At 32.5% G+C, this 54,770-nt stretch overlaps 4 protein-coding genes, 1 long non-coding RNA gene and 2 pseudogenes across 6 annotated transcripts; 5 read left to right on the forward strand and 2 right to left on the reverse strand.

The window, feature by feature from the left end:
* Positions 1–3,876: 3,876 nt before the first annotated feature.
* On the forward strand, positions 3,877–5,441 carry LOC108328754 (receptor-like protein kinase FERONIA; annotated as a pseudogene).
* Positions 5,442–5,520: 79 nt separating this feature from the next.
* On the reverse strand, positions 5,521–8,829 carry LOC128195500 (uncharacterized). The gene is made up of 3 exons (XR_008247120.1): positions 7,945–8,829; positions 6,862–7,783; positions 5,521–6,559 (listed from the first exon to the last, which is right to left on the reverse strand). It is a non-coding gene; the product is annotated as an uncharacterized LOC128195500 (long non-coding RNA).
* Positions 7,277–10,333, forward strand: LOC108326952 (receptor-like protein kinase FERONIA). Its single transcript, XM_017560587.2, has 3 exons — positions 7,277–7,416; positions 8,886–9,736; positions 9,818–10,333. The coding sequence occupies exons 2-3, from the start codon at positions 9,106–9,108 to the stop codon at positions 10,249–10,251; spliced, it is 1,065 nt and encodes a 354-aa protein (XP_017416076.1). The 5' UTR covers positions 7,277–7,416; positions 8,886–9,105; the 3' UTR covers positions 10,252–10,333.
* Positions 10,334–11,923: 1,590 nt separating this feature from the next.
* LOC108327150 (protein DOWNY MILDEW RESISTANCE 6-like) lies at positions 11,924–15,015 on the reverse strand (annotated as a pseudogene).
* Positions 15,016–23,376: 8,361 nt separating this feature from the next.
* On the forward strand, positions 23,377–24,360 carry LOC108328801 (uncharacterized). The gene is made up of 3 exons (XM_017562691.2): positions 23,377–23,523; positions 23,612–23,700; positions 23,996–24,360. Exons 1-3 carry the CDS (start codon positions 23,500–23,502, stop codon positions 24,141–24,143), a joined length of 261 nt encoding a protein of 86 aa, XP_017418180.1. The 5' UTR covers positions 23,377–23,499; the 3' UTR covers positions 24,144–24,360.
* Positions 24,361–39,484: 15,124 nt separating this feature from the next.
* Positions 39,485–43,579, forward strand: LOC108326910 (cytochrome P450 85A). 2 transcript variants are annotated; one of them, XM_017560513.2, is made up of 9 exons: positions 39,485–40,145; positions 40,939–41,260; positions 41,361–41,510; positions 41,904–42,149; positions 42,235–42,321; positions 42,453–42,531; positions 42,883–42,989; positions 43,094–43,218; positions 43,372–43,579. In XM_017560513.2, the coding sequence occupies exons 1-9, from the start codon at positions 39,955–39,957 to the stop codon at positions 43,463–43,465; spliced, it is 1,401 nt and encodes a 466-aa protein (XP_017416002.1). In that variant the 5' UTR covers positions 39,485–39,954; the 3' UTR covers positions 43,466–43,579. The 2 variants fall into 2 exon arrangements, with proteins under 2 accessions (XP_017416002.1, XP_017416003.1); XM_017560514.2 differs by lacking the exon at positions 39,485–40,145 and adding an exon at positions 40,170–40,849.
* Positions 43,580–48,680: 5,101 nt separating this feature from the next.
* Positions 48,681–51,142, forward strand: LOC108327745 (UDP-arabinopyranose mutase 1). Its single transcript, XM_017561438.2, has 4 exons — positions 48,681–49,130; positions 49,899–50,149; positions 50,247–50,415; positions 50,507–51,142. The coding sequence occupies exons 1-4, from the start codon at positions 48,819–48,821 to the stop codon at positions 50,834–50,836; spliced, it is 1,062 nt and encodes a 353-aa protein (XP_017416927.1). The 5' UTR covers positions 48,681–48,818; the 3' UTR covers positions 50,837–51,142.
* The last annotated feature ends 3,628 nt before the right edge of the window (positions 51,143–54,770 follow it).

Consider the following 54,770-nt stretch of genomic DNA (forward strand, 5'->3'; position numbering starts at 1 on the left):
TGAATTGCGATGGGAATGTGGATATGAATTGAGTAAAGAAACATTCAAAAAAGATGATACAAAAAAGAAAGATTATATGTAATCTTGAAACTACAAAAAAAAGAAAGAAATTACGTGTAATCTTTCTTCAAAGATATCAAAGATTTTATTTTGAGCTCCGCCCTTTTTCCACAGACAGGTGATGGTCTTTTCAAAGACCTCAACCTTGACATCTGCAAGTGAATATTTTTTATCCAACTGAAGTTTTTCGAAATGCTCTATCAATGTTCTCTGTACACAAAAATATAGACAAATTTCAACGTTAAGAAATCAAAACTTTTTCAAAGTTAAAAAATCAAAACTTTTTTATAGGTTTCCCGTACCACTAGTGGAAAAATGACATTTTATAACGTACAAAAATGACTTTTTATAACGTAGTTATTGGGGACATAGTTCTGGGCGATATAGTAAGTCTGCGCATTAGTTTCTGAACTCCGTCATAATATGCGCAGGGAGTTATAATGACGTAAAAAGCTGGATTAAAACTTTAAGTTGTAACGTACACGTTTAGAGGCAAGTTGATTTGGATGCATGTAATTTAACTAAACAAAGAACTATTCCTAATTAAATTTAAATATAATGAATAACTAAAAGCAATAAATGAGATTAAAGGGTTTCTTTCTGTACCCTGTGCTTCCAAACAAAAGAAACATTCATTGAATTGCGATGGGAATGTGGATATGAATTGAGTAAAGAAACATTCAAAAAAGATGATACAAAAAAGAAAGATTATATGTAATCTTGAAACTACAAAAAAAAGAAAGAAATTACATGTAATCTTTCTTCAAAGATATCAAAGATTTTATTTTGAGCTCCGCCCTTTTTCCACAGACAGGTGATGGTCTTTTCAAAGACCTCAACCTTGACATCTTCAAGTGAATCTTTTTTATCCAATTGAAGTTTTTCGAAATGCTCTATCAATGTTCTCTGTACACAAAAATATAGACAAATTTCAACGTTAAGAAATCAAAACTTTTTCAAAGTTAAAAAATCAAAACTTTTTTATAGGTTTCCCGTACCACTAGTGGAAAAATGACATTTTTATAACGTACAAAAATGACCTTTTATAACGTAGTTATTGGGGTCATAGTTCTGGGCGATATAGTAAGTCTACGCATTAGTTTCTGAAGTCCGTCATAATATGCGCAGGGAGGTATAATGACGTAAAAAGCTGGATTAAAACTTTAAGTTGTAACGTACACGTTTAGAGGCAAGTTGATTTGGATGCATGTAATTTAACTAAACAAAGAACTATTCCTAATTAAATTTAAATATAATGAATAACTAAAAGCAATAAATGAGATTAAAGGGTTTCTTTCTGTACCCTGTGCTTCCAAACAAAAGAAACATTCATTGAATTGCGATGGGAATGTGGATATGAATTGAGTTAAGAAACATTCAAAAAAGATGATACAAAAAAGAAAGATTATATGTAATCTTGAAACTACAAAAAAAAGAAAGAAATTACATGTAATCTTTCTTCAAAGATATCAAAGATTTTATTTTGAGCTCCGCCCTTTTTCCACAGACAGGTGATGGTCTTTTCAAAGACCTCAACCTTGACATATTCAAGTGAATCTTTTTTATCCAACTGAAGTTTTTCGAAATGCTCTATCAATGTTCTCTGTACACAAAAATATAGACAAATTTTAACGTTAAGAAATCAAAACTTTTTCAAAGTTAAAAAATCAAAACTTTTTTATAGGTTTCCCGTACCACTGAAGGAGCGGCGCTTTCCCCGCAATCGAAATTGAAACTCGGCCGGGATGACAGCTCGGACCCTCCCTCGCAGCCGTGCGAGGCGTCGAAGCCGGAGGGCGGTCAGAGTCGGAGTTTGGAACGTCGCGGTGGAGGAAAGGGAAAGAGAGGCTGGGGTCCCCGGTGAGTTGTCGATGGTCCCTGTGAGTTGTCGGGGCGTTACAGATGGTATCAGAGCCTAGCCTCTCCAGTACGGTGTGGTTCGAGGACGAACCAGACAGAATGTGACATCCGGGCACTGACAAGGGCGGGGTGTGACGCCGGTGCAAGAGGCATGGTGTAGGGGGCACAGGCAAGGAGCGACTCCTGGCAGCTTCGGGTGGAAGGGGTACATGGACGAATCGAACATACACCGGAATGAGAGGGATCTGTAAAATTTGTGAAAAATGTCGATTGATTCGAAGACGAAGACGAATTATAGTAATTTGTTTCAATCCAAAACATAAACAAAGACAAGGATAATATTTGATCAAACAGAAGCTTTCTAAAAAAATAGACTAGATAAAAAAAGAGAGAAAATTCTGAAATTTTTTATAATATATCTATATATTATTCTATGAAAATGAAAAATCCATACATATTTTGAAATATTATTGATATTTCAACTTTTAACTTTGATTTAAAAAATTGTATTTGATAGCAGTTGAAGGATAGCTTAAAGGAATTGATTTGACTACTCATATCACCAAAATGCATTTACTTTTCGGTGGCCTAACTCATAAGAACTCCATGGTTAAGCGTGCTTAGCCTGGAGCAATTCTGGGATGGGTGACCTTCCGAGAACTTTTCTCGGAAAGTGTGCGAGTGAGGACAAAGCACACTGGAAAGCCTGGTGGTGATCTGTGGGGGCAGTCGATGGTCCCTGTGAGTTGTCGGGGCATTACAAAAGTGGTCCATTAAGCCATTATTTTTTATCCTTTTAACTGCATAGAGGTTATGGAGCAGTTATTAATTTTTAAACGTAAAGCCCATTTATTTTAAATCCTGTGATGGCCAGACTTTATATAAGGGAATGAGTTACTCTCAGTTTTGATCACTAAGTCTACTCCTCTGTTCAGAAAAAACACACCATCGAGTTTGAGTGAGTTAAGGTTTAGAAAACAAAGTTGTCTGTGTTTAGATTCACAAAATTGCAATGGCAGGAGGTACGCACATTATTCTTTCATTTTTGCTTCCGCTGTTTTTGATCTGAATGTGTTACTGTGATGTTAATATAACATGTTTAGGTCAATTTCATACTATGCTATTTTATCAGTTTACATATAAGGTTAGCTTTGCTGTGAAGAGTGAAGAGGAGTAGAGGTGAGTTTTTTTCAGTTAGTGACAAGTGATAAGGAAGCAGGGGTCTCTCACAAATTGTAGAAATGTTTCTCAAATGTTTTGGAGAAGCAAGTTCATCTCAACGGTTATACAAGTGCTTTGCTATCAATTTTTCTCTCACTGATCTTAGGAAATCCACCGACAACTTTGATCAGAACAGAATAATTGGACGTGGAAGATCTGCCAGAGCATACAAAGGTTGTTTCCAACACAATGATGCTTCAGATTATGCAACTGCAATAAAGCGATTCCAGTTGAAACTCTCTGTCATGGTTGAGTTCAAGAACGAAATATAGTTGCTCTGTCAGGTTTGTCACCCTAATTGTGAGTCTCTTGTAGGATTATGCAACCACAAGAAAGAAAAAATTCTTGTGTTGGAGTACATGTCCATATTGGAAATTCAAGTGCAAGTGAAAGTCACATGTTGGATAGAAATGAAAAACTAAAGCATTATATAAAGATGGAAGACTCATTAATCCATTATCTTTAAGTTTTTTGTAGAAAATAGTACTCAATCCTTTGTATAGTTGAGTTCAGATCTCATTAAAGTCTTACACCGAATTGTCTCAAATTAAGAGTATATAACATCTTATAAGAAAGATTCATCATAAAACTTTGGCCACAAACCCGTTTGGCTTTCATGAAGTAAAATTACAATATAATTGATTCAAAATTTGGATACTCCATCTACATATTAAAGAAAATATTAAAGCTTCCATAATAAATGATTGAGAAAGAACTTACTTAAAAGAATTCAGGATTTTATGGTTCAAACACAGCATCATTAATTAAAGCCTGGAGGAACCTACTAAGAAGTTGTCTATGTCCACCTAATTAATACTCCATAAAAAGTCGTCCTAATTGACCGTTTGATATGAGTATGTGTGTGGCCAATCAATGCAGGGATAAAGAAGCAATTTCGTGGAAGAAAAGGTGCTACACATTTTGATATGCTCTTTCTCACGAAACATGGCAACGCGTATAAATGAAGAAAAAAGAGGACAGTCTTAGCTGTGGAGAATGGAGAGAGTAGTTTGTTTCACAGATTGGAACAATGTTTATGAAATGTTTTGGTGACACAAGTTCATCTCGGTGACAATATGCACAGATTGGAACTATGTTTCTCAGTTGTTTGGGTATGTGCTGTTGGAAGCCCACATCGAATACAGACTCATCTCCGAGACAGTTTTCAACGGTGATACAAGAGCTGTGCCATCAATTTTCTCTCGCTGATCTAAGAAAAGCCACCAATAACTTCGATCTAAACAGAGTAATAGGAAATGGAATGTTCAGTGAAGTATATAAAGGCTATCTACAACATAATGGTGCTTCTGATTACACGGTCGCAATAAAGCGATTTAACGATCAAGGATGCGAAGCGTTTAACAAGGAAATAGAATTGTTATGCCAGCGTCACCCCAGATGTGTCTCTCATAGGATTCTGCAACCACGAAAATGAGAAGATTCTTGTATACGAGTACATGTCCAATGGGTCTCTAGATGAACACCTGCAAGATGCTGAACTATCATGGAAGAAGAGGCTACGGATATGTATAGGAGTAGCAAGTGGACTACACTACCTTCACACTGGAGCCAAGCGTTCCATCTTTCACTGTACACTCGGTCCTAGTAACATCCTTTTGGATGACCACATGGAGCCAAAACTCTCTGGTTTTGGTGTTAGCGTGCAGGGATCACGCTTTAAGTCAAAGCAGAAACAAATCAATGTAGAGCATGCTATAGGTAATTTTTGTTTTGTTTTACGAGCAATGAATTTATTTTTGTGGGTTAAACTAAGCTAATAATTTTTCTTATAGGTTCTTGGATCTATATGGCCACAGAGTATGTCATGGATGGTACCATCACAGATAAATGGGATGTTTTCTCCTTTGGTTTGGTTCTACTAGTAGTGGTGTGCAGGAGGACGTATCATTTAATAACCCTCTCTGAGAAAGAACTTCTGGAGAATCCTGTTGAGGAGAAAATTGATCCTATTATCAAAGGAAAGATTGCACCAGATTGTTGGCAAGTGTTTGTAGATGTCATGGTGAATTGCTTGAAGTATGAAGCAGATGAGCGACCAACAATGGGTGAAATAGAGGTGCAACTTGAGCACGCTCTATCGATGCAGGAACAAGCAGATATCACAAACTCCAACCGCGATTATATATTATTGTCCAAAACTATTATTCCCATGCACGTGAAACAGAATGTGATGTGAGAAGAGAAGTTCGTGAAATTTAATTTGGTGGTTACTTTGTTATATAGGAGTACAAGTACCACAAAAATATCTTTCTTTTACTTTCTATTGGAGATATTATATTTCACACAATCCAATCTCTTGTTTAGTTGATTTCACATCCCAACTATATATAAGGTCATTAGCCAGAACACTAAAAGACAAGCAGAAATGTTTTACTTCATTCCAGAAAAGTTCTTCAACCTTAAGAGTACGAAGGGTTCAAAATACAAGTAGGCCACAAGCCATGGAAGTTTAATATGCTCACTACATTCACAAGCATGGACATTGCAAACATAGACCTTAGTCTTTCGAGTGCGATATCAATTTGTATAGTCGTTTGAAAATATGATCAGTTTTGCATTACTATTCCATTATCTTTTGGAAATTTACTGTGCGCAATTCTTCTTCAAATTGTGAGCCTATGGTCACACTCACTGCTCCAAATGTCATAGATCTGAACACTAACATTGTTTTGGATGACAATATGCAGCCAAGACTCAAGATTTTGACCTTAGCGTACAGGGAGCACGTTTTATGTCAAAGCCAAACCCAATTAAAGTAGATAATGATATTCATATGGGTAATGTTTTATTTTACGAGCTTAGTCATTTCTACCCAATTAATTTGTCAGTTAAACTAAGATATTACTTTCACTTTTAGGTACTTGGGGCTACATGGCTGTGCAGCGTCTCAGTAACCATACCTTGTCCTTTGTCACAGATGACTTTGCCGATTTATTATTTGTCGTCTTCATTGTAATCTTTGTCACGACCTACCTTCCTTGACTCTCCAGGGTCACGAACTTAGTGTTTCGAGCATCTTCCTCAGGTCATGCTTTGCTTGAAGTGTTTGACCCGACAAGCTCTTTAACTAAGAGCAATTACAAATCCTTGGATTAATTAATGGTGTAAATTATGTTCTCAAAGTTGTTTGTCAACGACCTGATCTTCTCCATAACTCAGCTGACAGGCGGTACTCTCCATTTCTGTCGAGTTGATTTGCCACGGTCTTCACCCGAATTATGTATTCGGCTACTCGTTTTCTCTCTTTCATCTTCAAAGTTTTCAAACTCACCTATAAGAATTTGAAGTCGTACTTGCTTATCATGGTCATCCCTTTGTATGTCTTCTCCAGGATATCACACACGTTTCTCCTGACGTAGCTTTTGCTATCTTTTCAAAGCCGAACTTGTCCACAAATCTGTACAATACGTACAAATCCAATTTGTCCTTTTGTCAACACCCAATTTCCGAGTGACTAAATTATATAATTTTGATGAAATTTATTTTATTTTATTTTATGTTATTCTAATTTTATTTTATGATTATTTTACTTTGTTATTTTGAGTAATTGTATCTGAGTCTATTTTATTATAATGTATTTTATTTTATTTTAATCCTATTTCAAAAAGAAACAAAAAAAAATTGGCAAAGTTCAACTTTCTCGGTCTGCTTACGCTATCTCCCATTCTTGTACAAATCTTCTGCCTTTAGCTAGCTTACCTTAAGAGGAGACACAGCAGAGGAAGGGCTGTTGCAGGAAGCAATCATTGAACAGGCCAAGCTTTTGACTTTGGTTTCATCTGCCCCGTGAACATGGCTAAGGGAGAGAGCCATTTTGGATCGGAGGATCACAATTCATCTTTTGACTTCCACCTATCGGTCTCACGTCATTATACCATAGCCGAACTCCAAACTCTGGACTCCCCTCACTTCCAACACCATTATCATTCACTCACACGACTCTGAGAATTCAATTCTTCACCACGCACAATAGAATCCCAAAAACATTTTCACAAAAAAAAAAAAGAAAACTGATACCTTTGGATTCTCACAACATCCTGTTCTCACTGTTCTCACTCGCACAGAAAAAGGCTCTCCTCATCATTAGTTCATCTTTGATTTACCCTTCCATCTTCTTCAACACACTCAAAACCAGAGGACCCATGATTTCCCATCTTCCATTCACACAACAGGACCCTCACTATCCACTCTCGTTAGCATCTTCATTGTCGTTCGCAGGCACTTACGAAGCAAGTAAAAGCTAGAACGCGAAAGGTAAGTCTTCACTCTTAAATTGCTCATATGCTATGAATGTTTGGGATATTGATGGTTGTTGTCTGCTTGTATTGGGATTGGGTTGATATCTGCTTCCATTTGATTTGATAAGGCTTGGCATGGTTTGCTTGCTCATATCTGGACTAAATATGTAATTATAGAGGGATACATATTTCTGTTACTTCTGGCTTGCTTCTGTACCCTCCTTCATCCATTCCCAACAACCCAAACACGCCTCACGACCTTCAACAATGAGAGACCAGTGCTCTCTTTGCAGAACCCAAACCTGCAAACTGATATCCGCACACAACCCCCTTGATCATCATCAACCTTGACTTACACCGTGAAAACCCCTATGGCCATGTTCCTGCAAGAGAAAAGCCTAACTCATTATTTCCAGATTCATCATCTTCCTATTTCAAATTCCCCCTGTTAAAAAAAAGATTCCAGTATATCATGAACCAACTTCTCATAATCTTCAACCACAACCACATCAAAAGAAAATACCAAGCAATCAGTTCATCGTACACTATGTTGTTTGGTTTAATCAATCAACCCTAGCACAAAAGGAGCTGTAGACGGCGGTCGGTTGGGAGAAGGAGGCGTCAGTGCACCGGCAGCGGCTGGTCTCGGTGGGATCAGGAAGAACTCATCCCAGGGATTGTGTTTTTGTCGTTCACAAGAGAAAGAGAGGGCGGGGACGCCGCGACCGGCGGTAGCTCCGGTGGAGTGTGGTGTCGCTAGCGACGCCGAGACTAGTAGAAGGTGGTGGCGCGGTGGCTGGTTCGAAGAAGTAGTGGTGCATATGCGACGGAGGCAAACCCTTCCCTGGGTTGGCGTTTTAGAAGCGAGGAGAGGGAGAGGGCGGTGACGCCGTGGCCGCCGGCGGATCCGGCGGAGTGGTGTCGCCGGCGAAGTCAAGGTGGGTAGGAGGCGGTGGCACCGTGACTGGTCGGACGGGAGCAGCGGCATGCGCGTGTGTAGGGAATGCACACCTGGGATTCTTGCTCAGAGAAGAGACCTCTCTTCTCTGAATAATATTGACCAACACTAACCGAATAATACTGACCAACACTAACCGAATAATACTGACCGAGTATATTATACAAAAAAAAAACTAAAAACAAAAGCCAGGAACTTAAACGTAATTGCAAATAAACCTTGATATTTAATTTTATCCTAACAGGTCCACTGTCAAGCTATGAGGTTGGACTGCTGTTTTATTTATTTTGTCATCCAACCCGCCATTATTTTACCAAATTGAGAGGCTAATCCGTCGAGCCCTTTCTACCATCCCTAACTATAACACTAGGTGAATCTACCTAACTTTTTCTACGACCATATTGGGTTGGATGAATTTCTCTATAAACATTTTTCCAGAAATAAAAGTCTTTCAACTTTTCCAATTGCTTATTCTCATTTTGACTATGCTTATTCTCATTTTGACTGAGTCAGACTTTCATATGCAGGCCCCAGTCTTTGAAGGAGAGCAAACAATATCTGAAATGAATGCTTGGTGAGAAATAAACACAGCCTTGTAAAAACTTTAGGGGATCTTATTTTGGCGAGATTCCAACCCAAACCTAATATTCTTCTCAAGCCAAACGAATGAGAAGTAGCATAGTTCAATGTCTATGGTAAGTGACAAGTGAAAACTACTTAAGCAAGCAGGTGTTACAAATTGGAACTATGTTTCTGAATTGTTTGGGCATGTGCTGTTCGAAGCCCACAACAAATACAAATTCATCTCGGAGACAGTTTCCATCGTTAATAGAAGAACTGTGCCATCAATTTTCTCTCATCGATATCAGGAAAGCCACCGATAACTTTGATACAAACAGAGTAGTAGGACGTGGATTATTTAGTGAAGTATATAAAGGCTGTTTACAGCATAATGGGGCTTCTGATTACACGGTCGCAATAAAGCGATTTAATGATCAAGGATGGGAAGCGTTCAACACGGAAATAGAATTGTTATGTCAGCTTCATCACCCCAGATGTGTGTCTCTTATAGGATTCTGCAACCACGAAAATGAGAAGATTCTTGTATACGAGTACATGTCCAATGGATCTCTAGACGAACAACTACAAGATGGTAAACTATCATGGAAGAAGAGGCTAGAAATTTGCATAGGAGTAGCACGTATACTACACTACATTCACACCGGAGCTAAACGTACCATCTTTCACTGCATCCTAGGTCCTAATACCATCCTTTTGGATGACCACATGGAGCCAAAACTCTCTGGTTTTGGTGTTAGCCTGCAGGGATCACGTTTTATGTCAAAGCAGAAGCAAATGAATGTAGAGCATGTTATGGGTAATTTTTATTCTGTTGTATGAGCTTTCTCATTGCAATGAATTTTAGTGGGTCAAACTAAGTTAATACTCTTTCTCATAGGTACTTGGGGCTTCATGGCTGCGCTGGTCACCGATGGTACCATCACAGCTAAATGGGATGTTTTCTCATTTGGTTTGGTTCTACTCGATGTTGTGTGCAGGAGAACCCTGACTGAAAAAAATTTTCCGGAGAACCACCCTGTTGAGGAGAAAATTGATCCGATTCTCAAAGGAAAGATTGCACCAGATTGTTGGCAAGTGTTTGTTGATGTCATGGTAAATTGCTTGAAGTATGAACCAGATGAGCGACCTACAATGGGTGAAGTAGAGGTGCAACTTGAGCACGCTCTATCGATGCAGGAACAAGCAGATATCACAAACTCCAACTGTGATTATACCATATTGTCCAAAACCATTATTCCACGTGGAGTGAAAGTGATGGGTGTATTGAGGAGAAGGTTTCCTGTGAGTTACACAGACACCAATAACACCTGAGTCAACTATATAAGGGAACAACACCACTCTTTATCTAAAACCTTAAGACAATGGGTTAATGGATCTTTCATTTTTATATACTACTCTACTATCTCATTTCTATCCAATGTGAGACTTAGATTCACACTTGAATTCTCTAACAAAAACAATACGTGGTACTTGAGAAATGTAAGTGACAAGATCACCGAAATTAAGGTTTCTGTTTTTGTTGAAAAAAACAGTTACAGTAAGCTGAAACTAGTTGAGCATTTAGATACTAATGTGGCTTCTGTTCTGATACATGCTTCCAACTTTTTTAATTATATGTAGTTTTGTTACACTTCCAAAATTCTTAACAACAATGTATGAAGATGTATTGTATATATAAATCACGTTACACTTCTAGTAGCCTTCCATTACAAAAAATACAAAAACCTAAGTATTGAAGTAGGAAAAAGCATAAGTATCAAAGTAGAAAGTATGAGTAAAGGACTATTATATGTTAACAATTTTCTTAACAACTTTTTGAATAGATTATGTGTCATTATTTTGTTGATTCGTAAAACAGATTAATGTCAAAAAATTGTTAAAAAAAAAGTTGTTAACATGTCATGATTCGAGAGATAAAAGGGACTGAGGGAGGCCTAAGAGATAGATGCTACAAAGGAACAACATTGAGATAGAGAGATGGGTGGTAGACAGTGATTCTTCTGAACTAAGTATTGAGATGTTTGTAGCATTTGTTGCGACCCCTGTTTCTAACATTTTGATTTTAGTATAGAAGTTGCAAATGTCATTTTTTCCCCTAAGACAGAAACTACATCCATCTTAATAATATCTTATTAATCGAGAAATGGAGGAATGTCAGAAATGCTGAGAAGGGAGATATGTGAGATTTCTCTATTCTTTATTTATAAGATTTGGTATTTTGATGAGTATCTGTATTTTCCCATTGCTGTTTTATGTCAGTTTCTGCATTGCTTGTTACAAAACAAAATGGCCAACTTATTATAGCAAAACTATAGAACTCCTCTTCTTAATTCTCTAACTTGTCCTCGGTTATCACATTAATGGAATAGTGAAGCAAAAGGGAAGACAAATGAAAATTTACAGTAAGAAACTTCGGAGTTCTTGAGTGTCAGAGAATTTGTATTCTACACAATCCAAACACTTACTCTGTTGATTTCACAAAATGGATCTCTCAAATTACATGCCAACAAAATAAATAAGTAGTAATAACTAGAAACTTGTATGTACATGTCAAACCAGAGTCTTTATTCATTGGAAAAAAAAAACTACAAGGATCTGAACAGCACTGAAAATAATTATACCTTATTGAACTTAAGCCTGTCTGCCATTGCATCAGTAGTAGGATTATTATCTGAGATTTCTCTGTTATTTATTTCTGAGATTTGGTAGCATCCTTTTGATTGGTCCTTTTGATGAGATTCGGTATATTCTCCTTACTGTTTTACATCAGTTTTTCGTTGCTTGTAACACCACAAATGGCATTCTTATTATAGTTAAAAGAAAAAATAGCTAATTCTATAACCTCTTCTTTATAATGACACGAGTTCAATTAACAGAAAGAAACTTCTGAGTAAGTGTTGGAGAATTTATATTTCACACAAACCAATCTCTTGCTTAGTTAATTTCACATTCTCAATATATATGAGGTCATTAGCCAGAACACTAACAGTAAACAGAAGTTTGAATTCAATACAGAAGAGTTCCTCAATCTTAAGAGTACGAAAGATTGAAAATACAAGTAGACCACAAGCCATTGAAGTGTAATATGTTCACTACATTCACAAGCTTCGACATTGCAAACATAAACTTTATTCTTTCAAGAGAGACATAACTTTATATAGTCGTTTTAAAAGTTTTGCATTACTTTTCCATATTAATTTTGGAAATTTACTGTCCGCAATTCTTCTTCAAATTGAAAGCCTTTGGTCAGAAAGTTTGCAGTCATCTCTCCAAATGTCATAGATCTGAACATTGGAGGAGAAGTTGGACTTATCAGAGGCTTAGCAGGTTCTACAAGGGATTCTTTTGTTGGGTTAACGAAGTAGGCAACGCTGTGTCTCCCACTTCTTGAATTTGTGATAACCCGGTGTTTAGCTGCAATATGAGTCTTCCATTGCTAATTATCTATATGTAGCAATCATAGAAATTTGAACTTTGTCATGCAAAACTTATCATCAAGATTAGCTTCCGGTGATCAAACTAATCATTGTAAGGATTTTAATTATAATCCATCTATTGTTCGACAGAATCTATTGTATGCATGGATGGAATAAGACAAAGGATTAGAATATAATGGGTTAAGTATATTTTAATCCTTAAACTTTAAAATTAGAATTTGTTTGAAACTTTAGTACTAGTTTTCAAACTTTAAACTTGAATATAATCTTCCTGATCCAACTAAATTAAATCTTTTAATGTGTTAAACTATATTTTAGGCTTACATTTTGGAATTATTTACACTATTTGATTATTCCAGATTAAATATAAATCTGAAACATAGTTTAAGACGAAAAAATACGTTGAGATAAAATATCTATATTCATTTTAAATTTTAGAGACTAAAATGTATCAAAATATATGACAAGAACTTATTTGAATTTCACGTCCTAAGTTTAGAAACCACAAACATATTAACCCTAATACAACTCTTTAAAAAAAATACAATGTGAAAATAAACACTCATTCATTCAGGCTCAATTGGAACCTTCTAATTTATAAGAACATCTATGATAAATTAGTTTATCTTTTTAATTTTCCAATTAATTGTGTTTCTTTTTACTATAAATATTTTTGGGGTAATCTTTGTCAGTCTTTTTATTAAAAAAAAGAAGAAAAAAATTACCTGTAACACAATCCCAATGTTTACCACAAAGGCATTGGGAATTGGGTCAACGGAAATCCATTCCCCATCTTTGAAGACCTCAAGTGCAGTGATCCCTAGTTGTTGAAGCAGAATGGTAATAAGGTTAGGATCTTTGTGAATGGATGTTCCTAAGGTTAAACTTGGTTGAGGACAAGGAGGGTAGTAATGAGACAACACTACAGGCTCTTCACTAAGTCCTCCACACAAATATTCTCTGTTAAGTCCTAATCCTTCACTAAACAGCTCCAAGATTTTCACTCCCACTTTCCTTACTTCTTCTGTGTATTTCCCTACAACTTCACTGAAACTTCACAAAATCAGACTTACTTCCTCAAACAACTGCAACAGGAATGCAATCAGTAATTTATTACAATTTATAATATTAATTCATAGTTCACTATTTGAGAAATGATGAAAAAACTTCACTTATTCTAAGAATTTATGTATATGATTCTTTAGAACATTATTGTACTTGTTTGTTGCAGTATCTAACGTAATAAAACGAGTTGTTCAATCCATTTTCACACCATTATTTACAAAAAAAAAAAAAACAGTGTGGGACCAGAATTGACATATTCGTTAAAGGTTTTTTAAATTTGTTTATTTATATAAGGAATAAAATTTAAAACTAAATATTACCTAGCATACTTACTTTTTATAGAACATAAAATAAGAAGGGTCAACTCATCTAAGTCCATATTAACGTATTAAAGTGATTATGACAGTTACTGTTTGTGAATTGAATCATCTATAACGACACTCTTATTCATTATTTTTAACATATCAGGTGATTATATATGTATAAAAATAACATGATCATGCAACTATCATTAACTCGCCGGTTGCTTTAACATCCTATTCCATTAAGAAATCCACAAGTGTGTAGGAAAATCAGTATTATAAGGCTAACCAGCACATCATCTACCATTGACTAAAAAGATAGATTGAAAATTTCAACGATGAATCGTGCACGTTTAAGTGAAAACAAGAAGAAGAACAAAGCAAAAATGAATTAATTTACCGATATCCATGTGGTTTATCTGGCCAATATTTCATGAATTCTCCCATAGGTTGACATGGGTGTGTTAATGAGTCTTTCCAATACTTAACAACATCTTTGGTGGCTCTTCCGCTACTTGTGTAGAGCTTGCACCTTCCATTTGGATCCTTAGAGCTTTCCTTTATCTTCACATCCTCAGGCATGGCATGGAAGTCTTTGAAAATATTCAGTGTAGCATCCAGTACATCCTTAGAAAGTCCATGGTTGATAACCTACCTTGTTTTTCACAGTTTCAGATTAACCAAATATACATATATGTTAAAATCAAGACCATCACGTAAGACTACAAAATGGGTAGTGTTTCACATAAGAAATAGTTATATCACACAACACCACAGATACATGCATGATATAATTTCTAACTGGTATGTACATTTTGCAATGAATGAGAGATTCCAAGTCTACAGGCACGTGTGTGCAACCAATATCCATGATTATGGGAAACACGTGTGATGAATAAGAAGAAAGTGAAGGAAAGGAAATTAGTGAATAAAGAATATATGAACCTGGAAAAAGCCATAATCCTGTGAGGACTTTAAGATATTCCTTATGATATCAGGCCGATGATGTCCTCCAAGATCAATAACTGGAACTAACTTTCCAGAGGCGAAAACAGCATTATCAGGTCTTCTTTCTGGTGGTTGCACATATGATGATGGCACCGAAGAATGAAGATTGTACCAGCTAGACACCAGCTTCTCGGCCATGATATGTTATGACAGCATGAGTGGCACTGATGCTCTTACGAACTATATATAATAGCAGAAAAATGCTAAATGATTACACACAGATTTATAGGAAGAAAGAAGAATTAAACTTTTGTCGTCAATTCAACTTTTAAGTTTTGTTTGGATGGAAAGAGAATAGAAAAGAAATGAAACGAAAAGAAGAATATCATAAAAAGTTTAATGGTTTGAATGTGATGAAAATAAAAAAGAAATAAATGAATTTTTTAATTATGTTTAGATTAATATGATAATAGACCTTTTTTACGTTAATATAATTATTAAATAATTTAATTTGTTTATTATTTTAATATGTTTAAAATGTATTTATTTGATTATAATAAAAAACATAAATATATTAATGATTATAAATTAAAATAAAGGTTTAATTGCTTAATTTGTTTCTATTTTTATTGTTATGTACATAAATATAATACACATGTGTATCTCATTCCATTAATTTTACAAAAACACGAAATTAACTATATAGTAACATAAAAAAAAAAGTCTACATTTTCTTCTCTATTGTGATCTCTTTCTCTGGCTCATGAGGTAAAGAACAGAAAGTAACAATTGGTAATTTCTTGATGTTAATGTTTAATATACATTTTATTAATATTTAAAATAAAATCTTCAAAAATGGATGACCTCTGTTTCAGAAGTATTTATTATTATTATTATTATTAATGAAATTTCAGTTTAAATAATAAATATTTGTTATGTGGGTTGAATTTATAATCAATTTTCTAATGTGAAAGGTTCCTCTTATAATAATGAATTATGTGATTCTTCAATCATTATATATATATATATATATATATATATATATATATATATATATATATATATATATATATATATATATATATATATATATATATATATATATACATTGTTAAGGTAAGATAAATATGGGTAGCATGTTTTGGTGTGTCACTCTCTTGAACTGAACTCAATTATGTGAAAACCAAAGCAAGTGATGACAAGTAGTTTCTGAGATGTTTGGTGATATTGTAACATGATTTGGACATGATAATAAGCACACCCTTCAACCATGCGCTACCACACACTTTCTTTCTTTCGCACAAAAGACACTGTTTTGATGTTTAAAATGTTTTCATTTTTTTCATGAGTGTAGCAATCAAACTAACATACTCTATGTTAAACTTTCATTCCCTGCTACAAGAAAAAGAGGTTTACTTCATTCTATATGGCTATGCACTCATCAATTTTTATTCTTGTGTTTATTTTTGGTTTATATGTATTACAATATGTTTTATTGGAGCTTGTTACTTAAAAAAAAGAGTGATTTATGGAACTACGAAGGATAAGAGCAGAAATCATATACAAAATCTTAATTTTAAAGTATGACTTCCAAAGAGACACTAAAACGTGAACAATATAAAAAAACAACTTTAATTTATTATTATTAATATTTTTAGTTAGGCTTAATAACCTATTTTGTTCCAGTTTTGCTGAATAATGTCAACTCAGTCCCTCGTTTTAAAAGTGTTTGAAATTGATCCTCACTTATTAAATTTTGCGTCAACATCGTCCCTTCCGTTAAATAGAAACAAATGGTGTTAATGGATTGATGATCTGGTAGCAGATAGTACCTACGTGTCATTATTTAGTTATGTGTGTGCTGACGTGTTATTTAATTAGAGGTTGAGGTGGATATTAACAAATTGGGTGTTGAAATTGGGGAAAATTTGAGTTAGGTAACCACCACCGTCAGACCCAAATGCTGACAAAAACCAAGCACTCAAAGATGTGAGCTCACGAAACTCAAACTCAGATCAACACGAAGAGTCAAAACCCCAGACCCAAATTCAAAATCGAAAACCTCACCTTCTCAATTCGCAAAACAGAAAAGAGGATCAGAAGCTCCAATTCAAGCCTTGAATCAACATAGAAGAAATATAATCTTAACCCAAGAGAGAAATCAGGAAAGAAACCCAAAATTTGAAAGCCCTAACCTCCAAATTCCCAATTTAAGAAACCTTAAATTCAATCCCAATTCGAAATCCCCATTTCAAACCTTGGCTCAAAACAAAACGAGACCAAAACCTACATTGGAAGAGACAACAACCCACATTCCCAAATTGGAAACAAGGTCAAGAACCCTAAATTGCAAGAATGGGATCGCGATTCATTTCGCTGTCGTCGCCGATACCCCTCGCAACGGGTCGCTACTGTCGTCATCAGTCACCATCAAACAAAGACCCCCGTCACGTCGTCGCCTCCCCAAACAGCCAAGATCACAGTTCTTCTCTCAACGTCACACTACGAGTCACCGGGCAGGATTTCGCATTACTAAGCCACAAACCGAAAACCCTCTTCTCCAAGGTTGGATTATTCGCGAGTAATGCACAGAGACACAAGGAACGAAACTGATTGGGGTTTGCTTGCTCGAGATAAATGGCAGAGAGAAGAAATTGAGAAGAGAACCTCTAAATATGGTTTGTTGAGAGGAACCAGCCATAAGGAAAATAAATTGGTACTTCTCCTCTTTAGCAAGGCCAAACTAAAACTACTGGGAAGGGGGAAGATTCAAACATACACATTTACATTGTTCTAACTAAACTTGTACGTGAGATTAGCTAGCCCAAATATATTCTATTTCTGTGTCAAAACAAGTTCACCTGGATTTGTAGGAGAAAGAAAGAGCAGTGTAAGACTAATAATAGCACATGTGGAAAACACACCCTAGAAAAAAATGAAATTGAACGAAGCATAAGACTAATAACCTCTAAAGTTGGTCTGAAATGTCCTCCCCTATGCCTAATAGTGTATCAACCTTTTCAAGCCTTTGTTAAATTTGAACGAAGCATTCTTTCATTTTGTGTAGTTGTGTTTACATACCTATAGGTTTTGGTCTAGTGACAAGAAAACTATAGGCTCTAGATATCACTAATGTAGGATATTGATTGAAAGAGAAAAAAACAAAAAAGAAAGAGGGAATAAGAGCAAAACACAGGATATAAAGAGGGAGATGAGAGAACCAAAAGATAAAAGAACTATGCCCTACACTTATATTCTCATCATTCTTGTTTTCCTAAAATGCAATAATAAAAAATCATCCATGAACATCTAGAGAGAGAAATATAGCAATGATAGTTGATATAATGTGATAGGAAAAAAAGGTGGAGAGAAATAATTAGTGTTAATGAGATGTTTGTTACATAGAAATGTTTTTATCTGTGAAGCACAAACACCACAGACATTGCAACACTTCAATAAGGCTTGTTCCAATTCAATGCTTCTCTCCTATAAAATTCTTAAGTCGTTTCCTTACAATGTACATGTAGCTTGTGAGTTATTTTTGCGTATACAAATTCTTATTATTTTGTACCAAGACTTGCACAATTTTCATTGCATCAGTTCATGGAGGGTGCATGTGAGTCAATAGTTTCAAATCCTAATATCTTTTGAGATGTTCAGGATTTGTTATGTCTCTTTTTACAATCAGTTTTTTTTTTCTTGATCCTTCTCTACTTGAGAATCCATTGAACTTCCTTGTTTTCTTTTTCTCTCACTGACCTTATTTCTTAAATGGGTGTCTGTCTCTGTCTTCTACAGATAGAGATTGTTTTCAATTTTTGAAGGACCTGACCATACTTTCCTTCCCCTCTCAATCACTCAAGACAAGAAAGTATGTAACCAAGTCAAATAAAAGGAAACTGAATTCTCACCAACTGTCCAACCAATTAACACTGCCTCACCACTTTTATTCTTGCGTTAGCACTTGAAATAAGGTTCTCTAAGACTTAAAATAATTCAAATAGCTATCAATGACTACGACATCAAAAGACACATTGCACTGTTACAAGCATTTACTCAAAACACGCATTAGAGTTCACAACCCTGTGCCAACTTCCAATTCATGCTTGAATAAAGAAAACAATCAATATAATGGATATACATTGAGCACGCAAGGTTCACCACTGCTCAGCCCAACTTTCTTTCTAAAACAACAGTTATAACAATCAAAAATTACACGCACTTTACAAGGTTAGCTATAAGACTGAAACATAAATCAAATGCACATATTAGTGGTGCACAATTTTCCCTTAACTGGCCTCCACGATATAGGGATTCTCGAACCCTCCCTCCACAAGAGCTTCCCTACACCAGGGCAGCACCAAAGAATGCACCAATGCCCTTCCACCAGCCTTCAACAAAAAACCCTCAACCGGAGGACCAACCCTTCAAGAAAAACCTTAAACGTACGCCAAAAGAATTTACCTGCATCATAAACAACAAACCATTAACAACAATAGAGATTTGACATGCATGAAAGGGATGATTCTCGACACCCTACCTCCACAACAACCTCCCTACACCACAGCAGCCAAAGAATGTGCAGGAATCGTCGTCCACTAAGAGTTCTCAACCATAATCCCCCAACCGCAACACCAATCGCCTCTGCTCATGACATCAACGTCCTCATCACAACGTCAGTGGCCCACGCACCTCACCTCACAACGATGCACCTTCGCCAAAGAAAAACACGAGAGCAGCTTTGCCTGTGAAGAACCACGACCAGCTTTAGGAGGGAGGAAAGAGAAAATAGGTTTTTTGGACGGGACAAAGTGATTTCACGACAGAAAAATCCCAAATTTTTATCTCAATTCATCGATCTACTTACTAACGGCCTAAGGTCCTTGAGTAGTTAAAATCACCAAAGCATTACCAACGGCCCCCTTCCGTAAAAGTCTGTCGATAAGCAAAAAGAATTAACTTGACCCGTTTTTTCATAACTTGGGACCGTTTCCAACTTTTTTAAAAAGGTATGACCACTTTGAACATTCCCCCTTTCAAGGCAGCAAAAAAGGTATTAAGCCTTTTTTTATATGGGTTGGAGTATCCATGCTACAAAAAGAAAAAAAAAACACACACACACACACACATATATATATATATATATATGGGGTTTGCTAATGTGTGTATGCTTGTTTTTCAGTTGGTACATTTTAGCAATGTGTACCGAGTTTTAGTAGACAAAAATACTCTTATATATCATGGATTCTAAGTTTTAAGGTTAAGGGTATTTTAATAATTTTTATTCTCAAAACTAAAAAAAAAAAAAGAAACCCCCAAACCCTTACTGACCTCTTTCATTCCTCTCAACCCTTTCTCTTTCATCTCTCTCACTCCAACTTTTTCTCTATCATCCTACTGTAGCCCCAATTGAAAAAATCAGAAACACTTGTCGTTAAACAATTTGCATTTGTAAAGAGTTGAGTCATTGACATATTCACCTTCAGGAAAAGGTTCATTCAAGATCTCTTTCAATTTCACCATCTTCACTAACCTCTCTAATTTCATCATTTGCATATGTTGAATCATCATCTCCAAAAAAAACCCTCTAAGCCAATTACCAATTCCTTCGAATGTCATTATGCTTATGAAAAATAGATAAAATTATACACGACAAAAATTATAAAATAAAAACTCATTATAAAATCATTTTTGTAAAAATTTGTTTAACAACGAGTGTTTCTATTTTTTTCTAGGCCAATTATCAATTTCTTTGATATCATTATGTTTGTGAAAATTAGATAAAATTAGATAAGACAAAAATTATAAAATAAAAACTCATTATAAAATCATTTTTTGTAAGAAATTGTTTAACAACGAATATTTTTTATTTTTTCCAAGTCAATTACCAATTCTTTTATGCTTGTGAAAATTGGATAAAATTAGATAAGACAAAAATTATAAAATGCAAACTCATTATAAAATCATTTTTTTAAGATTGTTTAAGAGTCCGTGTTTCTGATGTTTTTGAGTTATGACTGTCATAACATGACAGAGAAAATGTTAGAGTAAGAGAGATAAAAGAGAAAGAGTTGAGAGGAATGAGAGATGTGAGCAAAGATTTGGGAGTTTCTTTTTTTTCTTTAATTTTGAGAATGAAAATTATTAAAATACCCTTAACCTTAAAACTTAAAATCCATAATATATAAGGATATTTTTGTCAACTAAAACCTGATACACATTACTAATATGTATCAATTGAAAAACAGGTATACGCTGTTAGCAAACTTTTATATATATATATATATATATATATATATATATATATATATATATATATATATATATATATATATATATATATATATATATATATATATATATATATATATATATATATATATATATATATATATATATATATATATATATATATATATATATATATGTATATATATGTATATAAATATGTCACTAGTAAAAAATAGGGTTTTTAAATCGCGTATTATGCCTCGGTTTTTGAAAACCCGAGACATATAAAAACGCGGTGGCAGAAATGTAATTTTGGAGACACTATATGTCTCGGTTCTTTTAAACCCGCTTTTGAAAAGAGTATACTGCACCTGTTCTTTTAAACCCGTTTTTGAAAAGAGAAGTTGTAACACATTTATGTTGCGGTTTTATTTTAACCGAGGCCTATATTTGCCTCGATGACTGGGTTTGAGGGTTAAAGTTCAAAACTTTATTCACTTTCACTGTTCTTCTTCCCGCAAAACCTCTCTTCCCGCAAAACCTCTCAGACTCTCGCTCTCATATCTCGCGCTCTCGCTCTCATCTTTGCCTCCCTTCCTCCGATTTCTCCTCTCCACCAAACCCCATCATCAGCGCCGCAAGCACCGCCGTTCAACCACGCCGTCGGCCACCACGCGCAAAGCTTTCTTCTTCCTTCTCCACGCCACCTTTCGCCTCACCGCCATCGAGTGCGGCTTCCACCTCGCCTGCGACTGCATCGCCTCTCGAGTGAAGAGCAAGCGGTGGCCGGTCCAGATCTAGATCCAGATCCCGTGCCAGTGGTGGAGTCGCTGGCCTAGCACTCACTTGCCGCTTGTCGTCGGGAGCCGCTTCGCGCTCGCCGTTTCGCACTCGCCACTCGTCATCGAGAGCCGCTTGCCGCTTGCCGTCGGGAGCCGCTTGCCACTTGCCATCGGAAGTCGCTTGCCGTTGACGATTTTTAGAAACTGGGAAATGGGGTTTGAGGCTGGGTTTCAAAAGTATGAATCCTTGGTTTCTTTGATTTTTTTTTCATTTGTTATATGCTCTGTAATGAAATAATCTGAACTATTATTTTCTGATTTTCTGATGTACCTCAACTTTGATGCTTTGTAATGATTTTCGGATTCTATTTTCTGATTTTGTTTCCATTTGTTATATGCTATGTAATGAACAACATTGATTCTTTCATCCCAGTGGCTTTTGTTATATGCTCTATATCTGAACTTTGATCTCTGTAATGAACTTTGATGTTCTGTAATGAATCCCAGTAGGTTCAGCAGTATTTTGAAATTTTTTTTATTGAATTTTCTAAGATACGGTCTCGGTTCAAAGGAGGACCGAGGCGAAAACCGATCTCTTTTTGACTCGGTTCGCAACCGAGGCATTAAACTTATGCTTTTTACCTCGTCTCTATATGTCTCGGTTGCACAACCGGTGCCTATAAACGAAATTAACCGGTGTCATTTCCGTTTCCTGTACTAGTGTATATATATATATATATATTTAAATACAAAAATCATATAACTATTAAATATTTAATTTGGACAGATTTTCCTATCAAATGTATAAATCTTAAATATGAAATAAATAAACAAAAAAATGTATACACTTTTTTATACAGGTTGGAACATCCAAGTGCTACAAAATGAATATATATATATATATATATATATATATATATATATATATATATATATATATATATATATATATATATATATATATATATATATAATTACAAAAAATCATATAATCATTAAATATTTAAAATATATATAATATGAAATGATTTGAATAATAATATTTTAAATATTTAATGATTATATGATCTTTTGTAATTTTATTTATTTATATATATTTATATATATATATATATAAACTATTCTTTTATTAAAAACGGTATTTAAGATACTATGATACAAATATGCTAAGAATATAAGCAAACCAATTAACAGAAACTTTTATGTATTTATATTTATACGTTCACAATGATGAATTAAACTTTAAAATAATCCATTAAATGTTAAAATAAGTAATTCATTAATTGAGTTCACGTCATTTGTATTAAAGCAGGGTTATAAAAATAGTTAACAATTTAATAGTTCAGAAAAAAAAAAAAAAACTAGAAAAGATAAGAGTCTGACCAAGCAGGTCAATTCTTCGTCCCTTGAAACAAGAAAGTGTGATATTAATTTTCCACGTCGTGATCCCTTTATATCTGATTGAAGCTGTCGTGAATAACTGCGTTACCCTATTGCCTATTATTTGGGTCATTCCTGGCAAATTCTTACCTTAAAAAATCCAGAAAACATGAGGCCAGCCCCTAGTTTTCTCCAAAAGTCAAATATTTTTATGTTTTCACACAGCCCACTGTATGCCACACTTGCATGCCAACTCTTCAAACTAGCCCTCCAAATTCTGCATTAACAGCTACTATTTATACAGATGGCACACAGACATTCCAAGTAACAAAATCAAGATCAAAACCACCATTGTTCTTTGTAAGAGTATCAAAAACACCTTCAAGGTTCACGAGAGGAACATTATTCGAATTAATGGGACGCTGGATGAAACCAGAGGTACGTACTACCATGCATAATTTAATTTACTTCATTTATCAGTCTAATCATTATCATGTGCTTTCTCACTTTCTTGTATCTTTTTTAGGTCTACCCTCTATTGGCTGCAATGACCTTTGTCACCACCATGTGTGTCTTCCAACTAACAAGAAATGTGCTCCAAAACCCTGATGTTAGGTAAAGCTTATTGAACTCAGTCAAATTTTAACTAAGAGCTTAATTTTCACATGAAATTAGTATAAGGATTTTTACATAGTCAACGTATTTTTTGTTGAGGTGGGTGTTCCTTAAAATACATTTCGGATGAAAACAGATGGACCTACGTTATAAAACCCTATGAATATTTTACGAACATACTCCCAATGATAAGAACTGAACGTTTTGTAATCAGATTATTATTTGAATGAAATGATATGATAATGGATTGAATGCAGTATTTTGGTGATTAATTCTGGTTGGAAAATTGGTGTAGGATTAACAAAACACGACGCAGCATGGCAGTGTTGGATAACAGAGAAGAGGGAGAGAAATATGCTGAGCATAGTCTGAGGAAGTTTCTTCGTACTCGACCACCAGAGATTATGCCAACCATTAACCACTTCTTCAGCCAGGATAAATGAAACAAAAATCAAGTTTATCAGTTTCTCTCTGCAAAATAAACTACTAATTATAAAACTTTTGGAATTTTGTTTATGAATGTAAACCTCTCTTGTTCTATCTTAATTATCTCTAGTGATCCTTCATTATTTTGTCGCCCAGTGATGAGTATTTGATGTTTTCATTAGTAATAATCGATGTATAATTATTTTACTTCAATGAATTTTTTTTTTAATTGAATCGTTATAGTTTACGTTTAGATAGATTAATCAGCATTCAGATTAATCAATATTACCAACACATGGTCAATTGAACAATCTCCAGAATATTAACCCTATTATAGAACTATAATCGTCATTATAAGTTGACCAGATTCTATGCTCTCAATTAACCAATCATTAATAAAGTTGGCCAGATTTTATCGATCATTAAATATAAAATTGATGTGACATCCGGGCACTGACGAGGGCGGGGAGTGATACAAGAGGCACGAAGTACAAGGGACACTAACAAGGAGCGGCTCCTGACAGGCTTCCAGTGGAACATGATGAATCAAAGATACACCGGAATGAGAGGGATCTAGAGATTGTATAGGTATGAGACTATGTTGAAGGATAGCTTAAAGGGATTGATTTGGCTACTCATATCACCAAAATACATTTGTTTTTCGGTAGCCTAATCCATAAGAATTCCATGGTTAAGCGAGCTTAGCCTGGAGTTGTGTGGTGACAGACAATATTCCTTATATATTGCCGGAGCGTTACCTGTAAGGACAAAGCACATAATCATAAATACCCTAATAATAATTTCATGAAGTTTCATAGAGAATTATAAACAAACAGTGTTTAATTAATGACACATAGCCATCTCTTTTAGGGCAATTCTAAAGAATCCTTTTATTTTTCTTACTTTCTCAAAATTTAAAGAAGAAAAATTAAAGTTGGGCTTACACCAAGTATAAACCATAATAATTATCAAAATGACATGAGGGGACGAAAGGAGAGAAAAGGGGTGCAAAAGGAAAGATCTTTGTATAAGCCCAGATAAATAACCCAGTGCGAAACATGAACTTGGGCTCAGCTGCCGTTGACTTGTATCGGTCATTCTTTTGAGCGAAAAATAATGTACTATGAATAGGATAATTGAATAGAATGGAATTAAAAAAAAATTAATTGCATATTGATATTAAAAAAGAAAAAAAGGAGTAACGAAATGGATGGGTATGTTGATATGAAATAAAGGGCCACGTGCATGAGAAGCAACTAAGAAAGAAGGGATGAAAGTACATGTGAAGAAGCCAATTGAAAATATCCAGAATCCTCTTTGTTTATGCATTATGATTCTTTGGATGCTATTCAATGATAGCACAAGATACACACAGAGTTATGCTGCTCCCATGTTTTGCTGTATGAATAATGGGTTGCAACTTAAGAATGATTTAAAGCGAAAGTAATCAAAGAACAAAAAGATAATCCCAAAAAATTACACATATCCATTTAACTCCCAACACCATTTGCTGGCACTGGGTACTGATTTGGCTACCCTATGACCCGACACACACACCTTATCAGTTTTTAAATCTAGACAAACATCAATGGTCAAGCTTTTTGTGCCTTAAATCCATAACAACTTAGTTGTATATCACCATGCAAATCTAATCCTTTTCGTTTACCTTTCTTTAATTAATCCTTTTCAGCTACCCCTTTTTTTTATTTTCTTTCTTTTACTTCTTTAGCAACACCATCTGTTTCAAAGCAATTCCAGATAAACAAATAAAAGCACTTTGAAAGCATGATCGTCAAAAGCATGTGAAATATATCACTTTCACTGAAGGAATCATTTTTCTATTTTGCTTGATCATTTCATTGGAAGAAAAACTTAGTTGTTGTACAAAGCTTTTCAGGATTTTGAAATCTGAATTTGGAAAACAAAGGAAACTTGTTACATTTTTTAATTAAGAAAGTAGGATTTGCAATGAGATTAAACACATATCTTGGGGCCAACCTTTAAGTTGGACATGTGATACTCCCACATCGGAAGAGCCGTTCCATTCATATTCCAGTATAGTAAATGCATCCACCGACACATATTCAGAGAGTCAGGGTCAGAGGGAGCCCATAAGATTGTGAGCAAAAAGAGGCACCAAGTCAACCTCAGCTTCTGAATCTACACTCATCATTCAACACACATTTCAATGCTTCACGATTTCAACTTCTGCCAATCATTTATGTAATCTCTATTAGTAACAGTTTAGTCCGTTTACTCTCACCCCGTGTAGTTTTTTTTGTTATGAAGCATGTGATTAGGTAGATTACTACGTAAGTGCCTCACACATGCTACAATATTGCAGCAATTAAAATATACCAGAAAAAAGTAATCCATCTTGACCTTTTTCTCAAAATATTGTGTCTATATATAGAATACAGGATCCGATGATTAACCTAATGCTTGCTTTCTCTTCCGAGATCATTTGGTGCTATAATAGTAGTGGGACACTGTAACTCACTGCAGAAAAAAGAAAGAAGAAAAGGGGTTGTGGTTTGTGGACGGTTTTTGTGGCATGATTTGTGAAAAGTGTCTTGAAGAGATTTGATTGATCAGAAAAACCTGATAGCTAATCGAAAGCATGCATAGTGTGGAATGTAAAAGGAAAATGGAAGAATGGAGTGTGAATTATTTGAGAGGTTTGATTTGTTGAATGGGAAGAGAGGCTTGGTAACGGGGCTCACAAGTTAACTGTCTGGTACTTGTCAAAAGCTTTGTTTTTGTACCAAGGTACGATATTCCCACGAGGGGGTAACATGCAATCAGGCATCATTTTCCCTTGTTGTTTGTGGCACAAGAGTTGTCCCAGGGCAGCCCCACAAGTTCTTGAGCTTCATCCTCAATGTGACCAAGCACACACCAGATCACATGGGTTTTGGTACTCCTTTCTAACATAAGGTTACCTAATGTGGCCTGAAAGCAAGAGAATGAAAGATTTTAATACAAATTGCATCAGTGGGAATGAAAGAAACAACAGCAAAGACAAAAGCACTCCTCAACTATCAAACAAACCCATAGGGGACCTTCTACACATGGCTTCACCTCTTTCATATTCTCAACTGGACCCACCCACCACATACCCCTAAGTCTACCTTATTAATGCCAAACTCTTCTATCTCCAACTCTCTATTATATCATCCTTAAGTTCATCACACTCAATCATTTATCTTCAAATCATTTTCAATCACTACAACTTTCAATCTTCATTTCAGACATTCTTCTCATTCAGATACCCTTTATCTAACCCCAAATAACTCTTAAACTCTCTAATGTTAAATCTAATACACTTCTCTAAAGTGTTACTCAAATCCATCCTTCTATTAATACTTTATCGACCACATGGGAAAATACAACATCATGGGTGAGTTTGGACTCCTAAGAAATTTATATAAAATATGAAAACTATAACTCTAGTAAGATGTTACTCAGGTCAAAACAATATGAACGTTTTCACCGATTAAAAATTCAATTTGTATTTTTTATATATTTAAGGAAAAGGATAACAAATCACGTGTCAGTTCTCATAGACTTCATGCAGATCTTTCATACTCAATACTCAAGAGTTCTCAACAGTTGTGTAGCAGTGACAAGCAGAGTGTCATAGAGATTTGATAGATTTTCAATTCATTACAAAGGATGGATTATAAATATTTATCATTTTCTTTATAATTTTATAGATTAATATAAAATTCCTTCATTCCATGTATATTCCAGCTTATTTTTTCCTAAAAGTAATTTCATAAAAGGAAATTCAAATACTGATACACAGTTCAATACAAGGAACTCTCCCTTCAAAACTTGGGCTCGACCACTGAATTTTGAATTAATTGATTCAAAGGATTACAAATATATATGTTGGATATAATTATTCATCCAATTAATTTGTTACATATAAACTACACTAATCCATTAACTTTTACATTAATAACTCAATGGTTATTACTTGCATTTTGAATTATTTTAGACTCCACGTGTACACTTTTAACAATACATCAACGTTTAGTATTATTTCTTTTATAATTTGAATTTTGACGTAACTGTTGTTAGAAAAATAAGCAATCATCATTAATTCGTTACGTGGTGATAAATTACGATGAGTTAGAATTAGTATGAATGCAACACATCAAAACTATATATATAAAAACCAGAAAAAATTAAATAATACGTAACACAATTTAATATACATACAACAAAATGAGAAATCAAAAGAAACAATAATTTCAATCTGTTTATAAAAGTTATATGAAATAATTTACAAATAAAAAAAACACTATACAGATTTTTTTTTAACTCTAGGTTCTGATTCGTTGCACTTTTAAGTAAGGTCCAAAATTGATAAAGACGTTGATTGTGAAACTTTCAAGTATCACATTAATAAAAAAAGGTGATATTATTATGTTTCATGTAATTAAAAGTGACATCATTAATGTTATGTCAATAAAAATTATTGTGACCAACAAAAAAGTGTGTCATTGAAAAAAAAATAAAAAGTGAAAAATTTAAAAATGGGAAAATGGGGAGGGGAAGGGAAGGGGAAATTGGAGAGATTTTTTACTTTTTAATTACAATAACTGTTAAAATTAGTAGTAATGTATTGTGATCATATATTAATCTTGTTCTAATTTAATATCCAATCAAATGAAAAATAGTTTTTGAAGTAATTTAAGTTGATCTTAATTGTGTCGATTTGGATAGATAATTGAGCTAACTAAATAAAACAAGGATGTATTCGAAAAACTTGAAATAAACAAATAAAATAATAAATGAAATACAAATTTTACTTTGATAATAAAAGGAAGGTATCATCACAAATTTACACTAATGCGAAAGTCATTTTTTATATCAAGATATTATATCAATTGAAAGGAAATTGCAGTAAAATCGAAAACAATGATAAAATTGAAATTTCTAAAAGAAATATTACATTGTTTACACAAGTAATCTAAGTAAGATGTGAACTCAAATAAATATTACATTTATTGTATATGTTAATTAATGTAATATGTAAGTAAGTTTACTCACATCCTTTCTTTCGTTTTTCACAGTATTTTTGCATTATTTATTTTCTTTTGTCTTCCACGAGAGCATAGGAATTTCTGAGGAGTTGAGGAAGTAAAATAATGGTTTTTGAAATTAAAGATTAAAAAGAAATGCGTGTATATATTTAAAAAATAGTAAAACTATAGAAAAGGTAAAGAAAATTACATATGGTTTGATGGAAGCGTGGAATGGAGAAAAAGTAGAAAAGATATGATAAAGAAGCGACAAATAGATGGATTGAAAGAATAGAAACAGGTGCACGTGGATAGGACCTGCCACACGTGTACTCAATGATCATGCGGATTTTTCACCTCTTTTCATTCTTTGTTTATAAAAAAGATGTGTTTGTGAAATTGTGATGAGAATAAAAAGGTTGTAAAGAAAAGAACTAGAAAACAAATGAACATTGTTGTCTGAGTCTGACCTCTGAAGAGAACTGAGTCTAGCTGCTAGTGCTATCCTTCTAGGTCTGCACAACCAACCTCTATTATTTTCTTTTTTTTTTCTTTTTTCTTAAGTTCTTAACTCAGTTTTTGGAGAATCTCTAGGACAACAAAGCTGCATGCTCACCTATCACTCACTGCCAAATCCATCATAAAAAGTCTTCACAATAAAATAATAAATTAACAATATATATATTTTGAATTTATTTATATATCAAATTATAAGATCCAAATAATTTTAATAATAAAGTTTGAAATGAGAATAATAAGCTCTATGACATTTCTTATTTCATTCTACAATTTTAATTTTTAAAATTTGCTGTTTATAGTTGTTATTGGATTCAATATCACCACTCCAAAGTGAATTAAATATATCAGTTGTCTAGTGTTATTTAAAACGGTATTCAAATGACGTGATTTAAACATTGGTTTATAGTTTAGGAGAAAATAAGAGAAAGGTTGAAATAATTCTCTCATTTAGAAATATATACTTAACTACTATTTGAGAGTGTCTTCAAGTCATATCAATTATTGCTTAAGCATTTTGTTAAATACTTAACTATGGTTGAGGCAATACATAACACATGATTTTATATTGGGTGAATATTTAAAGTGATCAAATGTGATAGAAGAGTTCCTTGAAATTTGTTTGTTGATGTTTTATAAATATGAGAAGGTATTTAAGCATTACTTGTAATTCTTAAGTAATAAGGTAATTGTTGAGACGAGGAGAATCTAAGAGAATATTAGCATTTTACTCCAATGAAATGGGTTTATATTGATGAGGTTGATCAAATGATACTGTCTTGAAATATAGTGTTGTTGTTGTCGTAAGTTATGTGTTTATGTATGTTTGTATTAACTAGTGTAATGTATAAAGAAGTGATATCAGTTATATATGTCCTTAAAAGAACAGTAAGCAATTTTATATTTATACAATTGCTTTTTATAAAGCAAGTTTGAAATTTTTACAAAATATTCTCACTTAAGAAAATTTGGTTGATTAAGAAAAATAAACTTAATGTCAAACTCAAGATCTTCAAGAACCTATGTTTCATGAGCCAATATCTTTATAAAGATTCACAAGAGAAAGGATAAGAGTTATTCTAGATTATAATGTGGTATTTTTCTTAGAACATGAAGAAATTAATGGAATTATAAAAGATGACAACATCAACTTCAATCAAGCCATGCAAGATTCTAACTCTAAAATATAGATTAAATAACGAATGAGAAGTATAAGTTTATGCAACACAACAAGATTTTGAAACTTGTTCCATTTTCAAAAGGTACAAAACTCATTGGTTGCCAATGAATATTTATGACTAAGCAAAATTTCAAAACTCATTAGAGAGAAAATTTCTTTGAAGTTAATATATTTCTTTTGGGTATAACCCTTAGTCATAAGACGAGTCTTATATCTTTTCATGAAAAGATATAAGACTCGTCTTATGACTAAGGGTTATATCCAAAAGAAATATATTAACTTCAAAGAAATTTTCTCTCCAATTTTATCGAAAGACTCTTTTATAACAATCATGCGATAATGTAGAAATGTATAAAACTTATTTTATGATTGCTTTTGACTATTGTTGCTTGTTCAGCTGCACTTCCACTTTCCTTCACCATAGAATAGTTCTCCTCTTAAGTGAATGTCTTTAGATTTTGTATCAATTAATTGTGACTCACACTATGTAGGATCTTTAAACACGTCATTATAACCATGTTTTACAACACGTTAAAACACTTTGTAATCTCTTGGCTTCACTTGTTAAAACAAGAACCTCTCATCAATGCGACATTATTCATTAAAATAATTTTAAAAAAATGATATTTTATTATATTTAAATTTTTTATATTTATTTGATACTATCATTTTTTTATTTTTTTTAAATATAAATTTTTTTTTTATTACTATTTTTATTGTTATATTATATTATATGTTAAATAAATATAAAAATGTCTCACTTTATTTTTATTTATATGAGGCAAAACTCCTAACCTTAATAACACAAAACACGAGAATTGAATAGATAGCTTAAATACTACCCGTAAGGCGTGGTAATATAGGAGGAATGCCTTACACCAGTTCTAAATACAAAAGTCTGACTCCTGACACCCTCCTTACGTTTGGGTTGTTCACCACTTTATTCAACTATGCATTTGATATTTTGTTTTTTAACTCAAACATCAAGAACATAGCTGATATAATTAAAAAATACACTCTAGCACTATAAAAATATTAATATTAAAATGATTTTCTTAAAAGTGTTTAAATTTATCCGATTATAAAATTTGCAAATTAAAATAAACAGTGTATTAAAGAAATCAGTAAATACTCGTATTCTGGAATAAGTTGGGGCAATAGATGTAAGTAAAAGAAGAAAACATGTCAATATCCTCGTGTGCAGACACGTATAAGATTTGGTGACATAATTATGGTAGTTAAAAGAGAACCAGAGAAAAAAGATTGCCAACATTTCAGATATCTTCATTGGAATCTTTGGATAATATCTCATTTTATGTTTTAAGATATGGTCCCAGATGCTTGATTTAACGGTTTCAAGATAACAAGGAAGCAATTAATGAAGATATACCATCTTTTTCATGTTTTTAATGAACACATACTAAATCGAGACTACATCAGTTACAACTTTTCACAATTTAATAAAAATTACAAAAGCATGAAAGAGACTTCTTAAATAAGAACACTCACAAAAATTTAAATTTTTTTTTTGTAATAAATTTAGTCTACAATAAAAATTATTGCAAAAAATGAATTATTAACTATTTCTTTGGTATATATGTATCAAATAACATATGCAAATTTTATTGTTATTTTCTGTACTCAAACACACTGTTTAAAAAGAAGGCAACAATAGAATCGATATATGATGTCTTTCAAAATATAATTTGATTTTTCTATTTTTAGTATTTTATGTTAGAAACAGTGAAAATAATAACAACTTTTTTAATATTTTTCATATAGTCATTTAAAAACAGAAAATAAAATAGATTTGAATTTTTTTAAAAAGTAATAAGATAAAATAAACAAGCTAAAATTGGATAAAAAAAAAGTTTTTGTGCAAGGTGAGGATTGATTGGGGGTATATGATGAGTTGATATAAACAAAAAAAAAGGCCTTAATGGTGAAAAAGTGAAAAGAAGGTATGCACCACATAATCAGAAAGATTGATGTGATGAGGGATTCATTGGTGGAAAAGAAAAAAAAGAAAAAAACTGAATGAGATGGTTCATGAATGATCACGTCGAAACAAAAATACAAACAATCGTGCACATTTTTGGAGCAAAAGAAGATAACAAAAGTTGATGATTATAGTACACCTATCGAAGGAAAAACGAAGAGCTGAAAAAAGATTGAAATTTCTTGACAGCCACTGGTCGATAGAATCAGCCAAAAACAGAGCCGTGATCAAAATGGTATGCATTGGCTTTATTCAGACAAAGTGATCAATAAATGTTCCTCACCAATCCCATTATGCTGTGTGCTGAAACTTTTCATATATAATATAATATAACATAACATGTAGTAGAACTACCAGTATATTCACCAAGCTATCCACGATTGAGATCACTCAAAATATGGAGCCAAACATCATGAAGAACTACATGACAACCTCACTACAATTCACCAAAACAGAGAAGAAAAAAAAGTTATAAACCACCCAAAAATGGCTCGAGGGACTATAGTAAATATCTGAATTTCTCTGCTGTAACTTACACCCACAATTGCTCCTTCAATTACATAACTTCATTCATCACTGCACACGTCACGTGTAAGTGTATATAACATACAACCTTTTGATTGAATAAAAATTTTCCTATGGACTTCAGCTTTTATGTTTGAGGAAGAAATTGCATTTTTGCTGTGAAATAAATTCTCCCAAAATGGTGATTACTGAGATAAAAGTAATGTGAGTGGAGAAGGAAATTGACGAACGAAAAGGAGCACAAAAAAGCACAAGAAAACAGAACAGAGACCCTCGTGCAAACTAGTTGTCTCAATGTACATCACAAACTTTTGGGACAGAAAAAAAGAAAAGATGCATAGCTGAAACTTTGGTTTAAATGAGAAATATAAATGAAAAAAAGAAAGGGTCTAAATTTGATGCATGCGTGTGGGTAGACATTCCTCTCTTTCATTTCTGCAACCATTTCCATGGCCCACATCGCCCAACCAATTCAACCAAACCAATTATTTCGACGCTTTTCTTTCACCTTAATATTCTTTATCTATTTTTAACCTATTTTTCTGTAGTTCACTACCCTCAATTCGCGATCCACCTTAAACAACAAATTAGAACAGTAATTTTTTAAACAAAAGGTCAAATTTAAGAATTAAGTTTTGCAAATATTAATTAATTTTACATAATTTTTTGACACGTTACATCTAACGATATAAATTCTTAAAAAGGGAAAATATGTTTCATAATGATTGCCTAAAAAAATCATATGTAATAAGCAGGATTTTTATTAATCAAATAATTATCTTTAGATTTTTGTTGATTTTTAGATTAATGCTAACAAAGAATTATTGTTAGTGCAATCAACGTCATATCCATATTCACACACATATACGTAGACAAGTCTAAAGGAATGCACACATTCACAAAGATATAAAGAGAAAGTGTACATACTCCATAATGAATGTTTGTTTATAAACTTAATTGCTCATATATTCCTCGCAATCATTCATTTCATCAAAACTTTCCATCTTATCTCATTTTTTTCTTATAATTTGTAACATATCTGAATAATTAATCCAACTCTTAAACAACAAAACAATAAACAAAATAACAAATAATAAAAGAATTCCAAATCAAATTCAATTATTCCTATATATTTAACATGTATTACACACTAAATGCAACTTGTTTTTACAATAAAACGGACAAATTTATCAACTAGTTCACATATTCAATAGGAACATCTAAGTTAGGCCAAATACACTTGTTTTAATCCATATTAAATCTAAGGAATCCAAAACCAATCTCAAAATTCAATAATTCACAATTTTGACAAACAATTAAAGGTCCTTTTGACAAAAATTTTAAAAAGCACACAAAAGAATACGACTTAACCTCATGACTAATAATTTCACGTTTTTCGAGTAATAACAACTCTAAGAAAAAAGAGATGAAATTATACCAAATTTTCATAAAGACCTTGAAAATTACACCTAACAAATCAAAACATAAACAAAAAGTTGGACCAATTAAAATAACAACTTTTTTAATTGATTGAAATGGCAAAATATCAAATACTCACAAATATAATCAAGATAGGAGCACAAGGATAAGAAACTAAGAGTCTTTAAAGGAAAAGAAGGACTAATTCAAAATCAAATTCTCATTAATTAGCTGGAAAAAGTCTATACTTAATCACCTCCTCATTCCTCATTGATGAAATCTAATTGATAAAAAAATCCACTTTAAAAAGTTGGAAAGAATATAAAAAAAGATATATTATAAATATAATTGTGACCTTCATAAACAAATAACTAAAAACTAAACCTAATTATATCTTTAAAATATAATTTGAAATATTAACATTTATATTCTAATCCACTTCGCTTAAATCATCATATACACAGAACTAAAATTTATGATAATCATTATTCCATGGAGCAACATACGTCATGGTAATTTGTGCGTGCAAACTGCACAAATACAAACTTAAAATGAAGTACTTTTATTTTTACTATAACTCCGAACTTTTTTACTTTGGTTGTAACTTGTTTTAACAAAATTATTCCCAGCGAAAATGCTCTTCTCAGAATAAAATTTCAATCTGTGAACAATATTAAAACATTCTTTATATTAAATATGTAATTCATATGCACAACTATTAGTGAATTAACATTAATATATTTGAAGGTAGACGTAAATGTCTAATTTTTCAAAAAGAAAACCAAGAATATGAAACACATGAAAGATGAAAAGAAAAAAGAAAATGATTATATACAGTAATTTATGATATGAGAGAAGAAGATGTTCATTGTTTGGTGTCAAATCTTTCTACGTGGATCCACACTTTTCTTTTGGTCACCATCCAATCTAACCTTTTTATACCACTTGAAGACATGTCCTCTTCTTCGTGCAAATTTAGTCAAAAAAAACAATACCACGATTGAGCAAAGAAATCTATGTTAACCAGAAAATCACACCTCTTATTGGAATCATGTTAGAGCCGTGATCCTCTCGTACTTCTACGTAGAATATCAATCATCAAACTCTACTCAATAACGATAACTTCTTACTCATATGTAACATGTGGTTTTAGTCACTAATAATTTGATACGCAAGCAAGACAAAAGAAAACATTACATTTGATTTATATATATATATGTTATTTGATTAAAACTATTTTTTTTCTTTCATGTTCATTAAAGATAAATTTTCAATTATGTGTGTCTTACTATAATTTAGTGATCGTTCAAAATCAAATATAATGTTGATAACGTAAGTGTGAGTACAAATATTACATTTAATGTATGAGCACTGGATGTGGATGGAAATTAATAAATTCATTATCTTAATATTTTGAGTTAAAAATGTTGTTGATCATTTATATGATTTGTATTCAAATCTTATTGGTATTGTATTTTTCTAATAAATCTTTTTTTTAAGGACCCGTAAATGGTCATAGGATCGAGAGTTAATATTGGTGGTTAAGTCATATGAGTACTATAATTTTTGTATCGAAAATCTTCTTAATAAAGAGTTTAAGTAAGTGTGCCCCGTTAAAATGAATAACGGTACAATTAAGAAATATGTATGGTTGAGGATACTTTCACTTGAAAGGTAATATATTAGTGCAGAAGAAACTCCATCCAAACGTGACTTTAAGTTTCATATTGGATAAATATGATAAAATTAATAAAGAAGAAAAATCATAAATTCATTGCTTTAATGTTTTGCATCGAAAGTGGTGTCAGATTTCTTTATGTAATTTGAATTTATGTCTCATTAATATTGTATCTATTTAGTTAACATTTCTCTAAAAATCCATGATTTATTTATGGAAATGAAAAAGAAAATTAAAAACTAAGATAGTAAGCAAATGTTAAATATGGTCCATGAAGAATTTGTGCGAAACTATCCCTAGGATTTGCATTGATTGTGTATCTAATTCCATTAATATGGATGGGAGAATGATAAACAAGGAAACTAAAAAAACACAATAAAATTAATAAAAGGAGAAGTGTTTCTTTCTAGTGATACATGGTTGGCCTGAGATCCAGTACCATGGTTTCCTTAACAAGCAATACTTATTGATTTGTGATTGAAGTGTTTTGAAGAGGGAATAGTATTGAACATATTTTACAAATAAAACTAAGGAGAAACATATAAAAGAAAAAACAATACTAAGAAGAAAGTGACAGTTTTTATTATAGGATGGCATGGCATTATTCATCTCATCTTCATCGAATGACTTTGATTGGCTACCATCTTTTGTACGGTTAATGTCCAATGTTCAGTCGGTGTACAGGGACCAAACTCTTTCTTCTTTCTTCATTTTCTTTAAGGTTTCTAATTTTCACGATTTTAAGGATAAAAATCTATTTCAAACAGTCTTCATATGTTTAAGGGTTCTCACCATGTTATTTCAATGTTAATAAAAAAATATTAAAAAAATTCTCCCACATTTTATTAAAAGTTTCCCTTTTCTTTAGTTTCTTTCTTCCACGTTCTTAAAATCAGCATATAATTTATTGATTTATAATTTATATAAATCTATTTGACCAATTGTCAGACTTAACTTGATGGACTTGTTTATGTTTCTTGTCTTAAATTGCAATGTTTTTAATATTCTAAAAAGCGTTGAACTATATTTGAAAAACATTTTGGTAAGTTTTTTTCTTTATTATATCATATATTTTATTTTCCTTTTTTTTATCTTAATGATATAAGATTGTTAAAAAACAGTGACATAATAATAAAATTGGTCCGAGTTAAAAATTTGTGGTATGTGATAGTGAAGCTTTTATGAAAGCAGCCAGTAAGAAAAAAAGAAGTTTTGGGATAGTTATGTAAAAGTAAAAAATTATTATAAATTATTTTTACAACTTATTATTGAATAACACTATATATAAAAATATTTTACAACATTATTGCGTACATTATTTATTCTTATTCTAAAACATCGACAGTTATTTTGATGTTCTTTTTCGATCGTTTTCTGTACTTTTTGCATCGGTTTTCTATTGTTTCTTTTCCTTTTGTTTTTTTAAGAACAAACTGTCAGGTTTTATGTAATATTATTAATAAAAACTATTTTAACTTCCAAACACTTTTTACAAAAATATGGAAGAATTGATCCAATAGTATGTACAGTACGAAACAAAAACTAATTCATTAGTTATTATATCATTATCTAAAGCGAAAGACAAATGTTAAGTGGTGTTCTTAAGATACTACGAAATCAGAAGTAGAATTATTTTTATTAAAATACATAAAAATACGATTATTATTATTATGTAAACTTTTTTTTTAATAATTTCAAATAAAAAATTCTTTTACATTTTTTAATTAGTGGCCCTAGATAAATGGTAACAAAAAATTCCTTACTGTGCATCCTATCAAGTCTCAACCATGCAAATTTTTGCAAGAAGTCCAAAACTGAATAGCTAATCGATAAGCATCTTTGAAAATTAAAAATCAAATTCATTTATCTCAACCATGCAAATTTTCGTAATCTACAACGAGCCAAAAATCGAACAGTAAAGGGTAATCAGTAACCATCTATAAAAAATTATATGTTAATTCAGCCAGACGTGATTAGCAGAAAACTAAGTACTTATCTATGTAGCTACAAATGCTTAATTTTTTGCTCCTATTTACAGGACAAATCACATAATTGAGATAAAAATCATCAGTCATGGATGTATATATTACAATGTTTCTTTCTTGGGACGGTAACAAGTTTCGTGATGAACTTCATGTTGGTTAAGATATAAATGGCAAGGTTTATCTCTCATTGATTATGACTTATGTGATACATGTAAATATTTAATAGGTAGATGTGTCTATGGAAGATCTTATATGGATTAAGAATAAAATCAGATTATAATATATAAACGGACGTAATTATATGAGTTTGAATTAAACATAAATTCATTTATTAAACGATATATACGTCCTAAACCTGAATTTATTTTTCTCTTCGTATTTCTTTATTATTTTCATGAACATGATTGAGATGATGCATCTGATTGTACTTGTTTACTCATTCTGAAATATCACAAGACTGAACAATCGAAAAGACGAAGAACACAGTTGAATGATTCTCTAGGAATTACAGTAGCACGAGAAGAAAAATGAAATTTCAACGTGGACAAGTTTAAAGTTGTCCAAAAAGCAATTTTTGATTGACTGAAATTGAATAATTCTAGTTTTGTAAGAAACTAACAATTTTTTAGAAAGACAAGTTACTATTTTTTTCTTGATTTTATTTTTGTCAAAGGCTAATTCGCAAAAGGGATATTACAATTATTTGTGGAGATCTCCATGATATATACAAATTCGTAATCACCACCTACTATATATATCAACCTATCATATGACAATTTATCATGTAAGTTTTAACATGGTTTGTTATATAACATTAAAACTATCGACAAAGTAAAATAATCCTCAGACTGTTATAATTAAGAATGAACACTCATAACTTAGAGAAAATAAAGTCAAAATGAAAGTAGCAATAATGTTATTCCTCTGGGTTACATAATTCAAAAGATAAAGAAAGAAAAAAAAAGGCTTTTTCCATCCAATGTAACCCAAATCCAACAAAACCTTATACAAAAAGAAGCTTGGCTCAGTAAATAGTTTACTGTTATATACTTCATTGAACAATCATCAATCAACATCCTTCCAACCGACCCTTCCTTTCTTCTCTTCCTTCTATAAAGGCAGCAAAGGTTTCTGGCTTAAAATCTGTATTTTTTATACACAAATCATCGTAGGTTGCTAATGTCTGCTGAGTTGAGTTGTGCACTCCCCTGACATCCTCTCCAAAAGGCAACTCCTTTTTTCCAACCCTATAATCTCCAATCCATTTTCTTTTTTCTTTGTGTCTTCACTTTTCAATTTTTTTAATCTTCAAGGCCTACAATAGGGGATGCCACTAGACCATAGAGTGGCGGTTTTTTTCTATGTAGCTATTCTTGTTATATGCAAATGGTAGCTCAAGGACCTATATATATGTGTGTGTATGTTGGTGCACTTCTCGTGACTTCAACTGAAGCAGGCTGTTGCTATCTTCAAGTCTCTTCTTGAAGGCACCAATGGCTTTGTTCATGGCAATTCTTGGCGTTGTTGTGTTGGTGCTCTGTTTTTGCTCTGTTCTCTTGAAGTGGAATGGAGTGAGATACAGGAGGAAAGGCTTGCCTCCTGGCGCAATGGGTTGGCCAGTTTTTGGGGAGACAACTGAGTTTCTCAAGCAAGGTCCAAACTTCATGAAGAACAAGAGGGCAAGGTAACTTCATATGTTCTTGTTTCCTCGTAGTTATGTGCATGTGTTCAAATAAGTCTTGTTTGGTTCGTTTGTGTAAGTGGAGAAAGTTTCGTTGGTGAAAGTTTGAGCAAGTCTTGTGCTTTTTGAGTGAGCATGATTTGTTTCATATTTTAGCCTTTTTTTCATTGAAAGCTGTTTCATCAGCATCCCCTGCATGACACTGTGATTTTGTCAAAGTAATTAAGGATATGGCATGTACTGCGCCTGGCATCTTGCATTTTCATGAGGAATAGCTTGTGGCTGTTCACTCATGAAGTGGTTTAAGAGATGCCGATGAACGTTGTTTCAGAGTAAAATCAGTGAACTACTACTTGCGTTGTAGTTCTGGGAGTGAAGAGAAGAGGAAAGTCGGGTAGGGTTATAAAGCATAGACGTGAAGATCCAGGGAAAGATAAACTCTCACTGTCCCTGATGAATGGCACTCACATCATCAACGTGTGAAATGAAAAAGGAGACATTGGATATGCACAACAATTTTTTTTGGTATAGTTGTTTTTGTAGAACAAGTAGAGATATATAATTGATGTGATGGAGATATGGAAAAAAAAGAAGATTGTGGAGATTGTTAAAAAAAGTGTAATAGGAATAGCACGAAAAAAAGCATACCTGTTGGACAGAACATGATCTTAGTAATATTTTTCCTCAAACTAGTTAAACTGGGTGAGGTAAATACTATTCATTCTTGTACTTTTGGTCATTTACCTAATTGGTTGTGATTACAACTTTTTTTTTTCTTCTGTTTTGTGAATGGCAGGTATGGCAGTTTTTTCAAATCTCACATTCTGGGGTGTCCTACCATTGTATGCATGGATCCGGAGCTGAACAGATTCATACTGATGAATGAAGCAAAAGGGCTTGTTCCTGGGTACCCACAATCCATGTTAGATATCTTAGGCACACGCAATATTGCAGCTGTTCATGGCTCCACTCACAAGTACATGAGAGGGGCACTGCTCTCAATTATTAGCCCCACCTTGATCAGGGATCAGCTTTTACCAAAAATTGATGAGTTCATGAGAACCCACTTGATTGATTGGGATAACAAAGTCATAAACATCCAGGAGAAAACTAAAGAGGTTTGTATCACCATCAATTCAAAACTCAATAGACTTCAATGTTTAACAGGAAAAGTTATCAGAATTTTTTCAAGTACTGATACTCAAATATTTGGAACAGATGGCTTTTCTCTCTTCCCTGAAGCAGATTGCTGGTATGGAATCCAGCTCAATAGCTCAACCCTTCATGACAGAGTTCTTCAAACTAGTTTTGGGAACACTCTCTTTGCCTATTAACCTTCCTGGCACAAATTATCGCGGTGGATTGCAGGTATGGTCCTTCATCTTTAACCATTGGTGCTTGATATTGCTCCCTGTTTGATTTCACATTGAATTTATCTACTGATATTTTTGGTTTGGTATATGTTTTTATGTGTTTGGTCTCATGTTAAGAGGATAATATGGTTCAAATTTATCTGAGTTGAAAATTGAAAAAACTTTTGTAAAGCATCCAATGAAAAACAATACTGAATTTTTATGATTAAACCATTTAAAAATAAAACATAATTTCTTTATTTAAAGTCAAATTTAATCAGAAGTTATGTACAAAATCACTTTGACAATTCAACACTCAAATTTTTCGAATATATAACAACATTCTGTAATCACATTGCATTCTATTTCGTAGATCATACATTGATATGTGCACTTTAATGTCTTGTAGGCAAGGAAAAGTATTATCAGCATTCTGAGTCAGTTGCTGAAGGAAAGGATAGCATCCCAAGAATCCCACGTGGACATGCTGGGTTGCTTGATGAATAGAGATGAAAACCGATACAAACTAACTGATGAGGAAATCATTGATTTAGTTATTACTATTATGTATTCTGGTTACGAAACTGTTTCAACCACATCGATGATGGCAGTGAAGTATCTCCATGACCATCCCAAAGTTCTTGAAGAAATCAGAGTGAGTGCAAAAATTCCCATGTTCTCTAGGTATGTTGTTTTCGCTTTATTATATTCTGACCTGACTGTGATAACACTGAATGCAGAAAGAGCATTTTGCCATAAGGGAAAGGAAAAAGCCAGAGGATCCAATTGACTGTAATGATCTCAAGTCAATGAGGTTTACTCGTGCGGTGAGATGCTGCTATCTTTTCATTTAATGTCATTGTTTGATCTGTCTTTTCTGTTTTTCTTTTCAGTAACCGTGTTGAATCTTTGATCACAGTATTTATGTTGTTTGTTTGTCATCTCTGCCCTTTTGCAGGTGATTTTCGAGACCTCGAGATTAGCAACAATAGTTAACGGGGTTCTAAGAAAAACAACTCACGACATGGAGCTAAACGGTGGGTTATGTTATGTAGTATGTCTCAAGCTTTTGTTGTATAGAGTTAGGTTTATGGGCTCAAGAAGCAGTTTTTGACTTTTGGGGTCAACTTTTTCTGCTTCAACAAAACTTCTTACAAAGCACCCGGCAAATAAATTTATTCCTAGGATAATGTAATTGTACACATGGTATTACCCGAGAGACAAACTTCCTAACCACTTTAAACTTTTTAATGTTTGAGTCACAATGGAAATGAAGAACGATGCCATTACAAAAAAAATGTTACTTTATTTCAAAAGCAGTACGTGTCACCTGGTATATTCTTATTGAAATGAAGAGACTTATCGGAGTTTTTTCTGTTTGTTTTCAGGGTATCTGATTCCTAAAGGGTGGAGGATATATGTATATACAAGAGAGATCAACTATGATCCATTTCTGTATCATGATCCACTGACCTTCAATCCATGGAGATGGCTGGTTTGTAACACAACCTACACCTTTTCCGTTTGTAATTAACGTTTTAACATAAAGGGTAGCAAAGTGAAAAAGCAGCATAATTAATGAGGAACTGCAAAATGCAGGGTAACAGTCTGGAGTCACAAAGCCACTTCTTGATTTTTGGAGGGGGCACCAGACAATGTCCAGGGAAGGAGTTAGGGATAGCAGAAATTTCCACTTTCTTGCACTACTTTGTAACAAGATACAGGTGAGAGAATTGATCTCTTTGCCTGATCAGCATCCATCACATCCAAATTCGTTTGTTTGATGTTACTGATCCTACACATTAATAAAACAATGGTTTGTCTGTTTTGATAAACACATGCAGTTTCTGACATGTGATATTTAATGTTGATTGCAGGTGGGAAGAAGTAGGAGGAGATAAACTAATGAAGTTTCCTAGAGTTGTCGCACCAAATGGACTGCACATAAGGGTCTCATCTTTTACTAGCTAGGCTTTGCGCATGTACAGTACTGAGATATAGGAAATAGTAGGCTCCAAGGGTTCCTTTGTATGATAATATGCTCTAACAAGTAGAGAAATCAATCAAAATTAGCTTCTTTTTCCATTCTTGTTTTCCTTCTTCCTTTAATTTGAGCAACATTTTTAAGGTGCAATGAACAAATCTGGGGGAGTGTTATAGGCCTGAGTTGTCAGTACTGAGGCCTAGCCCATGCTTAATAAGTAAAGCTTTGAGAGTATAACATGGTTTGGTCAAAGCTAGAGGCTAGTGTGCCACACTCTAAGATGCTCCTTTCCCTTTCAAATGTTGCACACTTGGTCAACATGGGCTAGGCCCTATATAAACTCTTGGGCTCGGCTTTCAAAGCCCATGTCCATTTCAAATGGGTGTTGCTTCCTCCACCTCCACAGCCTTCTCCCTTCACCTCCCCAATTATCTTTAATTTCAATTATATCCTTAAAGTTAAAATTTTTTACTTTTATTATTTTATTATTTTAATATTTTAATATTTAAATATAAACTAATATAAATATACACTATTAAAATACATTAAAAAGATATTCAAAAATAATAAATCAAAATATTAAAATATCTAATAAAATAATAACAGAAACATAAAATTAAAACAAAGCTTAAACGGATGACATCCTTCAACGGATGTCAACATCCGTTTAAGGCGAAACGGATGTCGACATCCGTTTTGCCTTAAACGGATGTTGACATCCGTTGAAGGATGTCATCCTTCGTTTTCATTTTACGTTTTAGGGTTAAAGGATTATTGGAAAGATTATTGGAAGGATTATTGGAAGGGTTTAGGGTTTAAGGTCTAGGGTTTAGGATTATTGGAAGGATTATGATTACGTACCTGGAGAGGAACCACGACAAGCACACTACACCACAAAAGCATTGCACCACGTACTGCACCGAAAGCAAGAGGAAGATTGCTTGATAATTCTTTTCACGATCACTGAGCTTTGCAGAAAAATATTTTATTCATACAAGGAACTACGTAGGTTATCAGTGAAATATGTTATAAATGAGTAAAATTAAAAGACAATAATTCTAAAAATAAAATTTTACGCAAAATAGTAAAGGAGGGGTGGAGGGAGAAGGCTGTGGTGGTGGAGGGAGCAACACCCATTTCAAATTGCAGACTCAGTTTCAGCCCAAGTAAAGTCATATTCTTATTCTGCCATACTTCAACCCTCGCTTTCATACGACCATCAAAAGACTAAAGAAACAGAAATAATGAGAAATGAGATGTGAATAAGCATGTTGAGAAGTTTAGTTCGATGGCAAAGGGAACGAATTTTTGTATAAAAGTGTGTGATTCGTGAAAAAGCTCTCACACATATGTTCGGTTTGCTACTATTTGTAAGTCACGTGAATTCACTGACTATGTTATGGTTACAGAACCATGAAAAAGAAACTAAATGAGTCAAACTTAGTGCTTGTCGTTGTAAGAGTTTTTAATGATATGTGTCATCCTATGTTACTTTTTATACTTTGTTGTAATATCGTTAACGGCTTATCAACTCAGGAGTATCAGACATAATTATCAGAAAATTTTAAAAATGCAAAAAAAATTATTAAATAAATTACAAAAATGCTGCACTTGTGAAGAACTTTCATTAAATTTTTTTTTTCTGAAAATTATGTTTTGAAAAATTCAATCTAAAAGGCGTTTTGTTTTTCTAGAAATCTTGATTTGAATTTTTTTTTTCAAACATTTTATTATGAAAATTCTATTCCAGAATTTTTGGAAAACTTGTTTCAGAATCTTTCTAGAACAGAGATACTCCCGAAATCACATTTTCAATATGTAAAATGGCGTTTTAAAAAACTTATAGGGGTGCAGGAAGAAAAAACCATATAATGGTTCTTTTAAGCCTTTTTGGTGTTGTCCTATTTCAGTTTACTCCTCCACACTTGAACTGTCCATTGACTCATGAGAGTTGCTCCCTCCACCACCACCAACCACTCCCTGCACCTCCCCATATCTTATTTGTCCTTCTATAAAACGGATGTCAACATCCGTTTCACCTTCAACGGATGTTGACATCTGTAACATTTATTTACATATTTTATATTTTAGTTTATTATTTTTATTTAAAAAAAAAACTTTAACGGATGTGGTCACATCCGTTAACGGATGTGCCACATCCGTTTAATAGATTTCTAAAAAGTTTTTTATTTATTATTCAAATAATAATATATAAATTAAAATAATAATAATAATTTTATTAAATAAAATAAAATTAATTTATAAATAATTAAATAATAATTTTTAAAAAATTAAATAATATTTATATATTAATTTAAAATATAAAAAATTAAAAAACTAAAAACTAAAAAACATAAAAGGTAACGGATGTCGCCACATCCGTTAACGCATGTGGCACATCTGTTTTCATATATTTAGAAAAAAAAATTTAATTATTATTTAAATAATAATACATAAATTAAAATTAATAATAATTATTTTATTAAATAAAATAAAATTAATTTATAAATAATTAAGTAATAATTTTAAAATAATTAAATTATATTTATATATTAATTTAAAACAAAAAAGATAAAAAAGTTAAACTAAAAAACAAAAATGCAACGGATGTCGCCACATCCGTTTTAATATATTTATAATAAATTTTTTAATTATTATTTAAATAATAATACATAAATTAAAATTAATAATTATTATTTTATTAAGTAAAATAAAATTAATTTATAAATAATTAAGTAATAATTTTAAAATAATTAAATAATATTTATATATTAATTTAAAACAAAAAAAATAAAAAAACTAAAAGCTAAAAAACAAAAAAGGCAACGGATGTCGCCACATCCGTTAACGGATGTGGCACGTCCGTGGAAGCATTTTTTCTTCAACGGATGTTGACATCCGTTGAAGAAAAGAGGTGGGGTGTAGGATATTTTAAAATATAAAGGATAATTTTGGAATTTTAAAAAAATGTGGTGGTGGAGGGAGCAAAGTGGGGTGGTGTAGGGAGTAACCCTCTTGACTCATTTACACTTGTTGCACTATTGGGTTTTCAAATTTGCAAGATTGGGCTTTAATTTAAACCTAGAAAAAAAAGGAAGAAAGTTGTGGCCCTTTTGCCTTTCTTTTCAGTCGTCTCACTTTTTTATATTGCCGAAATTACTTTTTCAAATATTTTTATGCTGAACTATAATTTGGTCTTCATTTAATTCTTGGTCAACCAATTGGCTCTCCCTATTTTTTTTTTTTACAATTCTAGACCTTATAATTCACAATTTTACAAAATCAGTCCTTTTTAAGTGTGTTGTTATGGAAGTTGATGGTTGACCCTGTGTTTCTCACTTAACCTACATTCTTGACCCCAAAAGAGAGAATTTTTCAGTGTGCTTGTGAATGTGACATTTTGTAACTAAATGGCAAAAGATTGACCAAAAAAACTGAAATGGTTGGTCAGTGACCTAATCATGGTGCCATTCAGACTTAAAAATTGCCTAACCCAGTAAATGATGATCAATGTGGTTTGTGCCCCATTCACCACGTAAAAGCATATGCATTTTCCACCAATTCTGCCTAATATCATGTTAACCTAACATTGTCAAGAAAGCAAACAAAGGAAAATATCAAATAACAATGAAACACAAACTAGTAAAAAATATGAGCATATCTAAACAAAAAAAAAAAGTTGAAATAATGTTTTATCATACTGTGAGAAATTAAGAAATGACAACATTTTTATATTAATCAATGCAAATATATTTCTTCCATCACCATTATTCATGCACACAATTTTCCACAAAGAAGCACATCATTAATGTGCCTTTCTTTTTCATTTTGAAAGCAAAGAAACTTCCCTAATTGCACGCATACGCATCCCAATTTCCCTTTTCCGCTACTATCTCCGCATCAAAAGACACCACACAAAAATTGAACCCACAAGTTATGGCATAAACAATAAGAAAAATATATTATATCTTACAAAAGTTACTTTATTACAATCATTAAGCACGATAATCAGCCACTTCAAACTTTTATATTCACCTTCACATGCTCTTCATGTATAAAACTCATAAAACTACGTAAAATTGTGAAGTTTGTTAAAGACAAATCAACTTAACACGTTATATACTAAATGGTTTTCTTTACTTTTTGTATTAGCTAAAATATAAAAATAAAAATTACTCTTTTTAATAAACTTTTAGATTTTTTTTTGCCTGAATTTGAAGAAAATTAATTATATTTTGTAATTGAAGAATTCAAGAGTTGAGAATAGTCTTAGCAGCGTGATAAGAGGGTTGGCAGAATCATCGCAAACCCTTTTGACCATTAGTAGTGTAAATTGAATGGAAAAGAAAAGAAAATGAAAACGCAGCTGATAGATTTCCAGAGAAATCACTTTCAAAGTATCCAAAGATCGGGTCTTTTTGTAACTACTAATTTGACCAATACATCACCATAAGTTTCTTCTTTAGTTAGAAAATGACATTTTTTTATCCATTAAAAAGGCATTGATTTTTCTTATCCCCTCTCATTATCTAAATATCAATTGAAAGAATCAAATATGAGTCTTGGATTATTGCGTGACTTTTCTTCATAAAAAAATTCCATAAAAGAGCTCATAGCAACCCATACATTTCATAAACAAAATAAATATATTGTAATATAACGGTATATATCAATCAAAATATCATGAATAATAATCTAAAGTTTGGAAGAGACTGATTGTTTTTTATCAGAATTAATTAATTATTTAGTTTATCTAAATAAATTAGTAATAAGATTTAAATAAAATTGGATCATGATTAAATCAATCCTAATAAATATTTAAAAAAAAAATTATAAATCCACCTCAAAGATATAATTATGAAAGTTTCCATTACACATTTATTATAGTTTTAACCGTCTAATCTATTAAACTTGAATAAATTTAAGTATATTTAGTGAGTGTTTAAGTTAGACAAAACATATACATTTAATAATTAGAGAATAATATATTTCAGTTTTTTTTTAATATAAGATTAATATTGGTAAGATCAGGATTATTACTTAATCAGGATTATTTCTAAACTTCAGAATGTAATCTGAATAAAATTATAGATTTAGTTATCAACGTAAGGCAAACACACACCAACAACGTTAGAAATTGAAGGAGTCCTCTCAGGTTAAACATTTAAACACGTCTCCATGGAAGCTCCCCAACTCGTGCCGAAAACAGTGGATTCGCACGTGCCACTCGTCTATATTGTAGTCCTTTCCCTCTGCATCTTCAAACGAACGCACACATAACATAACTCTGTGTTTGTGAAAAACGCACACCACCTTGTGTTTAGTTTCCGATTGAGTGCCATGGCAGCACCAACACCCCTTTTGAAAGATGAGCTCGACATCGTGATCCCCACCATCAGGAACCTCGATTTCTTGGAGATGTGGAGGCCATTCTTTCAGCCTTACCATCTCATTATTGTGCAAGATGGTGACCCTTCAAAGACCATCAAGGTCCCTCAAGGCTTTGATTATGAGCTCTACAACCGCAATGACATCAATAGGATTCTTGGTCCCAAGGCCAGTTGCATCTCGTTCAAGGACTCTGCATGCCGTTGCTTTGGCTACATGGTCTCCAAGAAGAAATACATCTACACCATTGATGATGACTGCTTTGTGAGTTTTGTTTTTCTTTTCTCTCAATCTCATCACCCATTTGTTAGGATCTTTTTCGTTTTTGCATTCTGACTTTGGTCTTCGCTAGATCTTGACATGGTTTGCTTTGCAAGGACGATCTCTTCCTTCGCCGTGTAAAATTTTGATCTTTTTGTTATGTTGGTTGTTAGTGTTGTTGTTTGCAAGTGTATTGATGGTCTTGCTTCTGCTATTTCTGGCCATTGCATGGATCGGATATTCCTTTTTTCTTTATGATCTGTTTGAAACAGAATGTCGGCTTTCTTACAATGTAACTGGTGATTTTTGAATCTATGGAGTTGGGTCTAATGGAAATGGTTAGTCTCTCGCAATGTGATGAGATGAAAATTGGAAGAGTTGCCTACATTAAGGTTGTGTTATTCTTTTACTGTAAAGCTTTGATATTGGTCCACGATGTAAACGTGGTTTGTCACCCGTTTTGATATCTTTGACCAATGTTGGAGTGAAATTTGAAATTATGGCAAGCTTTATTGCTGCATTTGGTTAATAATAACATGATATGCCGAAATTTGTTTGATATATATATATATATATATATATATATATATATATATATATATATATATATATATATATATATATATATATATATATATATATATATATATATATATATATATATATATAGTGTTGGGCACAGATTCTAATACATTTTTGAATTTCATCAAGGAATATTTCTTTGTACTCTTCATTTGAAATTTTACGATTTATCATTTTTTGTTGACTTAGGTTGCCACCAATCCATCTGGACAACAGATTAATGCACTTGAGCAGCATATAAAAAATATTCTCTGTCCATCCACACCTTTCTTTTTCAACACTCTCTATGAACCTTACCGAGAAGGTGCAGATTTTGTTCGCGGTTACCCCTTCAGTCTCCGGGAAGGTGTGCCAACTGCAGTTTCTCATGGTCTTTGGCTCAACATCCCAGACTACGATGCTCCTACTCAGCTTGTGAAGCCTCTTGAGAGGAACACTAGGTACTCCTTCCCTTCTACCCTTGTGACCTTTTGAAAAATTAAAAAAAAAAAAAAACTTGTGAGTGTGTTATATTGTGAATATTGTGATTCTTACTAGGTACGTGGATGCTATTATGACCATACCAAAGGGCACTTTGTTTCCCATGTGTGGAATGAACCTGGCCTTTGATCGCGATCTCATAGGACCAGCAATGTACTTTGGTCTGATGGGTGATGGTCAGCCTATTGGACGCTACGATGACATGTGGGCTGGTTGGTGCTGCAAGGTACCAAATCTTTGCAATCAATTGATAGTTTCTTTTATATGAATATCATTGCATGAAAGCAACTGAGATATTTTGGTGAATGATTGTTTAGGTAATCTGTGATCACTTAGGATTGGGAATCAAGACTGGTTTGCCTTATATCTATCACAGCAAGGCCAGCAACCCATTTGTGAACCTGAGGAAAGAGTACAAAGGCATATTCTGGCAAGAAGACATTATCCCATTCTTCCAGAGCATTGTTCTGCCAAAAGAAGCTACCACTGTTCAGAAGTGCTACCTTGTACTTGCCAAGCAAGTCAAGGAAAAGCTTTCCAAGATAGATCCTTACTTTGACAAGTTGGCAGATGCCATGGTCACTTGGATTGAAGCTTGGGATGAACTTAACCCTGCTGGAGCATCACTGGCCAATGGCAAAAAATGAATCAGCTTTGGTTAACTGCATAACAGCCACAAAACTTGCAACCCAAATTAATTATACTGTATTATTTTGTCTAGTATGTATTTTCAACTTAGCTGTTATTCTCCTCTTGAAATTTGCAGCACTATTAGCTGTAACTCTATTAGAAGAAATAAGAAGCACATGTTATAGGGTGTTATTTTCTTTTGATTCTTGTTTGATGATTAGGGATCAGATGGCGGCTTTTGGTTACATTTGAAATAATAGGACAGATATCGATGTATACCTTGTTTAATACTGAGTATAGATTCCATAGTGATCAATTTTTAACCGATGAGATCAGAGCTTTGGATTTTTCTTTGGTACTTTATCTGCCACTAAAACACTGTCCTAACATCTATACTAATTTGAAATTGAAAAACATCAAAATCTACGAGGGCTTTGTCCATCATGTTATTATGTAAATACAAGTCTCTTTCCAAATAGATGACAAACAACTAAATTCAATTGAATGAAAACTTACAATCACTCAGAAGAACTGCTGGAAACCTGAACCTAAAGTCCTTACATAAACAACCGCAATATGCAAAATGAATGTCAATCAATTTGAAAATTTGTAATTCATATCTGGTCGTTCTCGTATGTTACAAGCACAAGCTAAAGAAAAAGATAATATAATGATTTATACAAGTAAACTTTCAAGCTATATTCACATCAAAAGTTAAAATCCCTCATTAATACAAAATTTCATCAGACAACAAAAGTCCTTTGTGTAGATTAAAAAAATGCTGAAGTGAAAATGATGACCAAAATGATAGTGTCTTCGTTTGGTTGTAGCATATTAGAATGCACGCGACTGTAAACATGTTGTAGTGTGGCTGACATACGAACATAGACATCCCCATACATTTGGAGCTTCTAGATTATGGTTTTCATTTGAAAGCTGAAGCTGCAGAGCTGTTTTATTTTGGTTTTATTGGGTGATACAACTTTGTAATTCCTTAAAATGTTGCTTCATCATTCAGTTAGGCATGGAAGTTATTGCTTCAGGGAAATTGTGGTGGTCATGTTTGTACTTACTAACTTGTAAATTCATAAATTTTGTTATTCATTATTTCGGTTTCTTGTTTATACTGTAACAACTATCAAATTCAATAGAACAATTGTTTGTAACTTAAAGTTAACTAGGGTGTTTTTTCTTTTTCTTTACATCCTATAAAAATCTTTGCTCGTGCATAATGGAACTTTACATTCCAAATAAATGTTGAGTACAAACAAAGTTCCACATCAGATAAAATAAAAGATGAGCATGAGTTTATATACACATAACATATCTCCATTGTTAAGAGGTCTTTTGGAATGGTACCAAAAGCAAATCTGTAAAAGCTTGGCCCAAAACAAACAATATCTTAAGGCTTGGCCCAAAACAAACAATTTCTTATCATCCTGGAGATATTATGTGTGTTGTACCTCTTTACAATAAATACTTTTATTTAATTTTTCAATCAATTACTTGTTTCAAAATTTATATGTAAATTTACAAATTGGAGAGATTTAATTACATAATTTTTGTCTTAATGAAGTATAAGAACTCTTAATTTCAAATGGTAAGTTCCTAAAAGATTTCACAATGACAACCTGTCTATCAAGACATCATGACAATCGTATTTCAGAAGTTTAGAGGATTTTTTTTTTCTTATAAGATTATGGTGGAACAAAAAAATATTTATGTGAAGAATTTTATCAACTATTATTAGATCCAAGGGAGTAATTATTTTGGAATGTAGCTTCAAGTAAAATTGTTTCTTTATTGTTTCTAGGAGGCAAAACAACATATTTTACTTTTTGCGTACCATTGTCAATAAATGATGAGTCAACTTGCAACTAAGTCAAGAAAGTATTCTTGCTAAAAAAATTTGATGAAAACCAAATTGGTTATATGGAATGAAGCACAATGATGAATCAATTTTGTTTTGAAGTTTTTTTATAGAACTTTGAGAGATATTATGAGAGCTCAAAATGAAGATAAATGTCAAAAACCATTTGGCAAAAAAAAAATGTTGTATTGGAAGGTGATGACAAATTTTGCCTATTGTAAAAAAGATCAAGATTGTGAAGTCAACGATAAACTATTTTGAATTATGGAAATACTGGAAAGTTTTTAAAGCTTGTTCATGACATGAGATTAAAGCCTACAAAATCAGACGAGAGTGCAACAAATATAAAATTTGTTGATTGAATTCTAAAAATTTGAGATTAACACATGCATTTGAATGAAAATGGTGAAGATAATATTAAAATACCATAAGATATGATTCATCTTAATGTTTTTGGTGGAATTTGTTTATCTTGGTTTTTTTGCCTTAAGTTTTTTATTGATGGTGTAATACTTTGTCCTACAACTAAGTCCCTAACAAATGAATGATTTCATTTTATCTCTTATTTATGGTGAAGTATAAACTTATTTAAATTTAGACACATCTTATCAATTTGATAAAGAGCAAGATATTCAGGTTTACACTAAAAGTTTTGAATGATATTAAATGTTCAGATATTTCCAATCATAAAATTAAATTAAAAGTTAGTATACTTGTCATGCTTTTATGAAATATTAATTAAACAAACGGTCTTTATAATAATATAAGGTTATAAGTAATGATGTGGAAAAATGTGTTATTCAAGAATGAACTTAATCTTATTTGATTCCAGATGGCCTTTCAAGTTTTAAAGAAGATCATTTTTTATATGTTTACGTTTTGGATGACAATAAACAAGATCATAGATTAATCTGTCTCTAAAAATGTATTTTATCTTTTACGTCTAGTATTCATACATGACCATTTATATGTCCTATCGATTTCTAGAATGAAAATAAAGAAAAAAAATCAAAGATACTGAATTTGAATCAAAGAAATATGATTTACAAGAAATATTTGAAAATGTTTAAAAGAAATTGCACCTTTAGAAGGATTATGAATGAGATGAACAAAAGGTATACAAATTATTTTATACTAATTCATGTATCTATATTATATATTAATTTTGGAATTTGGAAATTAAATATAGATTTATGAAGTTGATGATCAATCTCACAATCGTTAACTCATTTTAGTGAAGATCGTTTAATGGTAAGATCATCATATTCATCATCCATATTTAAAGTACAATATCTGTTTTACACTTATTTAATTAGTTCTAATTATTATACAAAAACAACATTTATTATAAGGTCACGAAATGAAAGAGGTACGTGAAGATATTTATAAGGTCACGAAATTGCAAGTTAAATGTACTGCATATTTTTCTCACTGCATCCCCCTTAATTTTGAAAATGCCTATTTTACCCTTTGTAAAGATTATTTCCGAATTATTTATTCTCAAATAGGATTTTTGGAAAAAGCTTTCCAAAATATATAAAATACATTTCAAAACAGTTTTTGACTTTCCATAATAAGTTTTTCGTAATATATGAGATGCTTTCCAAATTGAACGTTGCAGTACCAGCTTTCTAGAACAAACTTTTACAAACATACGTAATAAGTTAGAACAAGATTTTTGGAACAAAATTTCTAGAACAAACTTTACAAAATACATATAATATCTTTTGTAACTAACTTTCTGGAATAAGTTTCTAACCAAACCTACCATTTTACACTTTTTCTCTCTTTTTCTTTCTCTTTCTTAAGAGCATAGTAGCAATGGTAATGGTAATGGTGATGGTGATGACAATAATAGTAGCAATCATGACAGTGATGATGAGATGGTATAACAGAGAAGGTGTTCTAGTCTTTATGGAGGTGCATTTAGTAATCATGGTAATGCAAGATGAAAAAACCTTGTTCTGCTTAATGTCCAAGCCCATTAACCATCTATAGACTGCAATAGCATGAGTCTTTCTTTCTGCACCACCTTTTATCTTTCATCACCCACACAAAAATTGTAATTCCCAAACTACTCT

This window comes from Vigna angularis, chromosome 2, assembly GCF_016808095.1.
Source record: "Vigna angularis cultivar LongXiaoDou No.4 chromosome 2, ASM1680809v1, whole genome shotgun sequence".
NCBI lineage: Eukaryota > Viridiplantae > Streptophyta > Magnoliopsida > Fabales > Fabaceae > Vigna > Vigna angularis.

What these genes read in the sequence shown, in the direction of transcription:
- LOC108327745 (XM_017561438.2), top strand. Translation starts at nt 48,819, where the DNA reads ATGGCAGCACCAACACCCCTTTTGAAAGATGAGCTCGACATCGTGATC. An exon ending in CCATTGATGATGACTGCTTT is followed by an intron (nt 49,131 to 49,898) that starts GTGAGTTTTGTT and finishes TTGTTGACTTAG; the next exon opens with GTTGCCACCAATCCATCTGG. An exon ending in CCTCTTGAGAGGAACACTAG is followed by an intron (nt 50,150 to 50,246) that starts GTACTCCTTCCC and finishes GATTCTTACTAG; the next exon opens with GTACGTGGATGCTATTATGA.
- LOC108328801 (XM_017562691.2), top strand. Translation starts at nt 23,500, where the DNA reads ATGGGACGCTGGATGAAACCAGAG. An exon ending in GACGCTGGATGAAACCAGAG is followed by an intron (nt 23,524 to 23,611) that starts GTACGTACTACC and finishes TATCTTTTTTAG; the next exon opens with GTCTACCCTCTATTGGCTGC. An exon ending in CTCCAAAACCCTGATGTTAG is followed by an intron (nt 23,701 to 23,995) that starts GTAAAGCTTATT and finishes AAATTGGTGTAG; the next exon opens with GATTAACAAAACACGACGCA.
- LOC108326910 (XM_017560513.2), top strand. Translation starts at nt 39,955, where the DNA reads ATGGCTTTGTTCATGGCAATTCTTGGCGTTGTTGTGTTGGTGCTCTGT. An exon ending in ATGAAGAACAAGAGGGCAAG is followed by an intron (nt 40,146 to 40,938) that starts GTAACTTCATAT and finishes TGTGAATGGCAG; the next exon opens with GTATGGCAGTTTTTTCAAAT. An exon ending in CAATGAGGTTTACTCGTGCG is followed by an intron (nt 42,322 to 42,452) that starts GTGAGATGCTGC and finishes GCCCTTTTGCAG; the next exon opens with GTGATTTTCGAGACCTCGAG.
- LOC108326952 (XM_017560587.2), top strand. Translation starts at nt 9,106, where the DNA reads ATGTTTCTGAATTGTTTGGGCATGTGCTGTTCGAAGCCCACAACAAAT. An exon ending in GAATGTAGAGCATGTTATGG is followed by an intron (nt 9,737 to 9,817) that starts GTAATTTTTATT and finishes TCTTTCTCATAG; the next exon opens with GTACTTGGGGCTTCATGGCT.